General features: G+C 39.7%; 1 protein-coding gene across 1 annotated transcript; it reads right to left on the reverse strand.

Annotated features, from left to right (window-relative positions):
* Positions 1-4,549: 4,549 nt before the first annotated feature.
* On the reverse strand, positions 4,550-5,488 carry LOC127527594 (olfactory receptor 1468-like). The gene has a single exon (XM_051926701.1). It carries the CDS (start codon positions 5,486-5,488, stop codon positions 4,550-4,552), a length of 939 nt encoding a protein of 312 aa, XP_051782661.1.
* Between the last annotated feature and the right edge of the window lie 66,601 nt (positions 5,489-72,089).

The following is a 72,089-nucleotide window of genomic DNA, read 5'->3' on the forward strand; positions in this document are numbered from 1 at the left end:
ACTGCTGTCAATGTCCTGCTCCACTGACAGACTGAGGAGATCGTTCCTCCCCCAAACTATGCGACTCTTTAATTCCACCCGGTTAAACGTTAATATTTAACATTATACATAGCTATTGTCTGTTTTTCACCTGCATTATTATCATTCTTTAATTTAATATTATTTATTGTATCAGTATGCTGCTGCTGAAGAATGTGAATTTCCCATTGGGATTAATAAAGTATCTATCTATCTATCTATCTATCTATCTATCTATCTATCTATCTATCTATCTATCTATCTATCTATCTATCTATCTATCTATCTATCTATCTATCTATCTATCTATCTATCTAACTTGTCAGGTGGGTTGGCTTTCTGGAGTGGCCGTCACTGTATAATGTGGCTGGGAGGGTGTCTAAGGAATATCCCTTCAGGCACTTTTGTGGACGACCAAGTGCTGGGAGGACCCTGCCTGGTAAGTATTCCAGCTGCCAGTTGCCGGTGTCATGTTGTTATAACAACTCAGCAGGGAACGGATGATTTTGTGGGAAACTTTTCTTTTTAAGGGGAATGGTGGATCAAGGAGGAGGGATTAAAAGAAAAAGGCAGAAGGCAAGGAGGCGATTATCTACGCTTAAAAGAATCTTCAGGATCAGACTTCAACCATGGATGTCTACTATTTGTGGGAGGCCACCCTGAAGTTGAAACAGTGCAACGAATCCCCAAGAAGAGGCCAGGGGTTGAGGTTCTCTGGGTGCTCCTGTTTGGTTAGTCAGACTCGTCATTAAGTTTCTTTGGGATACCCAGCCGGGAAGCCGTTTTCGCCTGAGGACTGTTTTTTTTCCACACCATCCTACAGTAGGAACTATACTGTAAGTTTCTTCGCCGTGTCATGGACTACGTCAAATCTTTCTTTTTTTTTGAGATCTTTTTTCTTTATGTCTGTTTCAAACTGGGGAGTAAGATTTGGCCACTGGGGAGGGCGTCTGGAGAAAAGGGATCACAAATGAGCACCCAGGCACCGATCAAGTAACTGTATTAATTGGATTCCAGTATACTTAACCAGTCCAACTTCCTTCTGATTTTTGCCAATTATGAGAAGAGGGGCAGAGGGTCGAATATTTTAATGCTATTTTATCCTTCAAATATCGTCCACATTCCTCTCGGGTGGTGAAGTGTAGTAATCGCGTCCTGATTAGTAATTGCATGGTGACCTAATCCAGGTCTTCAAAGTCCTCGAGGGCATTAATAAAATAGATCCAGTAGAATTCTTTCAAATAATCAGTGAATCACATACACAGGGACACCAGTGGAAATTAAGAGGAAGTGCATTCAGGACCGAAAACAGAATACACTTCTCTAATAAAGAGTTGTGGGCATCTGGAACAAACTACTGAGACATGGAGTTGAGGCAGAAACCTTAACATCCATTAAGACGACTCTGATTGTGTCTTAAGATGCAGCACATTGGTAACTCCCTGGTAGCAAAATTAGTGACTATATCTAACGTATCTTATAACATTTGTCTTCTTTACCTTAAAAATATCAGAAAATAGTATGATATTCTTCGTATATTCTGTAGAGTGTGCAATACATATGTTAAGTGGAAAAATAGAAAATATTATACTGTTAAACAAAAAGGTGATTGGACAGATCCAAGTAATTATAGGCTAGTAAGTTTAATGTGAATTACAGGTAAAATAATGGAAGGAATTATGAAGGAAAATGGCAAGGTCATCTTTTACTAACATGCTGGAATTCTATGACAAAACAACTAAAGGATATGATCAGAGTGGTGTGTAAGATATTATTTATCTTAACTTTCAGAAAGCATTTGATAAGGTGCCACATGACATGTTGGGCATCAAACTAAAAGAAGTGGCAGTTCAGGTTGTTGTGTATTGATGGGTGCAGAACTGACTCAGACTGAGAAAGCAGAGGCTGATGGTGCGAGGAACCTCATCAGAATTGGCTGATGTTAAGAGTGATGTCCAGCAGGGGTCACTGCTAGGGCAGTTGCTATTTTTAATATACAATATATAAATGATTTGAATAGGAAGCTGATTAATTTTGATGATGATACCAAGCTAGGTGGATTAGCAGATAATCTTTAATCCACTGAATCGTTAGAGAGATTAGAAAACACACAGGCTTGGGCAGATTTGTGGCAGATGAAATGTAATGGAAGCAAATGTAAAGTATTACACGAAGGAAGTAAAAAGGTTAGGTTTGAATACACAAAGGAAGGTCTGAAAAATCGAAAGACAACCTTATGAGTAGGCCTTAGGAGTCGTAGTGGACTCGACACTATCAACTGCCAAAAAGTGTTCAGAAGTCATTAAGAAGGCTAACAGAATTTCAGGTTATATGGCACCTTGATATGTGGAGTACAAGTCCAAGGAGGTTCTGCTCAAGCTTTATAACACACTGGTGAGGCCTCACCTGGAGTACTGTGTGCATTTTGGTCTCCAAGCTACAAAAAGGAGAGCACTGGAAAAGGCCCAGAGAAGGACAACTAGGCTGATTTCAGGGCTACAGAGAATGAGTTATGAGGAAAGATGAAAAGAGCCGAGCCTTTACAGTTTATGCAAAAGGAGATTAGGAGGAGATATGACTGAAGTGTTTCAAATTATGACAGGAATTATTCCAGTGGTTCGAGATGAATATTTTAAAATGAGTTCATCATGAACATGTTACGGGTAAATTTCATACAGACATTAGGATGATTTTCTTCATACAGAGAACCACAGACACATGGAATAAGAGACAAGTAGTGTGGTAGACAGGAGGACTTTAGGGACCTTCAGAACTTGATGATATTTTGGAAGAAGAGGATAACACTGGCGAGCTTTAATGTTCTAATGTTTTAATACAGCAGATTAGGCTCTAACTAACTCCATTTATTTTTATTATTATTATTATTACTATTATTAATAACAATAACAATAATAATAATAATAATTTTATTTTTGTATATTGAGAAACCACTGCTTGTGTGCATAATTTCTATTTCTGGAGATATAAAAACATGTTTGGAGTAATTGCCATAGCTCGTAAAAGATCCAGAAGAAAAGAGAATGTCAACAGGGACATAGAGCTCTTTATTATTTTGGACATAAACTCCACAACCCAGACGATGGAACTGGCAAAATTGTACAGATGTCAAACTATCAGTAACACATTCAAGCCCTTCAACAAATGTTCATTGTTTTGTTTTTTTATGATACTACAATATTTTGCCAATGTATTTAAAACATCATCTCTAGAACTGAAGAAGTACAACGTGTTTAATTGTCCATTAACCCAACAAAAACTGGAGTGAGGAAACAGCTCTTGTGAATAATTAGGATAAAATAGCAGTACAATTAATTTAATCATCTGTAGGGAAAAAGTACTGAAGAAAACATATTGAAAAACTTACAGAGCACATCAAATAAAGAGGCTATTTAGTAGTGATAAGCAAAACAATTTGTGTGAAATGGCATTTGCACCGAAAGTAAAAATTTGCAAAATAAATTGCATGTCACTGTCTTGATGCATTTTCATGCATTAGTTCTAAGTGTGTCTGTTTGTAATTTAGTTCCTAAATAAACAGCTTTATTGAGAGAGCAGAAGTGTGCATATCCCAAGCTAGGATGAGCCGGTTGCTAGGCCGTGTCTTTGAGTAAAGACGTACTGTACTACTCTGAGGTCATGGGAATTACAGGCATACATAGAATTGATTTTACCAGGTGTGGTATAAATTACAAGCTTAACACAGTTGCAGAAAAAAATACAGACAGACCTAAAAATGAGAATGATGTTTTACAGAGAAATATTCTGGAAAAACCTTTAAAACCCCAAGACTCTTTAGTGAGTTTCATGTTTCGCCCTCGCAAAACTACCAGAGAAAGCAACTTTGGCGTCAGTTTCACAAAACTTGATGCAAATTGAAACTTGTCTGTTTTGCTCATCACTACTATCGAGTACATCAAGGTGGTTTAATTATCTAATTGTTAAGATGTTCCATTTTAGCGGGATACATTTAAAAATTTCTGTTTCAGCTATATAACTTAGTACTTTCTTCCAAATTCCCACAAGGAGTGTCTCCTGAATTCTTTCTTGAATGCACTTTGTGTTAATTTCACTACTTAATTAATGACACTTTATGACTTTAATAATGCTGGAAACCTGCACATAGCATTTTGTGCTAAAGACTAGAGGTTTATTTTTCCTAATTTTGCCCTTTAGCTAAGTGGTGCACACGTTTGCAGTTCTGGTCAGCATACTAGAAAAGACTGAGCACATCTATTCACTAAGCAGAGAAGAGCTGTCAGTACCCTCACGTGGTCTTACTCGAGCTCGTTAGAGTCAGAGCATAACTATCTTTTAAATATGTTTAACAGTTATTAAATATAATCTAACATTTTAACGTAACACGTTACCTTGACGTAACATTAAAAAAAATGCTATTTGACCGTCTTCGATATCCAACAGTCTAGACATCAATTTATAATAAGCTTTAATTTCATTAATGTATTAGTAAGTATAGTCCAACTTATATATATAGCATATATAATTACCTCATTTACAGAGTTGACCTTTTCCTAGTAAAGAGTTTACGAATGCTTTTATTTATTTCTTTATTCCTAAAACTGTAGATAATGGGGTTCATCATCAACGGCACTGCATTTCCAAGAATAAACATAACGTTGTAAGTTTCTCTTGTTATCGTCACTCCCGCTCCTGGCAATAAATAAAATAATGAAAGTGGACCATAAAAGAGTCCGACCACAAGTAGGTGGGTTACACAAGTGCTGAAAACCTTACTTTTCCCTCCTGCTGAAGAAATCCTCAGAGCTTCGATAGCAATCCGACCGTAGGATAGGAGAATAAAAGCCTGTGGAAAGACACCATAGACAACTAGACCAGAAGTCATGGGTATCAAGTACTTAGGATCTTCAGAACAAGACACATGAACCATGGTAGCATAGTCACAGAAACAGAAAGGCAGGATGTTAGTACGACAAAATGAAAGCTCAGAAACAAAAATCAGCATTTGCAAGTTGAAAACTATTGCAAACATATTTAACACTAAGACACCAATTGCAATTGTTTTATTAGTAATGACTGAAGGGTATTGTAAAGGGTAAACAACAGCAACGTAGCGATCAAAGGCCATAAAAGCTAAGAGAAAGGATTCCATTTCCTCAACCTGAAGAAACAGAAACATCTGCAACACACAGGCAGCATAAGGCACCACTGGGGAGCTGAGCAGAAGGATTGAGAGCATCTTAGGGATAAGAATTGAGCCATTTGCTAGGTCTATCACTGCCAAGATGCCGATGGAGATGTACATTGGAACATGGAGTTGAGGGTTCAGGATTATGATCACGATCACCAGTAGATTTCCAAACATGGATAAGCAGTAGATGAATGCGAGAACACAAATTGTAATGGTCTTCTGCTTTGATTCAATGGCGCACTGAAGTATAAGTTCTGAGACGCTGATGGTAGCGTTGTTCATCTTCATAAATCTAAAGAATTATAAAAGAAACATTGGGATATCTGCCATGTAACTCTGCAGGAAACAGTGTTCTGTATGAATTTTTGAAGAAACAGAAGATACCAAGTGAGAAACTAACAGCACACCGCACAGCAACTCTTGAAGCTCACAAAATGTATGAGTGATTGTGAAAAGGATCATTTTAGCTATCCCACATGGCCAGACGATATCCCAAAATTTGATTTTAGCCTTTTCTTAGATTTCTTCTTTAGAATAAGGCTTCTCAACATTTGTACAATGTAGGATGCTCAAACTTAACATCCCTAATTTACTGAACGCTTGCACTAATGCAGTTTAGATTGGAATTATTTATAGCTATAGAAAAAGCAGGCATGAGCTAAGAAAAAACATTAAAATGTGGTAAAAGTCAAAAACATAATGGAAAAACAGTATGTGTCAAGGAATGTATCTGTTTATCTGTTTACAGATTGCAAGTTTGAATGTAATTGCAATTGCAACACTCCCCAAGTGAAAATTCTGTTTCTGCTCTTACTTTCATAACAAAGTTATCTTCCCACAAGACGGCTTGATTCAAATGTTGCCATTGCAGTTAATGATATTAGCAGGACTTTTTAAACGAGCCAATATCCACAAAGCAGTTGGTCCTCAGGAAGTACATCTGGGGACATTGTTAGTACAAATATCAAACAGATGGCGATTTCATCAACGTTTTCAGTGCATCACAGAAGGGATCTACAGTTAATGCCTGCTTCAGAAAGACATCAGTTTTATGATGTGAAGTAGAGGAAGAAGCCCACTCTACACCACACTCTAAAAACAAGAACACAAATCATAATGTTCAATGACACATTGCAGTGCAAATTCTGAGACAGTGATGGCAGAATTGTTCATCTTCATAAATCTAATGAGTGATAAAACCAAATATTAGGATGCGGATTGTTGATGTAGTAAGTATATATGTAAAATATTGGAAATGAACGTGTTTTGGAGAAAATAACGCATTTCTCCTGCTTACTCATTCATCTACTTTTACAGACAAGGATACCAAATAATTTAACCACACTAAGTGGGCATCATATGGTCATCTGTTAAAATACAGAGAATGATACATTAAAATGATGTCACTCAGGGCATTTTGGAGCCACAAAACTCTCAAATTATGTTGTGCAAATCAAAGGAAAACACACGCAGAACAGCTGACTAGTATGAGTAGACCACACTCTAAACACAAATCAATACAAATGAACAGTATAATTTGTTAGATAAATGCATGAAAAGTACCTTTCGGATTTTTTCTACAGTTCTGGCTATGTTCTCTCATTCTTTCTAAGGTGTGCATTCTGTTCAACTTCTAAGTTTTGAACTTTCTCAGTGGAATCCTTCTGATTATAATTCTGAATTCTTTGTGTTAAAATTGTTTGATAAACCCGATAATTTATCAGAAACACAAGAAATCAAATTTTTGTTGCTGCTAATAGAAAATATCTGATTAAAGAATGCAAAGCTGAAAAGCCCCAAACATCCTATGTTTGCACATCTCTGTTTATTACGGCTCTGTTCTTTTATTGTGAAACAAACACACAGGAGACCCGAGTCACTGCTGTATTTAGAATGATTTTCCCCTGTGCCATCTTGTTAATGACAAAGTGGTTTCTTAACTGCACTGTTTATCACATATACTGCCTTGAGTGAATTGGGCATTTAAGCTAGCGCTTGTCTACCACTCTAATTGCTCAGAGCGGCAGTATGTCACATACAGTATTCAGATTATTTGTCACTTTAATGTCTAATGAAACACAGATGTCATCACACACTCATTGAGAGGTGGCAAGAGGTGACATCAATGACACGGTGCCACCATGAGTCCTCACTTCATACTGTTAGTTATTTTTCTATGCACTAGCATACAGTGTTCATGTTTCTTTGTTTGGTTATCAAGGATTTAAACCATTCATTCAATTTGGTGTATTCTTCTATTGTACTCTTCCCTGTCGTCTGACTCAGGTGCATTTAGGAATAAATTAATATGGAAAAGTACTAGAAAAGCAGAAAAATCACTTGATTTAATATATTCCAATATATTAAATTTAATATATTTAATATATTCGTCAGGCTAATACAGTGGAGCACTTCAAAAAAACTGCTGAAAATACATTATTTTAATATGGCCTTCTCATAACTTCACTGTAATTTAAATCCTGATACTCTGTATATCCAATTCATTATAATAACTATTCATTCATAATCTGTACTTAACCCTACTCTCTCTTCTTTGTTGTTGTTATTTCTACATAGCAGCTTGAGTTCAGAAAGCATTTGTGAATGAGGTGCCAGTCCATTGGAGGGTAAGTTCACAAACCTGTCCACAGTCAATCACATTGAGCAAATTTTGAGACGTTAGTTAACCTAACCTGAATGTGCTTGGGATCAAATTGATTTGAACTGAAAAGCCATGTATATTTTCTAGGAATTGTCTAAAAGAACAGCAAAATACAACCATCAGTACAATATACAGTATATAAGAACATTTCAACATGATTTACAGCAGCAACCAATAATATTATAGCGCACAACAAAACAAATCAAGCACAAAAACTTTACACCAATGATAATGTACTCCTATATGTAGAATCTAGGTCTATAAAAGTAATCATAATTAAAGATGGATGTCGGTGCATCATCCAGGTGGTTGATGTTGATCTAATGGATGAAGTGACTCCCCACTGTCTATGTACAGTGCTTTGTTTGCTTTCAAACCATATTTAATACTATTGAGCACAATATTCTTAGAAATCGCCTTAGTCAGTGGGTAGGCCTCTCTGGTAATGTCTTAAATTGGTTTGAGTCCTACCTGGCAGGTAGAAAATTCGTTGTGGTAATCATACTTCAAAGACACACGATATTCTATATGGTGTTCCACAAGGCTCTATCCTGGGTCCACTGCTCTTTTCGATCTCCATTAGGTCAGATTATTTCGGGGCACAACGAGAGCTACCACAGCTATGCTGATGATACACAACTGTATTTATCAATAGCGCCTGATGACCCCGACTCTCTTGATTCACTGACACAATGTCTTACTTGTGTTTCTGATTGGATGAGTAGTCATTTTCTCAAACTAAATAAGGAGAAAACAGAAATTTTAGTAATTGGCAAAAATGGATATCCATCCATACATTTTCCAACCTGCTGAATCCGAACACAGGGTCACGGGGGTCTGCTGGAGCCAATCCCAGCCAACACAGGGCACAAGGCAGGAAACAATCCAGGGCAGGGTGCCAACCCACCGCAGGACACACACAAACACACCCACACACCAAGCACACACTAGGGCCAAATTAGAACCACCAATCCACCTAACGTGCATGTCTATGGACTGTGGGAGGAAACCGGAGTGCCCGGAGGAAACCCACATAGACACGGGGAGAACATGCAAACTCAGGACCTGGGAAGCGAACCCGGGTCTCCTAAGTGCAAGGCAGCAGCGCTACCCACTGTGCCACCGTGCCACCAAAAATGGATATAATGAGGGTATTAGAAATAAACTTGATCCATTAGGATTAGAAGTCAAGACAGAGGTAAAGAATCAAGGGGTAATTATTGACTCTGACCTGAATTTTAAATCACATATTAACCACATTACTAGGACAGCATTTTTTTCACCTAAGAAATATAGCAAAAGTTAAACCACTTATAACCGTGCAAGATGCTGAGAAATTAGTTCATGCTTTTGTTTTCAGTTGACTAGATTACTGTAACGCACTCCTCTCAGGATCACCCAAGAAAGACATCAATCGATTGCAACGAGTGCAGAATGCAGCTGCTAGAATCTTAACTAGAAAAACAAAATCCAGCACATCTCTCCAGTTTTGATGTCACTACACTGGTTATCTGTGTCATTTAGAATTGACTTTAAAATACTGCTGATTGTTTACAAAGCCTTAAATAATTGCTCCGTCCTATATTTCAGAATGCGTCTCACCTTACACTCCAAATTGTAAACTCAGATCTTCAAATGTGGGTCTGCTTATTATTCCAAGAGCTAAACATAAAAGAAGTGGTGAGGCAGCCTTCTGCTGTTATGCACCTAAAATCTGGAATAGCTGACTGATAAAAATTCACCAGGCTAATACAGTGGAGCATTTTAAAAAACTGCTAAAAATTTTAACATGGCTTTCTCATAGCTTCATTTTAGTTTAATACTCATATTTTGTATATGCTTTTAATTATCTATATATATAATTCACTAAGCCAGGAGACAAGCAGCCGACCATGGAAAGCACGCCGGAAGGGGCGTGGATTCACTAAACCGCCGACAAGTAAGACACCAATGGCGCATGCAGGAAGGAGCCACGCCCACCAACTCTTAGACCATTGGATACGACGAAAAAATCACAGTCACGCCCACCAACTCGGACGCGACGCCTCGAAAAACATGCCGTCATTTCTGTTTGTCTGTGCCACATTCCACTTGCAGCTCTGAGCTACGTTGACTTTTCATTAGTCAACCTCAGTGGAATCTTGGTTCACACAGAGGCAGCGCGAGAGACAGAGCCGCGCGCACACACAAGCAGCGCGCGAGAGAGAGACGCGCACACACACAGAGGCAACGCCAGAGAGAGAGACAAGCGCACACACAGGCAGCGCGTGAGAGAGAGCCACGCACACACACAGAGGCAGCGCCACAGAGAGACAGAGGCACACACACACAGGCAGCGCAAGAGAGAGCCGCGCAATCCTTTAAAACTGAAGTTAAAACACAATGATAGATAGATAGATAGATAGATAGATAGATAGATAGATAGATAGATAGATAGATAGATAGATAGATAGATAGATAGATAGATAGATAGATAGATAGATAGATAGATACTTTATTAATCCCAGGGGGAAATTCACATACTCCAGCAGCAAAAAATATTAAATTAAAGAGTAATAAAAAATGCAGGTAAAAAAACAGACAATAACTTGAATAATGTTCAACGTTTACCCCCTCTGGTGGAATTGAAGAGTCGCATAGTTTGGGGGAGGAATGATCTTCTCAGTCTGTCAGTGGAGCAGGACAGTGACAGCAGTCTGACGCTGAAACTGCTCCTCTGTCTGGAGATGACACTGTTTAATGGATGTAGTGGATTCTCCATAATTGATAGGAGCCTGCTGAGTGCCCGTTGCTCTGCTACGGATGTCAAACCGTCCAGCTCTATGCCAACAATAGAGCCTGCCTTCCTCACCAGTTTGTCCAGGCGTGAGGCATCCTTCTTCTTAATGCTGCCTCCCCAGCACACCACTGCGTAGAAGAGGGCACTCGCCACAACCATCTGATAGAACATCTGCAGCATCTTACTGCAGATGTTGAAGGATGCCAGTCTTCTAAGGAAGTACAGGCGGCTCTGTCCTTTCTTGCACAGAGAATCAGTATTGGCAGTCCAGTCCAATTTATCATCCAGCTGCACTCCCAGGTATTTATAGGTCTGCACCCTCTGCACACAGTCACCTCTGATGATCACGGGGTCCATGAGGGGCCTGGGTCTCCTAAAATCCACCACCAGTTCCTTGGTTTTGCTGGTGTTCAGTTGTAGGTGGTTTAAGTCGCACCATTTAACAAAGTCCTTTATGAGGTTTCTATACTCCTCCTCCTGCCCACTCCTGATGCAGCCCACGATAGCAGTGTCGTCAGCAAACTTTTGCACGTGGCAGGACTCCGAGTTATATTGGAAGTCCGATGTATATAGGCTGAATAGGACCGGAGAAAGTACAGTCCCCTGCGGCACTCCTGTGTTGCAGTCTTTAAAAATCAATAAGCCCTGCGCATCTTTTTCATTAGCGTCAAACCTGCTTCAGGCCCTGCAACAGTCGAGACGCTCTCTCTGCAGCTGACCTTCTCTGTGCCTGACTCCACTACTGTCAGTCACCTGATTAAAAATGGCCTTTTGAATGTGAGCTATGGACCCGCTATACCACAGGAACACATTGCCTTCGAGCCTGCTCTCGCTCACTCTAATGTACCGGCTTTCTCTCTCTCTCCTCACTCGCTCACACACTGCACAGGGGAGAAATGCCCGAAGCACGAGTCTACACTGTGAGTGCGATGATTATTTATTTAAAAATGGGCTTTTGAAGGGGAGCTGTGGACCCGCTATACCACAGGATCACCTGTGACATTGCCTTCACATTGTTTTCCTTTTATTTATAATCCTGTTGAGCAGATCAGACACCCAGGCAAACAACACTGAATAATCAATAGCTCCAACTACTTTGCCCATCCCCACTCCTCACCTGAGTCGGTTTTGTCTCAGTTCAGCAGTGTTTGCCAAACTCGGTCCTGGTGAACCCCTGTGGCTGCAGGGTTTTGTTCCAACCAGATTCCTAATCATTAACGCCGGTGAAACTCATCCGGGATAAGTCGGTTTTTCAAACGCAGCCGTGTAGCACATTAGTCTAGCAAGATGTAATAATCCGAGATGAATGCGCGCCCTCGCGCTGAGTGAAAAGCCAATGTATATTGAGTCTACAAAACATGATCACCAAGTCTTTGATAGGCTGCAACAAAATGATGAAAGAACGGGCGCATTTTTTTCACACAAGCTGAGTGAGTGAGTGGGTGGGTGGGTGTTAGTTAGTTAATTAGCAACTCGAAGGATTAAAAAACATTGAAAAAGCGGCGCGGATTGGTTTGCAGCGTGTAAAACAGTTTGTTTGGCACTGCAGATTTTAATACTTGATCGAATAATGAAATCTGTGATTTAAGGATTTCACATTTTCTTTCTCAAATGTGCTTACCTATATCATGGCAAAGTACAGGGATAAACCTTTATTTTCTGTCTACTCCGTTTTAATTAAGACAGACCAAACAAAACATTTAAGGCTATTAAATGTGATCTCAAGAAAAGATCAGGGTTAATTATAATACTAATAACAGGACCGATTATGATACAGTGCAAAAGTAAATACTAATTGAAAGAGCCGGGAATGCATGACGTGAGGCGTCTTATTTTGTTTAACTCTTGCTATCGTATAGTGCATTCTGCCTGTCGGCATTAGTTATGTTTATATTTTTTAGACATCAGACACTAGAAGCTGCTGACGAACCCTTCTCTTCGTTGTCAGTCTGTAGCTACGAAAAAATAAAAGCAATACGACTTTTAACAGACGTCATTGAAGTGTATCATAAGTTTCTGTAACGTTAATGAAAATGGCCAGGAGGTGTCACGAGAGAGGTGAGTGTCAAATGCTTCGAAGCTTCGATACGATTTCCGACACAATTGCTTCAAACGTGTTGATGCTTCGCGAGGCTTCACCCCGCCCATCACTACTCACAGGTTACTGAACGAGAAATCAGCAGACTAGCATGACGGATGGGACGTAATGGGCGTCCTTCCCCTCTCCTCCGGATTTTTCAAATGTTAATTTTTTTCCCTGTACTTAAAAATCATTAAAAAAGCGGCCTGATTATGCGGCGTATGGTACGCCGCGGGTTGGCTAGTTATTATTATTTATGGTGGCTCCACAATCCGTACTAACCCCTACTTGCTCTTCTTTTTCCAGTTTTCTGTTGTGGTGATCTGTGCCACCACCACCCCATCAAAGCACCGTGATGTCCCGACATTCATGTATTAAAGGCCAGAAGTCCACTTGACCGTCATCATCAAGTTCTTCCATGTGAAGCCTGTAAACCATGAGGACTGATTGAGGTCATTTATGTTAGGTAGAATGCCTAGAGAGGGCTGGATGGTCTCGTGGCCTCGGAACCCCTGCAGATTTTTTTTTTCTCCAGCTGTCTGGAGTTTTTTTTTTTGTTTTTTCTGTCCTCCCTGGCCATCGGACCTTACTTTTATTCTATATTAATTAGTATTGCCTAATTGTATCTTTTATATTTTGCCTTTTTTCTCTTTCTTCATCCCCTAAAGCAATTTGAGCTACATCATTTATATGAAAATGTGCTCTAGAAATACATACTGTTGTTGTTTTTATTTGTGTCTAGAAAAGCACTATATACTGTAAATGTAACTATCTATCTGTCCAGAATACAGTTGTGGCCTTTATATTACAAAGAAAGACACAAAAGCATTAGAGAAAGCTCAGAGGACAGCAACAAGGCTGATCAGGGGACTGAGAAGTATGAGCTGTGAGGAGAGATTAAAGGAGTTGGTCTTTTTCAGTTTAAGCAAATGTAGATTAAGAGATGACATGATCGAAGTGTTTAAAATTATGAAAGAAATTAGTACTATACATCCCAGCTCTTACCTGAAAAAACATTTCAAGAAGAACATGGGGACACAGATGGAAACTGGATAAAAGTACATTTTGCACAAATGTTGGAATGTTTTTCTTCACACAAAGAAATATAGACACGTATAATCAACCATCAGTTGGAGGAGGGCAGGACTAGAACCTTCAGATCTCCACTTGATGTTATCTTGGACATTTAGGATAAATGGAATGATCAACCATGTTCAGCTAAATGGTACATTCTCATCAGAAGTGTTCTAATGTTCTAAAGAGTGAATGTATTTGTACAGTATGTCTGTTGGTTGTTGTGCTGAATGACCAGTAACACTTTTGTAATAGTATTAACTGGGGTAACAAAAGGCGCTTTATAGTCGCCTGACCCGACACAGATGGACACTGGAGGCACGTATAAAAGCAAATACTTTTATTTTTCTGGCGGCCACCCCAGCTCCCAACCGGGCTGTGGAGGACTCCCATGGAGCCCTGCGGGATGTTGAGGCACCACCATCAGCCAGGGAGGCTGCCACCAAGCGTCCCAGGGGAGGTATTGAGCTGCCCATGGTTGCTCCCCCAGAACATATATTGAAGGGGCGTCTTGGCCGGTCATGGGACCCGGCCGTCCGCTACACTGGCTACCCATTTTAGTGTGGCTTTAATAATAATAATGATGATGATGATGATGATAACAATATGTGACTAAAAACAAAATAAAAAATTGGCTTGGCAGTTATAGTCCCAGTGAGGCATTGTGCAGACATATTGCTGTTGGTATAAAGGACCCCAGTTGCATTTTTTGACACACTTCTGCTGAATAATTTGATGGCTGAAAGTCTGCATTGTTGGTGTGTCTGAGAGAGGATGTGCAGCATTGTTCATAATGGCACTCAGTTTTAATTGTCTCCTTTGCTAGTACTTCTAGTGTACAGCTTTGGCACGTTCCACTCAGGAAAGATCTCCGTCCAAATGACAAATGCGTTGTAGGCTGATACGTCAATCATGTTGTAAAAGATGATCAGCGGCCAGCGCAGTGCTGTAGGACCCTGCGACTTTGTCCAAGTTGTCCACCCCCCCAGCCCCCCTTTGGTGGCACTGTAGTCTAGGATCACAGTTGGTTTCTGGTCCTCTCGTGTGCTGATTTCTGCATTTTTGTGCAAGGTGCGCATGAGCACAACATTTTTCCCCTTTTTGGGGCAGTAAGACACTAAGACCGTGGTGTCTGTGAAGGCAACCACAGAAGACTGACAGGCCCTGTTCTTGGTTACCAACAGCTCAGCGGGGAGTCCAGCCCTGTTCTTTCTGACAGTTCTGGTCATCGTGAGCTTTCTCTTCAGAAGCTCTGGACCCAAGTTGTAGCTTGTGAAAAAATTGTCACGGGTTATGCTGTGCCCCCTGAGACCCTGTGCCATATCAAGCACGACACTCGTACCCTGATTCTTCTCTGGGGCTCCTCCAACCAGCTATCCAGTGTAAACCTGCATGTTCAATGCATAGCTGGTGTTTGCATCACATGCTGTGCAGATTTTTATGCCATATTTAGCTGGTTTGGAAGGCATCTCTTTGGAAGTTGCTCTACCCACTTCACCCACACTGTCCTAATAGCTGCCAGCTTGTCTCTCTCCCATCTGACAGCCCTTGTTTCTCGATTATCAAATCAGATTACCCTGGAGAAAATATGAAGTTTCTAGAGATATTATGGCACGAAATATAGCCCTGCCTGTCTCTGTATCCCACAGACTGGCTGCTGATTCATTCTTTGACTTATAGACCCCAGCCACCCCCAAATATGCATGTAAATCCATGCTCAAGCTCAAAAGCTGACTTAATGTCTGTCACACGAGTCATTGCCATCCCAGTGGGCCCTGGCACTGTCTTTACTATGTTTTCTGCAGACAGTTTTGCCTGATGTATATTTGGGGATGAAGACCACTGAATGTCACCATTTTCTGATGTGAATGTCTTGCTTGGAGGAATATGAATAGCAGTTTCCTCATTTGGTTCATAATCAGAATCATCAGACTCAGAACTGACCTCAGGATAGACTTCAGCTTCAGACACATCCTCCTCTATTTCACGTTCATGATCAAAGATGAGTTCCAGAGCCTCCAGGGCTGTCACCTGTTTACTTCTGCTGCTCATTTTGTAAAGCTCTGACAGAGAGGATATCATATGTAGCTGCAGAGTGTAATGTTGGTAGGACTCCCACGCAAAGAATCTTGATATGTTTTGCTCCTCTCCTGCTGAGTGTCCACTAAATGTGATGGAGAAAAGGTTCCTATCAAAAGTCATAACAACACCTGCATTCTTGTACTTTACAGATGAGGCCAATAGAATATGGAGAGGATGTGTATGTGTGTGTGTGATTGGGGTGAAATATGTTTCACAGTTGCAAAGAAACAAATAGTATCTGACACTTCTGACCCCTTTAACCTCTATTTTGACTGCTGGGTCAAATTGACCCGAACAGTATCTATGTACTATAAATATGCAGGATGGGGGTTGCAAAAATGTGAAATGAACCATTTTCATGTTACTGTATATGTTGATTACACTTATTAAGCCAAGCAGAAGAGGTTTCATACTGAAAAAATACTTTTAACTGTTTTGTTTAGATTTTTTAACTTTAAAATGGGTCAGTTTGACCGGCAACATAACAGGAGGGTTTAAATAAAGAGTACTAGCAAGAAAACAAAATCATGGAAAGTGAGCATATTCTCGACTAGGATGAGGCAGTTGCTAGGCCATGTCTTTCTGTCAAGACGTACTGCACTTCTCCAAGGTGATGGGAATGAGAGACATACCGAGTTTGATATGAATTACAATCTTTCTGCAGCTGCAGACCATAAATGAGCCTAAACATACTGCTAAAGCTACACTGGAGTGGTTTAAAGGGAAACATCTGACTGTCTTGGAATGGCCAAGTCATAGCCCACACCTCAGTCCAATTACGGATTCTGTGACTTGAACATGGCTGTACACCAACACAATCATCAAACTTGAAGAAGTTGGAGCAGTCTGGAGACTGAGGAATGGTCAAATGTCACAGTGACTAGGTGTGCTAAGCTAATGGAGACATTCAATAAGAGACTTGCAGCTAGAATTGCAGCAAAAGAGGGCTCTATAAAGTATTGACTTTGGGAGTGAATACCTATGCTCACTCAGGATTTGTGTTTTTTTGTCTGTCACAATAAAAAAATATTTTGCACCTTCAAAGTGGTAATCAAATGGTGCAACCTCATTAATAATCCATTTTTATTCCAGGTTACAATGCAACAAAACTGGACAAACACCAAGGGGGGTGAAAACTTTTGCAAGGCATTTTATGAGGTGAGACACAAAAATAACCGGATTGGTAAAAAAAAATATTTATTGATGAATTACAGCATTCTAAGCATTGTCACCTTCTATATACTCCCCCTCCCGATCTCTACACCGCTCCATACTTATCTTCCATTGATTGAAACAGTGCTGGAAGTCTTCTTGCTTGAGGCTCTTCAACAGGCTTGTCGTTTTAGTCTTCACTTCATCCATTGAAGAAAAATGTGTTCCCTTCAGGTCACTTTTGATTTTTGGGAACAAATGAAAATCACAGGGTGCGAAATCGAGGAAATAGGGAGGATGATCGAGGACAGAAATGTTTTTGTCAGTCAAAAATTGCTTTACAGAAAAAGAGAAAATTCACAAAAAATTTGATGTTGATTTGCTGTTTGATTTTTTCACCCAATATTATCGCAGCAACTTGTCTAGCGATTTTTGTGCAAATACTGACTGGGCTATTCACAGGATATACCTAGCTGGTCGGCGGTTTGAGAAGGCGTGTAGGAGGGGATATAGTTCTATTATTCACGTCCAGACGACCTCCGCATAATGCATCTGTCGTCCACTGATTGATGCAGGGAACATTTAAAACCAGCCACAGACCTGGCCTGTGTGAGCACTTTCTGTCTCCTCACTTGTGCAGGAAGGCTATCTGTTCTTTTGATCTGAGAAGGGAGCGAATGCAGGATGACGTCATTGTCCCTGATTGAATGCTGCATGTGTTTGAGTGACAGCTCCTGTCTGAATAAATGTTTTGAGGATGTTCCTGACTTGACGATAATTAAGTTGATTTTTTTCTTGGAATCCGGACTCACCTCCTTCTCTCTTCTTCACACATACAGTAATCCCTCGCTATATCGCGCTTCGATCTTTCGCGGCTTCACTCTATCGCGGATTTTATATGTAAGCATATTTAAATATATATCGTGGATTTTTTGCTGGTTCGCGGATTTCTGCGGACAATGGGTCTTTTAATTTCTGGTACACGCTTCCTCAGTTGGTTTGCCCAGTTGATTTCATACAAGGGACGCTATTGGCAGATGGCTGAGAAGCTACCCAACCACAGCGCGTATTATGTATTAAATAAAACTCCTCAAATATATTGTGAGTATGGGGGCTGTTCGCACCCCTAGAGGACACGGCTGCTCCTCAGAAAACGCTGAAAGATTACCTTCACAGTGCTCCCTTCTTTGCTGGGCTTACATGTGGCTGTTTTGTCAAGCGATATGCTTCCCGCACAGTGCTTCGCATACTTGAAAGATCAAACAGCACGTATTGATTTTTGATTGTTTGCTTTCCTCTCTCTCTCTCTCTCTGACGGAGGGGGTGTGAGCAGAGGGGCTGTTCACATACTGACTTAGAGGATACGGACGCTCCTCTAAAAAATGCTGAAAAATGCTTGCTCCCTTCCTTGCAGCTACTTTGTCCGGCGGTGCTTCGCATACTTAAAAGCCAAACAGCTCTATTGATTTTTGACTGTTTGCTTTTTTCTCTCTCTCTCTCTCTCTGACGTGCACTCCTTTGAAGAGGAAGATATGTTTGCATTCTTTTAATTGTGAGACGGAACTGTCATCTCTGTCTTGTCATGGAGCACATTTAAACTTTTGAAAAAGAGACAAATGTTTGTTTGCAGTGTTTGAATAACGTTCCTGTCTCTCTACAACCTCCTGTGTTTCTGTGCAAATCTGTGACCCAGGCATGACAATATAAAAATAACCATATAAACATATGGTTTCTACTTCGTGGATTTTCACCTTTCGTGGGGGGTTCTGGAATGCAACCCCCGCGATCGAGGAGGGATTACTGTATATATCATTTATTTATCTGTTTAATTTTTTATTTAATGAGCTTCTGTAAAAAGCCAAATTTCCCTCAGGGGACAAATACAGTTGGATCTACAGTATATTCTTACCACCCTTTGTTTGGAGGAGAGTCTTCTGAATTCCTTCTTGAATGTACTTCCTCCTAATTTCCACTGCGATCATTGTTAATTTTAATCAGCATTTAATTAAACACATTTTGTCAATGACTTTAAAAATATTGAAAACCTGGAAGTAGCATTTGGTGCTAAAGACTAGAGGTTTATTTTTCATTGATCCGAATATTAAGTTAAGCTCTGCCCGCATTTGCAGTTCTGGTCAGCATGTTGGAAAAGAGACAGAGTGTACAGTAACTAGACACTATGCAGTACTTCTTATATGGTCTAACTCAGGCTTTTTAGAGTCTGAGCATAACTACCCTTCATTTACATCTAACAGTTATGAAATATACTCTACATTTGATTTTACTTCATTTAAAGTATTACCTGGACATTAAAAAGAAACAAAATGCTATTTGACAATCTTCAACATTCAACAGTCAATGCATCAATTTCTAAGAAGCTACAATTCTATCAGTGTAAGAATACATTTAGTACAACTCATGTACAGTAAATATAATGTCTTCATTTAAAGAGTTGACCTTTTCCTAATAAACAGTTTATGAATTCTTTTATTTATTTCTTTATTCCTAAAACTGTAGATAACGGGGTTCATCATTGACGGCACTGCATTTCCAAGAATAAACATAACATTATAAGTTTCTGTTGGTATCGCAACTCCCGCTCCTGGCAATATATAAAATAATGTAATTGGAACATAAAAGAGTCCGACCACGAGCAGGTGGGTCACACAAGTGCTGAAGACTTTACTTTTTCCACTTGTTGAAGAAATCCTCAGGGCTTCAATAGCAATCCGACTGTAGGATAGGAGAATAAAAATCAGTGGGAAGACACCATAGACAACTAGAGCAGTAGACAAGGGTATCAAGTATTTAGGATCTTCAGTACATGACACATGGAGCACGGTAGCATAATCACAGAAACAGAAAGGGAGGATGTTAGTGCGACAAAATGAAAGCTCGGAGACAAAAATGAGGATTTGCAAATTGAAAATTATTGCAAAAATATTTAATACTAAGACGCCAATGGCAATTTTTTTAGTTGTTATGACTGAAGGGTACTGCAAAGGGTAAACGACAGCTATGTAGCGATCAATGGCCATAAAAGCTAAGAGAAAGGATTCCATCTCCTCAACATGAGGCACAAGAAACATTTGCAACACACAGGCAGCATAAGACACCACTGGAGAACCGAGCAGAAGGACAGACAGCATCTTTGGGATAAAAAACGAGCCATTTGCTAGGTCAATCACCGCCAAGGTGCTGATGTAAATGTACATTGGAGCATGGAGTTGAGGGCTCAGGATTATTACCACAATCACTAGTAGATTTCCAAACATGGATATGAAGTAAATGAACGTGAGGACACAAATCACAATGTTCTTTTGGTTTGACTCAATGGCACACTGAAGTATAAATTCTGAGATGGTGATGGTAGCGTTGTTCATCTTCATAAATCTGAAAAGTAACAAAAAAACAAATATTAGGATATCTGTCATGTAACCCTTTGGAAAATCTTATTCTGTGTGAATCATACCAGACACAGTAGATAGCAAGTGAGAAATAAACAGCACGCCACTCACTAATTCTTTTACCTTACAAAATGCACGACTGATTGTGAAAGGGATTACTTTAGCTATCCCATAATCAACTGCCCAGTGACTTGACAAAATAGGATTTCAGCCTTTCTTCAAGTGTTAAAAATTAGTAACTTTTAGATTTCATCTTTATAACAGAACTATTCAACTTTTCTAAAATGTGTGAATGTTTTAATTAATGCCTGTATTTAAAATCTTCATGATGTTTTTGGAATGAATTTTGGTTTACAATTCTGCAGGCCATTTTAATAAAATCTAAATTAATAGATCACTGTTAAAATATAAGTATGAGTCATTTATAATTTATAATGTTCAGAACTTTTTAATGAAGCATTTAGTGCCATCATTAGTAAATTAATGCAGACAAAATACAAACATTAAAATAAAATACCTTTCTTGGCATGACTGAAATTCACAATACCAACTCAAGCCCATTTAGCCAGTTCATTTGTGTACCCTGTAGGGGACACTGAGCCATTACAGGGTGGACTCACACACATACACAAACACACACACACAATTGGGCTTCTGGAGTTGTAAATTAAATTAACCATCTCCTGATGTCTTTTGTGCATGTGAGAGTAAAACCCATACGGACATCAGGAAAACATGGAGTTGGACAATGAGCACATGAAGATTCAGATCCAGAACAGTGGGGCTTTGAAGAAAAAACACTAGCCATTACACTTCTGTGTTGCTCAGATTAAAATATTGTGGGATATGGCCGGCCATTCATCCCAGCCAATACCACTACGCCGCCAGATGGAGTTCTCTCTGTGGCATGGAGGTGCACCGAATTACAACAGGGCATCATGGACATTGGAGTTTTCTTGTACAGCCCAGCTGGATAAAGTCGGGGCCGCCAGGAGACACTGCAGGGAGGCCCAGAGACTTCTATTTTACCTATAACCCAGAAGTACGTCTTAGTCACAACAACAGAGGAAATTATGTGCTTTCGGGATGAGAAAGAAGAGTTTTGATCTGACAAAGAAGTGCTAGGAAGTCACATGGACCGAGGGTTCAGAAGCACTTCCGGGTCGAGAACTATAAAAGACTGTGAGAGATCCCAGATGGACGAGCTGAGTCGGGAGGAAGGGTGGCAACGCGTCTGGGAGTGGAGGATTGTTATTGTTTATTGTATAGTATTGGTGATTTATGAGAATAGTGGAGTTGAGGGTGCTTTGTGCACATTATTGTCCAAATAAAAACAATTGTTGGACTTTTATCTGGTGTCTGGTGTCTGATCTGAGGGTTCAAGGGAGTGATAGCTCCCCCTATCTGTCACAAAATGTATTGTTAAGATAAGTAAAGTAGATAAATATAAATATTTAAAACATCTTGAAAATAAATCTGCATTCTATACAAGGGTCATCCTGGGTATGACGTTAATTTGCATCCAGCCCTGCATGTAGGCCCTCAAACCAATAGAGAAAACTTGGGGATTGGTGGCAGGATTGGAACTCCAGCCACCATAAAAAACCTCCCACTGTTCCGTCCGATTTGAACTACTGTGGTGCTGAGGTTTCACCCATTGTATGGCTGCACTTGGGTCCTAATCTGGAATCCTGAGTTGGTTTGTCATGTAGCGGTTGTGGCAATGCGCTGTATTAGTGTGTGCTCCTAACCTGTATACAAGACCTTAGAGGACAACAGTCAGCCTCTGCATCATCAGACACAAAGAATAAACCCCAGGCACAACACAAGTACAGTACATGTATTGATAAAGCTACTCACACATTGATGTCAATATTGTCTAAACTGTCAATCTCATCATCTGAAACCAATTCTCCTAGTGAAGGTTGTGGTGGCAGCAGGACAAGAAGGTCAGCCCAGAATTCCCTGTCCTGAGCTACAGATTCCAGATGTTCCTGGGAAATCCCCAGATGTTTCTAAGACAGACAAGATATGATCTCTCCAGCATGTCCTAGGTCTTTCGCAGGGTCTCCATCAGGTTGTTCCAGGCGAGCTGTTCACAGGACATACTTACATCTTAAACTATCTCATCTGGCTCCTCACAGACTGACTTTACTCTGAGGCTCTCCCAAAATTGTAGTTTAAGAATAATCAAAATAAAATTTCTTAGGTAAAGATGTCAGATAAACACATGCACAACAATAAAGTTTGTATGTAAAATATTATAATCTTACTAACAGAATAAAATTTCAAAGATCCAAAAAATGTACCAATAAGAATGCAGGAGCTTTTTTAACACTAGAATTACCAGAGTCTACGAAAAAACTTGTAGATCCGGCCCACCTTAATATCGTTCTCACCTCTCTTTTGTCTTCTAAATGTGCCGATTAAGACGAGCAGCAAGCAGCCGGCTATTCCATCCCCCACCGTCGCAGAACGTTCACTAAGTTTTCCCAGCTCATGCTTGTTTGATTATCTGGGAGTGACTGAACTGCTGGAGTTTTAGAGTGGAAATAATAGATTGTTATTTGGAACACATGCATTTCATATGTGTTCTGGTTCTACAGTAATCTTTGTAAACACATTGTTAAAACAGAAATGTTTTCATATTTTAGTAATAAATGTTACAAAATGTAGGCATAAACTATAGAATGTATGAAGCCTGAGGTCCAAACATCAAATAAACACTTTCACAAAAGGTTCAAGGATGATATAACACCTTCTGTGGTGTAATGCTAAGATTTGCAGAATCAGAGCACAGCAGCCGTGCCGTACCTTAGAGACCTGAGTTCGATTCCCTGCTGGGGAGGAAGTGTTTTTTTTTTTTCTTTGTAACCTCAAACAGACATAAAATTTATAAATTGGTATGCACTGTAAATCGTTAAGTTTAAAATGTTGATCGCGGTTATTTCTGTTGATTAATTCATGCTTTTTTACTTTGAGTCAGAAAAGGAGCTTATTCAGCTTCTGATCTGACTCTAACAGCGCCACAGTATAAATTCTCACACTGATCTGGCGCTGTTCGTTTTCAAATAATATTGCAATACTTCGACAATGTTTTCTGATTGGTACTATTCGCGTCATAAAATGATTTCATCAAAACGTCACATATATTTGTCTCTTTCTTTTTTTTCAAATGTGCGTTGATCACCGCAGGCATGTTGTAGCACACAGCAACTGGCCACCTGCATGTTCTTACGTGCACTGAATAAGCTCACTGAATAAGACAGCGCTATATGCAATCATCAGATTCAAATGTTAACAGTTCACACACACGCAAGGATCGTCTTTCTTACATTTACAACGTGTGTACCTGTTACAATGTACACACTTCTCTCTATGCTGTGGTTTCTATTACACACCTGAAAGAAAGACAATATATGTGAAAACATCCTCGCACTAAATGCAATATTATTTGAAAACGAACAGTGTCAGATCGGGTGTGGATTTATGCTGGAACTGGAAATTCTCTGATGTGGAATCAGTGCTGTATGGTTGTGGGAGTGGGTGTGAGTGGTGGACATAACTGGGAATTACTGGGAATGTGCATGGTGTTTTGAGATAATGAATAGAGCTGCAAATTACAGGTGCTTGTTCAGTGTAATAGGAACCATAGCACAGAGAGGTGTGTACACTGCAACAAGTACACATGTCGTAAATGTAGGAAGGGCGTTCCTTGGGTGAGCTATAGCGCGTCTTTATGTGAAAACAACAGTGTCAGATGGGGAGTGTCTGATGATTGCATATAGCGCTGAAGTTACTGCTCTTTATTATGCTTTCCTCTGCATGTCCTGGAATACAAAAGAAACAGCATACAGCAACATGTGGGGACTGGCAAGATTGGGGAAAAAATAACATGCGGTCATATGTATCGTGATACACTGCAGAGCTATAGCGCATCTTTATGTGAAAACAGCAGTGTCAGATGGGGTAGGGAAGGATCCTGAACATGACTGAGAGAATGAAAACTGAATAAAAAAAAACAAAAACAAAGCTAACCTTTACAAATATCATAAATTACACCGGCTGTTACAGACTGAAATCAAATGTATCTTTTTATTCTAAAATAGTAAAAATAAGAGCAGTTCACTTCTCAAAAGGAAGTCGAGCAGGATCAAACTCGTGACCTCTTGATTCCCAGTCAGCAACTAATACTGTTGCGCCACGGCAGCAGTCGTAGTAAATGAGTGTCAATGTCACACACTAAGGTGGCTTTTTCTCTTTGGCAGTTATACTTTTGAATAAAAGCGCACTTGTTCTGTTATATTTGTACCTTTCGTGAAAGTGTTTCTTTGATATTTGGACTTCAGGCTTCATACATTATATAGTTTATGCCTACATCTTGTCGTTTACTACTAGAATATAAAAAACGTTTCTGTTTTAACAATGTGTTTACACAGATTACTGCAGAAACGGAACACACATGAAATGCGTGTGTGCCAAATAACGATCTATTATTTCCACTCTAAACCTCCACTTCACTCCCAGATAATCAATCAAGGCATGAGCTGGGAGTAGTTCGTGCACGTTCTAAGTCGGTGGGGGGATGGAATAGCCAGCTGCTTGCAGCTTGTCTTTATCTACACATTTAGAAGACAAAAGACGATGGCGGAGAGGTGTGAACGGATTTAAGAAGTGATTTAAGGTGGGATGGATCTACGAGTTTTTTCATAGGCTTTGGTAATTCTAGTATTAATTCTTATCACTGCCACATTCCACCCGATGCAAAACACTAGGACTACACAGAGCAAACTTTGCAAATCATTCCAAAATATGGAAACATGCATTTGAAGGGATTTTTAGTTATTGCTGGGCACTTCAACAAGTCAGATTTAAAACAAAACAAATCAGATTTAAGGCATGGGATGGGAAAAAGTGAAGCAGAATTTATTGAGAAGATACTGAAATGTAAAGCTGGCTTGGAAGCAGAAGACCTCAAGGTAAATGTAGGAAAGGCCAACAGACCAAGGAGATGGTTGGAGGTGAAAGAGGCTGGAGTTGTGGAAGTGTCTGATACATGGCCATGCACTGTAGGCAGTAAAAGAGTTGGGAGAAGCTCACTCCAATGGACAGGTTGTTTGAAGTAGATGCTTAAAAGCAGTGCAACTGCGAGATGTAGTGGACTGCAGGTAGCAGTGTGTATACTGAGTGTGTTAGATGGGTACAGAATACTGATGTAGTAAGTGTAAATGTAGATATTGGCAGTGGGTTATTTTGGAGAGAGTAAGGAAATTCTCCTACTTAGCATAGCACAGCTAAAACTTGTTAGCTCTGTCATGCATCCATCTACTGGTGTGGAGTGGTCCCGCAGGGTAAGTTCACCAAATAGGCAGTATAATATTTACAGAATATAATGAAGTCCATCCACTTTTTTGGTTTTCCAAACAGACTATTACAGACAAGGATATTATCAAATAACGTGACCACACTAAGATACAGAGATCTATTAAAATATAGAGAATGATGCATAAGAATTTTGGGCATTCTGTATCCACAAAACTAGCAAATAATGTTGTGCAAAATCAAAGAAGAGAAGCACAGAACGAGTGACTAGTATGAGTACACCAAGTTCTAAAAACAATGAATAATAATTGACAGTATAAGTTGTGAAATAAAAACATAAAAGTACCTTTCAGAGTTTTTCTACAGTTCCTGTTAGGTTTTCCGATTCTTCCTAAGGTGTGTGACTGGCTCATCTTCTAATTTTTGAACTTTTTCAGTAAAGTCAGTCTCATTACAATGCTGAATTCTTTGAGTCTTCTTCACTTTTAAATTGCTTGATAAACCTGATAATTTAACAGAAACACAAGAAGTTGAATTTAATTGATGCTAATGAAAAATATCTGTTAAAATAACGTCATACGAAGACGTCCTAGACTTACACAGCTCTGTTTGTTATGGCTCAGTTCTTTTATTGGGAGACAAACACACAGGGGGACCTGAGTCACTGCTGTATTTAAAACGATTTTCTCCTGTGAATTCTTGTTAATGACAAAGTGGTTTCTAAAAATACATTTAATTGCAATTTTTTAAGACACCTGCTTATGTGAATTTGGTGTTTAAATTCTAGCAGTTATTTAGCAGTCTAATTGTTTGGAGCAGCAGTATGTCACATATCCTATTAATGTGTCATTTAAGTTAATGTCCGATGAGAGCACGGAATGATGGCAGGGAGTGACGTCAGTGACATGGTGTCATTATTAGCCCTCACTTCATACTGTTAATCATTTCTCCATGTACTGGCAAATTCATGAATAATTTGAGCTGATGAACTTTTTTTTTAGGTTATCGAGAAGGAGATAAATGATTCATTTAATTCAGTGTATTCTTCGATTGTACTCTTCCCTGAAGACAGGCTCATGGTTAGCATCTAGTAATTGATAAATATGACTAAAGAGCAAAAAAGTAGAATATTCACCTAAATTGCATTATTATTATTATTATTAATTATAATTATTAAACTAACTGTGTAAGCCCGTGCTGTAAAAAGCCTGGCGTCCTAGAAACTATTGAAATCATCAGAAAAAAAATTGAAATGCAGAGTCGCCGTTTTCTTTTTTCGGATGTGGTTGCCCTTCTTGTCTGTCAACGGCTAAGCGAGTTTCTCTCTTGTTTGTCTTTCCTCGGTGGTTTCACTTTAGCGACGGAGTTGCTTTCTTTCAGCTTCATGCTGTAGCCTCGTACTTATTTCTTCTTCCAACTCGTGAACTTGGGGCTGCCTTGCCGGCTCTTTGAGCTTCATGCTGTACCCTCGCACTTCCGGGCTGGACAGAGAGACACACACATTTCCACGTGTAGACATTTATATATAAGATAGCACAGTTTGAATTCAGATATCATTTGTGGATGAGGTGCCAGTCTATTGCAGGGCACATTCTCACACCTGTCCATAGTCACTCATACTGGGTACATTTTGAGACACCAATCAACCTAAACAAAATGGCCTTGGGATCAAATTGATTTGAACTGAAAACACAACCACCACCACAATATACATTATATAAGGACATTCAACATGATGAACATCAGAACATAAGAAATTTGACAAACAGGAGGAGACCATTCAGTCCATCAAGCCTATCTGTTAAGCTAATAGTTAAGCTGTCAAGGTTTCTGCTTCAACTCCATGTCTCGGTAGTTTGTTCCAGAGTACCACAACACTTGGTTTAAAGAAGGGCTTCCTGGCTTAAGTCTTAAATGCATTTCTTCTTAATTTCCAACATATACAACAGCAACTAAAAATATTATAGTGCATAAAAACACAAACCATACACAAAAACTTTATAATATTGGTACTGCTCTCCTACCTATAGAATCTTCTTCTTCTTTTGGTTGCTCCCATTTAGGGGTTGCCACAGCGGATCATCCATTTCCACCTATCCCTGTCTTTTACATCATTTTCTGCCTTCATGTCCTCCATCACCACATCCACAAACCTTCTCTTTGGTCTTCCTCTTTTCCTCTTGCCTGGCGATTCCATCCTCAACATTCTTTTGCGGATGTACCCCTAATCTCTCCTCTGCCTGTACCCAAACCATCTCACTCTAGCCTCTCTCACATGGTCACCAATCTGTCGTACCTGTGTTGTTCCCTCTAATATTCTCATTTCTAATTCTGTCAACTCTCATTACTCTGAGCGAACATTGTAGTATCTTCAACTCCGCCACTCCCAAATCTGCATTTTTGTCAGTGCCACCGTAGCTGGTCTCACTACCCTTTTATAGACCTTCCCTTTCACTCTTGCCATTACTGTTCTATCACATATCCCTCCTGTCACTCTTCTTCACCCAGTTCCCCCTGCCTGCATTCTCTTCTTCACCTCTCTGCTGCACTCTCCTACCTGTAGAATATACAATAAGTCTTGAAACGTAATCATAATAAAGGGTGGATGTAAGTGTCGAGACAAAATGACTGTCATCCAGGTGGATGCTGCACATTGGTGATGGCTGAAGTGACTCCCCACTGTCTATGTAAAGTGCTTTAAGTGTCTAGAAAAGTGCTTTATAAATATAACTATCTAACTATCTATCTGGGATAAAGTTGTGGCATTCATATTACGAAAAAAAGACACAGCAGTGCTAGAGAAAAGGCCAAACAAGACTGATTCTGGGACTGAGAGGACTGAGCTATGAGGAGAGATTAAAGGAGTTGAACCTTCTCAGTTTAAGCAAACAGAGATCAAAAAAGGACATGACTGAAATGGTTAAAATTATGAAAGGAATTTGGACAGTGGATCCCAGCTCTTACTTTGAACAAATCCTTCAATAACAACATGTGGACACAGATGGGATAAGTACATTTTGAACAAATGTTTTGATATTTTTCTTCACAAAAGCAAATATAAACAAAATCTAATAAATGACCGAGGAGTGTAGAGGGGAACAGGACTTTACAGACTCCCAAATCTCAACTTGTTGTTGTGTTAGAAAACTGTGATGAATAGGATGAATAAGCTTGTTGGGCTGATAAGTCTGTTTTCATCAGATTTGTTCTAATGTTCTAAAGAGAGACTGCATATGGATGTTGCCTTGTTGCTCTTTCATAATTGTATCTAATAATATTGAGAGTACACATTATGAGAAGGACTGAGGAGTCATAGTGGACTCTAAGCTATCGACTTCCCGACAGTGTTCAGAAGCCATTAAGAAGACAAACAGAATGTCAGGTTATATAGCACAATGTGTGGAGTACAAGTCACAGGAGGTTCTGCTCAAGCTTTATAACACACTGGTGAGGCCTCATCTTGAGTACTGTGTGCAGTTTTGGTCTCCAGGCTACAAAAAGGACATAGCAGCACTAGAAAAGGTTCAGAGAAGAGCAGCTTGGCTGATTCCAGGGCTACAGGGGATGAGTTATGAGGAAAGATTAAAAGAGCTGAGCCTTTACAGTTTAAGCAAAAGAAGATTAAGAGGTGACATGATTGAAGTGTTTAAAATTATGAAGGGAATTAGTACAGTGGATCGAGACAAATATTATAAAATTAGTTCATCATGAACATGGGGACACTATTAGAAACTTGTTAAGGGTAAGTTTCATACACACATTAGGACATTTTTCTTCATACAGAGAACTACAGACACATGGAATAAGAGGAAAATACTGTGGTAGACAGTAGGACTTTAGGGACCTTCAGAACTAGATTTGATGTTATTTTAGAAGAAGAAGAGGATAAGACTGGCGAGCTTTAATGTTCTAATGTTCTAATACAGCAGATTAGGCTGTAACTAACTCAATTTATTATTAATTCACCAAGAATACGGGGACAAAGGGTAAATTTCGCACAAACATTAGGAAGTTTTTCTTTACTCAAAGAGTGATAGAAACTTGGAATAATCTACCAAGTAGTGTGGTAGAGAGTAAAACTTTAGGGACTTTCAAAACTCGACTTGATGGTTTTTTGGAAGAAATAAGTGGATAGGACTGGCGAGCTTTGTTGGGCTGAATGGCCTGTTCTTGTCTAGATTGCTCTAATGTTCTAACTGAAATAGATGGCTACCCATTTCAGTGTGGTTTTAAAAATAATAATAATGATCATAATATTACAACTTATTTATATAGCACCTTTCCTATACACAATAAGCTTCAGAAATATTCAAAGGAATAAAAGCACAAACAAAATCACGTTGTTAATACAAGATACCAAACATACAAATACCAAATATTAAGCACTGCATAGATCAGTCAGTCAATTTCTAACCCTCTGTGTCCTGAGCAGAGGCATGGGGTGTGCTGGAGCCTTTCCCAGCCAACATTGGGGCCGGAACAAACTCTGGACAGGGCGCCAGTTGAGAAAGAAAAAACTGTATTTGTTCTTCATTAAGGTAGAAAAATAATTAAGCTTGTGCACAGAATAAGGGACTAACTTGCATTCTTTTATGAGAAAATGCTGACCTCTTGATACTAACTAACACCCTGTGATATTATAAATCAGTTATGACAGTTTCTGAATTATTGCTTAAAACTATTTGAGCATATTTATTAAAAATGTGAGTGCCCTAATAACCTCTTTATCTGAAAGAAGCAATGTACACATTCCAATTCATGGAGTCGCAAGCTATTATAATTTATGTATAACCCCAAAATGAACTGCTATATATTGTCACGCTTGGGTCACAGATTTGCACAGAAACACAGGAGGTTGTAGAAAACAGGAATTTTATTCAAACACTGCAAACAAACATTTGTCTCTTTTTCAAAAGTTTAAACATAGTCCATGACAAGTCAGAGATGGCAGTTCCGCCAGGAGCAGAGAATGTCAGAGAGAGAGAGAGAGAGAGAGAGAGAGAGAAGCAAACAATCAATTCCAAAACTGACAGGTGCCCATACAGGCTTTTAAGTAAGCAGAGTACCGCGCGAGAGGCTTATCACGCGACAGAGCCACTAGTAAGGTAAGGAGCAATGTGAAGGTAGTCTGTCAACGTTTTTCAAGGGTTTTCCCAGGAACGTCTGTATTCTCTGACGGTGTGATCAGCCCCCCAGCTTACAATATATATATTTTTTGTTTAATGCACGAACTATGTATATAGAGGGAGGCCCCACGTTAGGCTGCAGGCTGTCTGATCTGATCAGTCAGTGGCACTGAGCTGGCAGGGGCTTCAGTCTCTTTGACTCACCAAGAATAATGAAATGTCTTTTTACTTTAAATGAGTTTTTGTCTCCCGTTGATTCCGACTTTCAGTGTCTACACAGTCCATTGCAGGGTGAACACACACACACACACATAAACCCCAACCATACACTAGGGCCATTTTAGTATCGTCAGTCCACCTAACCTGCATGTCTTTGGGCTTTATGTTTGAACTTTACGTTTTCAATGCATCCAGAGTGCTTTCTATAACTGAGCCTGTACTTTTTATTAGCTTGTTGATTTGGTAGGCCTTTCTTCAAGTGATGTCACCAGCTCAGCACACCACAGCATAGAAAATCCCCCTGGCCATCACAGAGTTATAGAAGATGTCAATGATGTTACTTTCCACATTAAAAGAATGCAGTCTCCTAAGAAAATAAAGCCAGTCCTGCCTTTTCTTATGTAGTTCCCTTGTGTTCCGAGACCAGTATAACTTGGCATTGATGTGGACCCCCAAGTACCTGTAAGAGTGTTCCAACTCTACATCCACTCCTTGAATAGTGACCGGACATAGAGGCTCGTTGGTGTGGTGAAATTCAGTCACCAGTTTCTTGGTTTTGTTGATGTTAAATTGCAGACGATTCTCTTTGCACCAAGAAACAAACTTCTCCACCTAACTCCTCCCCTCTGTCTCATCCCCTTCACCCCATAAGTGTAGAATCATGTGAGAATTTCTGAAAATGATATGACCTGATGTTAAATTTTTAAAATATTTAAAGTCTGAGTTTCAGAGAGTGAAGAGAAAAGGAGACAGAACTGTTCCTTGTGGTGCTACAGTGTTGCTCACATTTGTATCAGAAATGCAGTCCTTGAGCCTCACAAAGTGCGGTCTGCCCGACAGATAGTCCATTATCCAGGACACCATATACCTCATATACCTGCATATTTCTGAGCTTACCCCTTAACAGGGATGGCTGGTTCGTATCGAAGTCATCAAAAAACAGAATCCTCAGGGTGCTGCCAACTTTTTCCAGGTGAGAATAAGCCTTGTAGGGTAGATAGATTACTGCAGATAGGGCAGATGGATAGGCAACCTGCAGTGGCTCTAGGTGGTCTACCACAAGAGGACTTAGATAGTCCAGGGCCAGTCTCTCAAAGGTCTTGAAGATGTGAGATGTAAGTGCCACTGGTCTGTAGTAATTAGATGAAGAGGCGCCTGCCTTCTTTGCTACAGGAACAATGCAGGATGTTTTCTACAGTAGAAGTGGAATTTTCAAGAGCCTTAACACTAGAATTACCAGAGTCTACGAAAAAACTCGTAGATCCAGCCCACCTTAAAACCGTTCTCACCTCTCCTTTGTCTTCTAAATGTGCCGATTAACACGAGCAGCAAGTAGCTGGCTATTCCATCCCCCACCGTCGCAGAACGTTCACTAAGTTTTCCCAGCTCATGCCTTGTTTGATTATCTGGGAGTGACTGAACTGCTGGAGTTTTAGAGTGGAAATAATAGATTGTTATTTGGAACACACACAGTTCATGTGTGTTCCGTTTCTACAGTAATCTGTGTAAACACATTTTTAAAACAGAAACGTTTTTCATATTTTAGTAGTAAATGACAAAATGTAGGCATAAACTATATAATGTATGAAGCCTGAAGTCCAAGGATCAAGTAAACACTTTCACAAAAGGTTCAAGGATTAAACAACAGCTTCTGTGGCGTAGCGGTAACATTTGTTGACTTGTAATCAAGAGTCCCCAGTTCGATCCCCACTCACTCCTATATTTGCCATTTTCAATAGTGAGCTCCTCTTTTTGTTAATATTATACAGTACACACATACATTTGGTTTGCGTCTGTAACACACGGTGTGCATTTATAGGACTTGTAAAAGTTACCGTTTTTTTTTTTTTACTTTTATTGTCTCTAAATCATGACCACGATAAATACTACTGCCCCCCCCCCCCCCCCCCCCAGGGGATCTGACGCTGTTATTTTTTGTTTGAAACGGAATAACTGGAGATGTGAGTGGTGTTTTGAGACAATGGAACTGGACATTCTCTTATCTGGAGGATATAAAAGCTGACACACAAACGCTGGCGAATCTGCCTTCTTCGTAGCTCACCGTCACTTGATTTTTTTTATTCAGTTTTATTGAGTGTTCCTGCTCATGCTGAATTAGTGTGCACCTTATGGTCTATGATGTCAAAAAACAAGAAAACACAGACGTAGGTATATATGATATTTGGAATTATTCGTTTTATGACCTGTATAGTACATTTCGGAAAACTTTGTGGCACGGATGCAACATTATTCATATTCATGTGCATAACATCTTGCGGTTTGTAATCAGTGACTGCGTGTTTTTTTCCCGATCTTGCCAGTCCCCACGTGTTGCTTTATGCTGTTTTTTTTGTACTCCAGGACATGCAGAGGAAAGAATAGTACAGAACAGTAAGTTCAGCACTATATGCAATCATCAGATTCAAATGTTAACAGTTCACACACACGCAAGGATAGTCTTTCCTACATTTACAACGTGTGTACCTGTTACAATGTACACGCTTCTCTCTATGCTGTGGTTCCTATTACGCACCTGAAAGAAAGAGACAATATATGTGAAAACATCATCGCACTAATGCAATGTTATTTGAAAATGAACAGCGTCAGATCGGGTGTGGACTTATGTTGGCACTATTACTGAAAGAAAAAAATATCAACATGTGCGTTGATCCTGCAGCACTGAATAAGGTCACGCGCTGTAACATCACCCCCCCCTCCCATCTGAAAACAGCGCAAGTACAGACGCAAACCAAGTGTGATCAAGAGTCACCGGTTCGATCCCCACTCCTATATTTGCCGTTTTCAGTAGTAAACTGCTCTTTTTGTTAATATTATACAGTACACACATGCACATAGTTTGCTTCTGTACTTGCGCTGTTACTTAGAGTCAGATCAGGGAAAGGTGGGGGTTGATGTTAGAGCGCGTGAGCTTATTCAGTGCTGCAGGATCAACGCACATGTTGATCTTTTTTTTCTTTCAGTAATAGCGCCAACATAACTCCACACCCGATCTGACGCTGTTCGTTTTCAAATAATATTGCATTAGTGCGATGATGTTTTCACATATATTGTCTCTTTCTTTCAGATGTGTAATAGGAACCACAGCATAGAGAGAAGCGTGTACATTGTAACAGGTACACACGTTGTAAATGTAGGAAAGACTATCCTTGCGTGTGTGTGAACTGTTAACATTTGAATCTGATGATTGCATATAGCACTGAACTTACTGCTCTGTACTATTCTTTCCTCTGCATGTCCTGGAGTACAAAAGAAACAGCATACAGCAACATGTGGGGACTGGCAAGATCGGAAAAAAAAACACGCAGTTACTGATTACAAACTGCAAGATGTTATGCGAATGAATATGAATAATATGAATAAAGTGGCATCCATGCCACAAAGTTTTCCGAAATGTACTATACAGGTCATAAAACGAATAATTCCAAATATCATATATACCTACTGTATGTCTCTGTTTTTTTTTTGACATCATACACCACAAAGTGCACACTAATTCACCATGAGCAGGAACACTCAATAAAACTGAATAAAAAAAAATCAAGTGATGGTGAGCTACGAAGAAGGCAGATTCGCCAGCATTTGTGTGTCAGCTTTTATCCCTCCAGATAAGAGAATGTCCAGTTCCATTGTCTCAAAACACCACTCACATCTCCAGTTATTCCGTTTCAAATAAGAAATAACAGCGTCAGATCCCTGGTTGGGTGGGGAGGGGGGTGGATAGTATGTATCGTGGTCGTGATTTAGAGAGAATAATAAAAGTAAAAAAAAAAAACAGTAACTTTTACAAGTCCTATAAATGCACACCGTGTGTTACAGACGCAAACCAAATGTATGTGTGTACTGTATAATATTAACAAAAAGAGGAGCTCACTACTGAAAACGGCAAATATAGGAGTGAGTGGGGATCGAACCAGGGACTCTTGATTACAAGTCAACAAATCTTACCGCTACGCCACAGAAGGTGTTGCTTCATCCTTGAACCTTTTGTGAAAGTGTTTACTTGATCTTTGAACTTCAGGCTTCATACATTATATAGTTTATGCCTACATTTTGTCATTTACTAGTAAAATATGAAAAACGTTTCTGTTTTAAAAATGTGTTTACACAGATTACTGTAGAAACGGAACACACATGAACTGCGTGTGTTCCAAATAGCGACCTATTATTTCCACTCAAACTCCAGCAGTGCAGTCGCTCCCAGATAATCAAACAAGGCATGAGCTGGGAAAACTTAGTGAACGTTCTGCGACGGTGGGGGATGGAATAGCTGGCTGCTAGCTGCTTGTGTTAATCGGCACATTTAGAAGACAAAAGAGAGGTGAGAACGGTTTTAAGGTGGGCCGGATCTACGAGTTTTTTCGTAGACTCTGGTAATTCTAGTGTTAAGGGCAGATTGAACAGGTCACAGAGGACACCACAAAGCTGGTCAGCACAGGCCTTAAGAGCTCAAGGACTGACTCCATCTGGTCCTGCAGCTTTTCCTGTATGTAGCTTTCTCTGTTGTCTCCTCACTTGGCGATCAGTTATGGACAGTCCACACTGATGATCTGAGGTGAGCTCATCATTGGCCATTCCAGTTGAAGTGGTAGTAATTGCTGATGTGGTAGTGATGGTGTAGGGGGACCGGGGCATTAGCTTTGTCCACACTCCCTTCTAGCACCAGAGCCCTGGATTGCTTGAGTCCAGTAGTAATATCCAGTCCATTCCAGACATCATACATGTTATTCTGAGTGAGTTTATTTTCCATTTTAGCTTCGGAGGCTTTCTTCCCACCACTCAGCTTGTTCTTCAACACTCAGTTATTCTTCAGAATCTCGTTGCAATCAGTTTTGAATAGTTTCTTTTCTTATTCAGGAGACTTTTCAATTTTTTTTTCTAGGAGATCATTTGTGCCTAATTTCTGAACAATGTAGTGTTTGTATGGTCCTTAGATATTTGTATTTGCGTACATATGTTTAAACATCTGCTTGTGGTATCTTCAGATGTTAGGAAATTGCTTCTGAGGGGTAAGTGGCTTGTGGAGGTCCACAATTTTTTTTGTAAGGTCTTGACTGGGTTGCTTCAATTTTTCACCTTAACTCTTTTAGGGCGGATGTCGACTTTTGTCGACAGGAGGGGTTGAAGGCGGATGTCAACAAAAGTCGACATCCAGGGATAAAGGGCGACAATCAGCTGTTAATGGCGACAAATCTCACTGTCACGTCACAGGCATTCCCTCTGTGCTTGGAGGAATGCTAGACTCGTTGACTCGGCAAATAAACATTGCGTGTGCGTGAGTTGCGAAATGTAAACAAAGGCAAGATGGCACCGACATGTGAAAAGGCAGCGAAGCACGTGCAGAAAAGAAAACACTTGGCAGACGTTGTTTTGCGCATTACCGCGGAGTCGGACTCTTGATTTTTCAGAATCGGACTTTATTGGCAGTGATCAGGAGATCGAGCAAGAGAGTTAGAAGCAGGCATCAGCTGATCAGACACCAGCCGATGCCGCGCGAGCAGATCTGCTGCCAGTTGAGTGCCTTCGCGCAGCCGATGCATCTACGGCAAGGTTCGCATGGGATAAATACACATACATTGATCCGTTGAGAGCCGATATGGCTACCGGAGTTTACAAGACGGCATGGCTTGCTTTTGGACATGACAGATCACCAGCTGCTGAACTACTTCAGGCTGCTCTCTCCTGATGCTGCTTTTCAGCTACTGTCAGACGAGACAAACAGGTAGGCAGAGATTTTTTTTGAATCGCGGGCTGCGTTTGCATCGCATTCTCGTTATTCAAAGTGGAAACCCACAACGAAAGACGAGATGAAGCGCACTGTGGCATTACAAATAGAGATGGGACAGAACTGGTGATATAACTTCAGGGAGCATTGGTCCAAACGTGTTTTGTCCCCTGGTGGCTTAGGTACGTGCTGCTGCAAAGTTTTATTCACTTCTGTAATAAACAGAAGCAAATCCCATGGGGTGAGCCAGGCTATAATGCCATACATAAAGTTCATAAAGTTTCAGAAGATGAAAAGAGGTGACAATACGGTTTTCATGCAGGCAGAAAACTTGGTGGCAGTGGCATGGCACGATGGCAAATGGGTGACTTGTCTCTCTACAGTACACACTAACAATATATGTTAGAAAATGCAGCAACAGTCAATTGAAAAATAGGCATCAAAACAACACATATTGTAAGGAGTGCAATGTGGCAATGACTGAAATTGGCTGCTTTGAGCGAGATCAGACTTTGCTGTGTAAAATGTATATGATATGTATGTGAAATCATAGAGAATTCAGGCTCATACAACATGCAAGACAGTAACATTTGTCAAAAGTAAATATTTTTTGTTGATTTGATATGTTAAACAATTGCTTTGTGTTCTTTTTTAAAAAATGTTAGTTTTTGGAAAAATATTCAGCCCTGGGAGAAAAGAAACAAAAAAAAAATTAGCCCTAAAAGAGTTAAGAACAGACACAGGTGCACTCCCAAAGATCTCCATCCTTCCATCCATTATCCAACCTGCTATATCCTATCACAGGGTCATGGGGGTCCGCTGGAGCCAATCCCAGTCAACACAGGGCTCAAGGCAGGAACAAACCCCGGGCAGGGCAGCAGTCCACCGCAGGACACAAACACACCAAGCACGCACACTAGGGACAATGCAGGATCACCAATGCACCTAAACTGCATGTCTTTGGACTGTGGGAAGAAACTGAAGCACCTGGAGGAAACCCACGCAGACACGGGGCGAACATGCAAACTCCATGCAGGGAGGACCCGGGAAGCAAACTCAGGTGTCCTTACTGCAAGGCTAACAAAATCCAGTTTGGAGTAATTATCATAGTCTGTTAAAGCTCTAGAAGGAAAGAGAATGTAAACAGGACTCCATAACCCAGATAATGGAACTGTCAAAATTTCACCATGTATTTTTTAATGACACTAGTGAAAGATTTTTAATTGTCCATTAACATAACAAAATTTGTGAAAATTTTAAAAATATAGTGGTAAACTTAGTTTCATCATCTGTAGGGTAAACGTACAGAACAAAACAAACTGTATTACAGGGCACAATAAATAAATAAGCTATTCAGTAGTGATAAGCGAAAAGATTTGTGCAAAATGGAATTTGCAACGAAACTGAAAATTTGCAAAGCAAATTGCATTTCACTTAATGCCTTATATTCACGAAAGAGGAAAGGTGTTTAATTCCTGTCTTGAAGCATTGTTATGCTGTAGTTCTGCGTGTGTCTGCTTGTCATTTAGTATTTAAATAAAGAGCACTAGTGAGAAAAAAAAATCATTGAAAGTGTGCATATCCTTGACTAGGAAGAGGCAGTTGCTAGGCCGTGTCTTTGAGTAAAGACGTATCGCACTTCTCCAAGGTAATGGGATTGATTTTACCAGCTGTGATATGAATTATAAGCTTTACGCAGCTGAAGAAAAGAATACAGGTAAACATGAAATTGAAAATTCTGAGAAATATTTAGCATTTTCCATCTAGAAAAACCTTGAAAATCCAAAAAGACTCTTTAGTATGTTTCATGTTTCGCCATAGTAAAATCAATTTCTTGAAACTGTATGCAAATGTAAATTTGCCTGTTTTGCTCATCACTACAATTGAGGACATCAAGGTGGTTTAATTAGCTAATTGCTAAATTGCTGCATTTTTATAGGATACTTTTCAAACATTTTTTAAATTTCTATTTCAGCTACATGACTTAGTAGTTTCTTCCATATTCCTACAACCCTTTCAGGTGAAGGAGTGTCTCCTGAATTCTTTCTTGAATGCACTTGATCTTAATTTCTACTGCCACCCTTGTGTATGTAAATCACTATATAACTGAAGACACTTTATCGATGACTTTAATAACGACGAAAACCTACAAGAAAATAAAGAGGCTGTTCAGTATCGATAAACAAAATGATTTGTGCAGAATGGAATTTGCACCGAAACTCAGAGTTTCAGTTTACAAAGTAACTTACAGTGAAATTCGTGCCATTCACTCAAGAAGAAAGGCGCTTAGTTTCGGTTTTGAAGAGTCTTCATGTATTAATTCTGTATGTGTTTGCCTATCATTAAGTTTTTAAATAAAGATCTCTAGTGAGGAAAAAAAAAGCAGTCACATGCATATCCTCAACTAGGGAAAGGCAATGGCTGCGTCGTTGTGTAAAAAATACGCAGCATGTCACATTTTTAAAAAACATACAGCACTCCTCAGCAGTGATGTGAATGGAAGACGGAAATAGAACTGATTTTACTGATGTGGTGTAGGGATGACATGCTTTAACAAGTAATACGTAAAAGAATACAGGCAATCACAAAGTGTGAACGAGGCTTTAGAGAAAAAAAATCAGTATTTTTCACCAGGGGAAAAAAAACTGCATAAACCCTAAAAACTCTTTTCTGTGTTTCATGCTTAGCTATGGTGAAATCACCTGAGAAATGAGCTTTATTGTCCATTTTGTAAAACTATATGCAAATCTAAATTTGCCTGTTTTGCTCATCACTACTACTGAGTACATCAAAGTGGTTTAATTGCTAAGTTTTTCCATTTAATCAGGATACCTTAAAAATGTATCCATATCTCCAATTCAGCTACATGACTTGTAGTTTCTTTCATTTTTCTTTATTATAGTCTTCCACAACAATGACAGGTTTCAAACACAGAGCAGGCACTTCTTCCTTACAAGGCTGCGTTCCTTTAATGTGGGTAGTGACATTATTCACACTTTCTACAACCCAATGATGGACAGTGTGGTGTGCTGGGCTGGTAACATCACTTCAAAAGAGACCCACCGAATCAACAGGTAATTAAAAGAGCAGGCTCAGTTATGGGACACATTCTGGGTCCCTTGGAGGTCTTAGCAAAGGAGAGAATTAAATCAACATTTTGAACAATGCTGCACATCCTTTCTCTGATGTACCAACACTGAGGACTTTCAGGCAACAAATTATTCAGCTAAAGTGTGTCAAGAATTGCAACTGGAGCTCCTTTATATGCCTGTATAGTGCCTTACTGTGTCAGAAGTCAGAAGCTTGTCTTTAATTTCATTTTAGTCATTAAGGTTTGTATTCAGACTACAGTATGTTGGGGTGCATACAGTGCCTTGTGAAAGTATTTATCCCTGCTTGCTGTTGGTCCTGTTTTGTTGCATTACAGTCTGGAATTAAAATGGACTTTGGTTTGGATTTTATGTAATGGACAAACAGTATAGTCCAAACTGTTGAAGTGGAATAAAATAAAACACCTTGCATATACAGTGTATAATAAATAAGCAAAAACTGAAAAGTTGTGAGTGCATATGTATTCATTCCGTTTGCTATGAAACCCCTAAATAAGATCTTGTCCAACTAATTAACTTAAGACATCATGTGATTAGTTGATTAGGGCTCATCTGTGTGCTATCAAAGTGTCACATGATCTGTCACATGCTGTTTGTATAAATAGATCTGTTCTGAAAAGCCCTTGACTCTGCAACAGCACTAAGCAAGCAGCATGAAGACCAATGAGCACTCCAAATAGGTCAGAGATAAAGTTGTGGAGAAGGAGAGATCAGGGATATGTTATTAAAAAAAATATTCCAAACTTTGAACATCCCACACAGCACCTTTATATCCATTATAACAAAATGGAAAAAATTTGGCACCACCAAAACTTACTGATGGAGCAAGAAGAGCATTAATCAGAGATGCAACAAAGACACCAAGGATAACACGGAAGGAGTGGAAAAGATGCACAGCCAAGATGGGAGTATGTGTCCATGGGACCACTTCATGGAAGAGTGGCCAGAAAAAGCCATTGCTTAAAGAAAAAATAAGAAAACCCATTTGGAATTTGGACTCTCCAAACACATATGAAGATGGTTGTCTGGTCAGATGAGACTAAAATTGAACTTTTCAGCCATCATGGGAAATGCCATGTGTGGGGCAAACCCAGCACTTCCCATCACCCCAAGAACACCATTCCCACAGTGAAGCATGGTAGTGGCATCATCATGGTGTGGTGAATTGAAGGATTGAAGGAAAAATGGATGGCACTAAATACAGGGTAATTCTTGAGGAAATCCTCCTTCAGACTACCAGAGACTTGAGACTGGGACAAAGGTCCAACTTCCAGAAGGACAATAAATGACCCTAAGTATACTGCTAAAGCTACACTAGAGCGGTTTAATGGGAAACATCTGAATGTCTTGGAATGGCCAAGTCAAATCCCAGATCATAATCCAATTGGGGAATCTGTGGCATGACTTGAACATGGCTGTACACCCAACGCAACCATTGAACTTGAAGGAGTTGGAGTAGTTTGGCCTTGAGGAATGAGGAAAAGTCACAGTGGCTAGGTGTGCTAAGCTAATGGAGACATTCAATAAGGGACTTCCAGCTAGAAGTGCAGCAAAAGGGGGCTCTATAAAGTATTGCCTTTGGGGGGGTGAAAATCTATGCACACTCAGGATTACTGATTTTTGTCTGTCACAATAAAAAATATTTTGTACCTTCAAAATGGTAATCAAATGGTGCAGACATCCCCCCAAAAATCAATTTTAATTCCAGATTGTAATGCAACAAAACAGATATATATATATATATTGTAACAATAAAGAACACAAGACATTGCGAAGGTTTGGGGCAGCCACCCATATAATTTTCCCAGCTGCAAAACTTCTTAATAATCAGATCCATGTTCACACTATTCAGTCCAAAACAGAACTAACTCAATGTTAACAAGATGGTGGCTTTAAAGGCCATTACAGGAAGTGATGTCATCAGGACCAGAACCGGAAGTGATATCGTTGGCTGCCCCAGAGTCAGGCAGGATTTCCCTAGAATGGTTTGTAAGAGATCGAGAGGGAGAATTAGTGCACTTCGCCACCCCCTGGTCCAGAGTGGAATTACATGTATTTGAGCCCTTTAGTTGCCTCCTAAACACGCATGTGTGACAATATATATATATATATATATATATATATATATATATATATATATTGTCACACACGTGCGAGTAGAAGGCAGCTAAAGGGTCTGAGTAAGTGTAATAAAACATCTGATCAGGGGGCAGTGGAGTGCGCTGAGTATCTTTCTCAGTTCCCTACAGACCTTTCCCGGGAAATCCTGCAAGGTTCTGGCGCCTCAAAAGACATCACTTCTGAAGCCGGCCCCTTTGATGATGTCAATTCCGAAGCCGGCCATTTTTGATGACATCAGTTCCTCTCCAGACCTTTAAAGCCTCCATCTTGGGCTACTATAGTGAGTTCTGTTTTGGACTCTGTGATATGCACATCGTGCTTCTGGTTTTAAACCCTTTTGCAGCCGGGAAAAACAATATACGGGTGGCTTCCCCAAACCTTTATGTTGTCTTGGACTCTTAATTGTCACAGTGGCGTAGTCGGCAGGACGAAGTCCCAGAAGAAACCGGGAGTCGGACATGAAAATAACCAGGTAGGAAAGTACAGGGGCCGAGTTTCTGGGGGGAGGGGGGAAGTGCATTTGGGGGTCAGGAAGGACTCTGCTCCTCAAATACAACACCGAGCTTATAACTTACCAAATGGAGAGTGTGAAAGGGACACACAGGCGTAGGCTGGTTTCTGGAGATGAAACAAAAAGGGCTTATTATGCTCTCTCGGAGGAGAGAACTGAGCCGCCTATTGGGGCTGAGGTCCCAGATAAATATGGGCTATCCCCAGTCCAGCAGGCAAAACTATTAAAAAACTTGAAACTTGATCCAGAGAGATCAATCCAGGAGCAGGCTAAGAACCTCTGGGAGCAGGTGGCTGTATGGCTAAGGCCATTTGAATTAACCACCTGCCAAATAGTACAGCAGGTAGCCTGCTTTATGTTCTTAAAAAGCCTTTCTAAAAACTTTGCCCACCCGGACTGAGGAGACTTTCATTCTATGGAAGAGCTTATAAAGCTCATGAAATCACCCGAGACAGTCTCAAAATCTGGGAGTACAGAACAGTCCTTTAGTGGATTTCCTAGAGATTACATCCTACAGAATAAGTCTTTTCCACATAAATCGGAGCCTGTTTCTGAGTTCCCGGGCTGCCGGGCGTACGACCTACCCGTGAACGAGGCGAGATGTAGGTGGAAGGGGGGAGACGGTTTGTGTGCTCTTGCCAACCCCCTGACGTGTTCGAATACGGGATCAGTAGTCATTAATGGTTATAAAATCAATGCCCTGTTTGATTCTGGCAGCAACATTTCCATTGTTGATTGCTGATATGTTTGACCGCGACAAAGAATTAAAAAGAAGACCAATATTAAAAGTATTCACAGAGACACCTGGATGTACAAAACCACCCTATGTTTCATGAGTCAGGGAGGATCGCTAAAAAAATTTCCCATGGCGGTTCACCCTAATCCTCCCTTTCCAGCAATTCTGGGGTGGGACTGGTCAGAAAATAAATGCGGTAAACTATTGACTACTCCTGATAAAAACTTAGGCCTTGTTATAGATGGGGATAACTTGTCTCAAGCTGTCTCCACACCGTGTACACAGCCGGCAGAGAGAGATACGGTAGCCCTTGAGGAGGATGGGGAGATTCCTGGACCGTCGCAGGCAAATACTTCATCCACCCATGCCTTGACAAGTCAAATTCCTAGGAGGGACCGTGCTCCTCTCATTCCTGTTCCCTTAATTGATGTCCCCTTTGAACGAATCAGGGTTGATATTGTAGGACCCTTGGAGCCCTCAGCTCGAGGACATAAATATATATTAGTCCTCGTTGATTATGCGACCTGTCTGGAAGCTGTTCCCTTGCACTCAGCTACATCTAAAGCAATCGCACGGGAAGTAGCAGGAGTGTTTGCGCATGTCGGTATTCCTAAAGAAGTCCTAACGGACCAAGGAACACCTTTTACCTCGGAGACATTCGGGGAAACGGCCAAGTTACTGAAAATAAAGCACTTAAAGACCGCGGTGTATCATCCTCAAACCGACGGTCACTTCCTAAGCCAGCCCCTTTGATGATGTCACTCCCAAAGCCGGCCCCTTTGATGATGTCACTTCTGGTTCCGGCCATTTTGATGACATCAGTTCCTCTCCAGACCTTTAAAGCCTCCATCATGGGCTACTATAGTGTGTTCTGTTTTGGATTCTGTGATATGCACATCATGCTTCTGATTTGAAACCCTTTTGCAGCTGGGAAAAACAATATATGGGTGGCTGCCCCAAATATATATATATATATAGTGGAAAGCAGCCCAGACACAGACAGGCAGACACCAATGGTTCAAAGCCAAACACATGTTTATTGTACATTATTTATAGAAGTGTAGTGCACACAACCCAGTGCCCCTGCCCCAATCACCCTTAGTCCAGGCCTTACACAAACTCTCTTCACCGCCTCCACTCCTCTCCTCTGAGCTCTGTCCTCTTCCACCCGACTCCAGCTGACGAATATTCACCCGGATGTGCTCCAGGTGCCTCCCAATAAACTTCCGCCCGCACTTCCTGGTGTGGCGGAAGTGCCAGCTCAGCACCCGGAAGCACTCTGGGTGTCCCTGGTAATCCTTCTGCCAGCACCTCCAGGTGTGGCGGAAATGCTGACGTCCAGGGCTCTTCAGGCATCCGGGTACCCCCTGGTGGTGACCACGGGCCCCTATAGGGTTGAGCTTCCATGCTCTGTTCCCGTGATCCCCATACCAACCAGCGTGGCTACCCCCTCGTGGTAGGGAGGAGGCATAAATCCCTCTTCCGGTCCTTCCAGGCATCCCGGCTGGGTACCACCCCCAGCCGCTTGACACAATATATATATATTAGTGAGAGAAAGAGATTTTTGAGACCCTGATAACCCCCCAACTGCTCTGTGCACCGAAACTATGTTAACGTGGGCAAGGACTGGTTGTCCATTGCCAGTGCAACTGCAAGCTCGCAGGCTCCCTGCGTAATGCATCTGTTGCCCACTGGTTAATGCAGGGAACATTTAAAACCGACTTCAGACCTGGCCGTGTGTGCACTTACTATCTCCTCACTTGTACAGGAAGGCTATCTGTTCTTGTGATCAGAGAAGTGAGTGAATGCAGGATGACGTCATTGTACCTGCTTGCATGCTGCATGTATTTGAGTGACAGCTCCTATCTGCATAAATACTTTGAGGATGTTCCTGTCTTGACAACAATACAGTTGATTTTTTTCTTGGAACCTGGGCTCATCACCTTCTTTCTTCTCCATACATCACAAGATATATATATATATATATAATGTGACGCGTGAGTCCCTGTCTTGCAACCCAAACACGAGGCTGAGTCTTAGTACTTTACCAAAACCAGCTTTATTTAGCTTGAAACAGGAACAGCAGGATTATTTATTGCAGTGGGAGCTACCACTCTCCTAAACACAGAAACAGCAAACGGGCATAGTCGGAACCAGGTCAGTGGTCAAGTTATACTGTTCCCTGCATTTGCTAGTAGTTGTTTCTGTGAACCTGTGGTTACCTCGGCAACAGACAAGCAGCCCTCCACAGACATGGCAGGCACGGCTTCCCTTTAGGAGGTTTCCTAAAAGAGTTCGGAAACGTCACAGTATATTGTGAACACGGTGAATGCGGACCCAAGAGGACGTGGCCGTTTCTCCGAAACCCCCTCTTAAACACTGATATAATGGGAAACAAACACAGCTTTAAATCTCCTCTTTGTGGATCAGCTATATATATATATATATATATATATATATATATATATATATATATATATATATATATATATATATATATATATAGTAAGGTTTCTAAACTCGGGATGACACACTGAAGAGAGTCCCGAAGCACAATCGTCGCGTCTGTGGAAGACAGCATATCGGTCACCAGGGCAACCACAAGCTGTAGCAGCTCGTTGCGAAAACAAATCCTAAAAGATTGCGGTCACGCCATGAGTGCCTGCCATCGATGGAAAATGCAAGAAATATTGTAAATGCAGGGAATAGTATTATTTGGCCATTAACCTGGTTACGACCCTGCCTGATTGCTGTGTCTGTGTATAGGACAGTGGCAGATCATTCTACAATAAATAACCGTGTTGTTCCTGTTTCAAGTTCAATAAAGCTGGTTTTGTAAAGTACTGAGACTCAGCCTCGTGTTTTGGGGTGCAAGAAAGTGATTCACATGTCACAATATACATATATATATATATATATATATATATATATATATATATATATATATATATATATATATATATATATATATATATAATTTATCTCTCTGTCTTTTTACTTATTTATTTAGTGAGCTTCAGTAAAAAAAACGAATGTCCCTCGGGAGACAAATAAAGCTGGATCTATAGTATATTCTTACCACCCTTTGGTTGAAGGAGAGTCTTCTGAATTCCTATTTCAATGCACTTCCTCCTAATTTCAAATCCGATCCCTGAGTATGTTAATCAGTATCTAATTAAACACATTTTATCAATGACTTTAACAATATTGAAAAACCTGGAAGAAGCATTTTGTGCTAAAGACTAGAAGTTTATTTTTCATTGATCCAAATATTAAGTTAAGCTGTGCCCATATGTGCAGTTCTGGTCAGCATGCTGGAAAAGAGACAGCGTGTACAGTAACTAGACACTATGCAGTACACCTTATATGGCCTACCTCAGGCTTTTTAGAGTCTGAGCATAATTACCCTTCATTTGCAGTAAATTTACATATAAATATACTGTACATTTGATTTTATTTCATTTAAAGCATTACCTGGACATTAAAAAGAAAAAACATACTATTTGACAATCTTCAACATCCAATACTCAATGCATCAATTTGTAATAAGCTACAATTCCATTAATGTAAGATTAAATTTAGTACAATTCATGTACAGTATATATACTTTCCTCATTTAAAGAGTTGACCTTTTCCTAATAAACAGTTTATGAATTCTTTTATTTATTTCTTTATTCCTAAAACTGTAGATAACGGGGTTCATCATTGACGGCACTGCATTTCCAAGAATAAACATAACATTGTAAGTTTCTGTTGGTATTGTGACTCCCGCTCCTGGCAATATATAAAATAATGTAATTGGAACATAAAAGAGTCCAACCACAAGCAGGTGGGTCACACAAGTGCTGAAAACTTTACTTTTTCCACCTGTTGAAGAAATCCTCAGGGCTTCAATAGCAATCCGACTGTAAGATAGGAGAATACAAATCAGTGGGAAGACACCATAGACAACTAGAGCAGTCGACAAGGGTATCAAGTATTTAGGATCTTCAGTACATGACACATGCAGCACGGTAGCATAATCACAGAAGCAGAAAGGCAGGATGTTAGTGCGACAAAATGAAAGCTCAGCGGCAAGGAGGGGGATATGCAAGTTGAACATGATTGCAAAAATATTTAACACTAAGACACCAATGGCAATTTTTTTAGTTGTTATGACTGAAGGGTACTGCAAAGGGTAAACGACAGCTATGTAGCGATCAATGGCCATAAAAGCTAAGAGATAGGATTCCATCTCCTCAACATGAGGCACAAGAAACATTTGCAACACACAGGCGGCATAAGACACCACTGGTGAACCGAGCAGAAGGACAGACAGCATCTTTGGGATAAAAAATGAGCCATTTGCTAGGTCTATCACCGCCAAGGTGCTGATGTAAATGTACATTGGAGCATGGAGTTGAGGACTCAGGATTATTACCACAATCACTAGTAGATTTCCAAACATGGATATGAAGTAAATGAATGCGAGGACAGAAATCACAATGTTCTTTTGGTTTGACTCAATTGCACACTGAAGTATAAATTCTGAGATGGTGATGGTAGCGTTGTTCATCTTCATAAATCTGAAGAGTAACAAAACCAAATATTAGGGATATCTGTCATGTAACCCTTTGGAAAATCTTATTCTGTGTGAATCATGCCAGACACAGTAGATAGCAAGTGAGAAATAAACAGCACGCCACACACTAATTCTTTTACCTTACAAAATGCACGACTGATTGTGAAAGGGATTACTTTAACTATCCCATAATTGACTGCCCAGTGACTTGCCAAAATAGGATTTCAGACTTTCCTCAAGTGTTAAAAATTAGGAACATTTAGATTTCATCTTTATAACAGAACTATTCAACTTTTATAAAATGTAACACATGTCATTGTTTTAATTGATGCCTATATTTAAAAATCCTCTTGATGTTTTTAGAATGAATTTTGGGTAATGAGCAATTTATTACTGGTGTAGAACTTTTTAATGAAGCATTTAGAGCCAACATTCATAAATTAATGCAGACAAAATACAAGCATTAAAATAAAATACCTTTCTTGACATGACTGAAATACACAATGCCATCTCAAGGCCATTTAGCCAGTTCATTTGTGCGCCCTGTAGAGGACACTGAGCCATTACAGGGTGGACTCACACACACACACACACACACACACACACACAGTTGGGCCTGTTTGGAGTTGTAAAGTAACTTTTTCATGATGTCTTGTGTGGATGTGAGAGTAAAACCCATTTGAACATCAGGAAAACATGGAGTTGGACAATGAGTGGGTGAAGATTCAGATCCAGGAGAGAGGGGCTGTGAAGCAAAAACGCTAACCATTACACTTCTGTGTAACTCAGATTAAAATATGCATTGTTAAGATAAGCAAAGTAGATAAGCCAATAAATAAATATACAAAACATAAATATTTAAAACATCTTGTAGTGAGAAGTCAAGCAAAATGACACCTTTTATTGGCTAACTAAAAGATTACAATATGCAAGCTTTTAAGAAGAGGCGTGAGTTGCCTTCGAAAGCTGCATATTGTAATCTTTTAGTTAGCCGATAAAAGGTGTCATTTTGCTTGACTTTTCACTACATTCATAATGGCTAACACGTTACAACACCCTAGTACTAAAACATCTTGAAAATAAACCATTCATTTTTTTGGCAATTACAGACAGGGATATTTTCAAATAACGTGACCACACTAAGTGGGCATTGGTTAAAATATAAAGAACAATGCATGAGAACTTTGGGCATTTTGGAGCTACAAAACTGGCAAAATAATGTTGTGCAAAATCAAGAAAGGGAAGCACAGAACAAGTGACTACTATGAGTAGACCAAGTTCAAAAGCAACCAATAAAAATTGACAGTATATGTAGTTAAATAAATGCATAAAAGTACCTTTCATATTTCTTCTATAGTTCCTGTTAGGTTCTCCGATTCTTCCTAAGGTGTGTGGTTTGTTCATCTTCTAAGTTTTGACCTTTTTGCAATGCTGAATTCTTTGTGTCTTCCTTCACTTTTAAATTGCTTGATAATTTAACAGAAACACAAGAAGTCAAATTTAATTGATGCTAATGGAAAATATCTGTTAAAAAATGTAATACAAATAAGTCCAAGACGTCCTAGACTTGCACAGCTCTGTTTGTTATGGCTCAGTTCTTTTATTGGGAAACAAACACACAGGGGGACCTGAGTCACTGCTGTATTTAACTTCTTGTTAATGACGAAGTGGTTTCTAAAAATACATTTAATTGCAATTTTTTAAGACACCTGCTTGTGTGAATTTGGCGTTTAAATTCTAGCAGGTATTTACCAGTCTAATTGTTTGGAGCAGCAGTATGTCACATATCCTATTAATGTGTCATTTAACTTGATGTCCGATTAGAGCACGGATGCCATCACACGCTCACTGAATGATGGCAGGGAGTGACATCAGTGACTTGGTGTCATCATTAGCCCTCGCTTCATACTGTTAATCATTTCTCCATGTACTGGCAAATTCATGAATAATATGAGGTGATTAATTTTTTTTAGGTTATCAAGAAGGAGATAAACGATTCATTTAATTCAGTGTATTCTTCGATTGTACTCTTCCCTGAAGACAGGCTCATGCTTAGCATCTAGGAATCGATAAATATGACAAAACAACAGAAGAGTAGAAAATTAATCTCATTTGGATTTATTATTAAATAGCACAGTTTGAATTCAGATAGCATTTGTGGATGAGGTGCCAGTCTATTGAAGGGCACATTCTCACACCTGTCCTTAGTCACTCATACTGGGTATGTCGTGGCGAAAAATTGTCACCAAAAGGCTTTTTACCTGAAATGAAGGCTATTAGGACTCAGAGGATAGGCAAACAGAGTCTATAATTTTATTGCAATAAAATAACAATAATAATAACACGGACTCAACCCAATACGGCCAAATTGAGCTGAGCCCTGAACAGTTCAGAACCCAAAACTTATATAGTCATTTCTTATCACTCTGACCTCGTACAATTAGCTCATTCTGCACCTGTCTTTACTGTCCATTGTTCATCTCTAGTTTCTGTTTTGCTTATTTTTGATTGGTCTTCGGTCGGGCAGATGTTTTCCTTTTTCCATCTTTGGGCTTTCTTGTGTCATTTCCTTTCCTAGGCCTTTCAAACTATTTTATAATGGCGGCTTAAAGCTAAGCTTTAATTAAAAAGAAATATGGCATGTGCTTTTAGTTAATCATTTACTTGGCAGTCCTGACTTGCATTAGTATATACACTAAGGTTAATGCTTATATATTTGTATATATTTATTTATGTTAATACATGAATAGACTAATTTTATTTTTCATACATGACATCATCTTGACCTTTCATCAATGCCTTTGCTGTTTCTGCTGGCTCACTATTCCAGCTGGTTTCTCACATGCCTACCATGACCAATTTTCCTGCATTTTGTTACTGGTATCGTTCCTTGTTTTCTGGCCTTCAAGCAACAGGTATTCTCATTCCCCCTTATCCTGTCCTCGGGTAGTTTCTGTACGTCATTCTTTTCCTGTTCTATCCTTCCTTTCTTAATACTGGTAATTTTCCTTCAAGCTTTACTAGAAAATGCAATATGACTAATGTCTTTTATTTAACTACAGTGATCCCTCGCTATATGGCGCTTCGCCTTTCGCGGCTTCACTCCATCGCGGATTTTATATGTAAGCATATTTAAATATATATCGCGGATTTTTTGCTGGTTCGTGGATTTCTGCGGACAATGGGTCTTTTAATTTCTGGTACATGCTTCTTCAGTTGGTTTGCCCAGTTGATTTCATACAAGGGACGCTATTGGCAGATGGCTGAGAAGCTAGATTGCTTACTTTTCTCTATCTCTCTCTTGCGCAGACTTTCTCTGATCCTGACATATGGGGATTGAGCAGGGGGGCTGTTCGCACACCTAGACGATACGGACGCTCGTCTAAAAATGCTGAAAGATTATCTTCACGTTGCTATCTTTTGTGCAGCTGCTTCCTGAAACGGGTGCTTCGCATACTTAAAAGCTCGAAGGGCATGTATTGATTTTTGACTGAAAAACAAACTCTGTCTCTCTCTCTCTCTCCCTGCTCCTGACGGAGGGGGTGTGAGCTGCCGCCTTCAACAGCTTTGTGCTGCGGTGCTTCGCATACTTAAAAGCCAAACAGCCCTATTGATTTGTTTGCTAGAGATTGTTTTCTCTATCTATGTGACATTCTGTGCTCCTGATGCGCACTCCTTTGAAGAGGAAGATATGTTTGCATTCTTTTAATTGTGAGACGGAACTGTCATCTCTGCCTTGTCATGGAGCACAGTTTAAACTTTTGAAAAAGAGACAAATGTTTGTTTGCAGTGTTTGAATAACGTTCCTGTCTCTCTACAACCTCCTGTGTTTCTGCGCAAATCTGTGACCCAAGCATGACAATCTAAAAATAACCATATAAACATATGGTTTCTACTTCGTGGATTTTCTTATTTCGCGGGTGGCTCTGGAACGCAACCCCCGCGATGGAGGAGGGATTACTGTATTTGCTTGACACATCTTATTAGCTTGTCATGTCTAAATTAAACTAAATCTAATGCTTTTAGAAGCTGTTAATTACTTTTACGGCTATTAATGCTAATATATGCTATTGATGCTTAATGTATACATTTTTAAATTTTTGTATAAACATTTTGAGACACCAGTCAACCTAAACTGAATGGCCTTGGGATCAAATTGATTTGAACTGAAAACACAACCACCAGCACAATATACATTATATAAGGACTTTCAACATGATAAACATCAGAACATAAGAAATTTGACAAACAAGAGAAGAACATTCAGTCCATCAAGCCCATCTGTTTAGCTAATAATTAAGCTGTCAAGGTTTGTGCTTCAACTCCATGTCTCGGTAGTTTTTTTCCAGAGTACCACAACACTTTGTTTAAAGAAGTGTTTGCTGGCTTCAGTCTTAAATGCATTTGTTTCTTAATTTCCAACATACACAACAGCAACTTATATTATAGAATATTATAGTGGATAAAAACACAAGTCAAATGCAAACACTTTACAACATTGGTACTGTACTCCTACTTATAGAATCTTTTCCTTCTGCTCCTTTTGGCTGCTCCCATTTAGGGGTTGCCACAGCGGATCATCCGTTTCCATCTACCCCTGTCTTTTACATCATTTTCTGCCTTCATGTCCTCCATCACCATATCCATAAACCTCCTCTTTGGCCTTCCTCTTTTTCTCTTGCCTGGCGATTCCATCCATAACATTCTTTTCCTGATGTTCCCTTAATCTCTCCTCTGCATGTACCCAAACCATCTCACTCTAGCCTCTTTCACACGGTCACCAAACTGTCATACCTGTGTTGTCCTTCTAATATTCTCATTTCTAATCCTGTCTACTCTCATTACTCTGAGCGAAAATTGTAACATCGTCATCTCCACCACTCCCACATCTACATTTTTGTCAGTGCCACCGTCTCCAAATCATACAACATAGCTGGTCTCACTACCCTTTTATAGACCTTCCCTTTCACTTTTGCTGTTACTGTTCTATCACAAATCATTCCTGTCACTCTTCTTCACCCAGTTCCCCCTGCCTGCATTCTCTTCTTCACCTCTCTGCTGCACTCTCCTACCTGTTGAATATATAATAAGTCTTAAAAAGTAATCAAAATGAATAAGATAAAAATCAAAATGGATGTGTTGAGACAAAATGGCTGTCATCCAGGTGGATGCTGCACTTTGGTGATGGTTGAAGTGACTTCCCACTGTCAATGTAAAGTGCTTTAAGCGTCTAGAAAAGTGCTTTATACATATAATTATCTAACTATCAATCTGAACTAAAGTTGTGGCATCCATATTACAAAAAAAGACACAGCGGTACTAGAGAAAAGGCCAAACAAGACTGATTCTGGGACTGAGCTATGAGGAGAGACTAAAGGAATTGAACCTTCTCAGTTTAAGCAAACAGAAATTAAAACATGACATGACTGAAATGGTTAAAATTATGAAAGGAATTTGGACAGTGGATCCCAGCTCTTACTTTGAACAAATTCTTCAATAAGAACATGTGGATGCAGATAAGTAAATTTTGAACAAATGTTTTAATGTTTTTCTTCACACAAGCATATGCAAACACATCTAATAAATGACCAAGTAGTGTAGAGGGCAGCAGGATTTTACAGACTTCAAAATCTCAACCTGTTTGTTGTTTTAGAAAATCAAGATGAATAGGAAAGAACGCGCTTGTTGGACAGATTAGTCTGTTTTCATCAGAATAGTCCTAATATTCTAAAGAGAGACTGCATATGGATGTTGCCTTGTTGCTCTTTCATAATTATATCTAATAATATCGAGTATGAGAAGGATTTAGGAGTCATAGTGGACTCTAAGCTATCGACTTCCCGACAGTGTTCAGAAGCCATTAAGAAGGCCAAGGAGGTTCTGCTCAAGCTTTATAATCCACTGGTGAGGCTTCATCTGGAGTACTGTGTGCAGTTTTGGTGTGCAGGCTACAAAAAGGACATAGCAGCACTAGAAAAGGTCCAGAGAAGAGCAGCTTGGCTGATTCAGGGGCTACAGGGGTTGAATTATTAGGAAATAGCCTTTACAGTTTAAGCAAAAGAAGATTAAGAGGTGACATGATTGAAGTGTTTAAAATTATGAAGGGAAATAGTACAGTGGATCGAGACTATTATTTTAAAATGAGTTCATCAAGAATACGGGACAAAGGGTAAATTTCACACAAACATTAGGAAGTTCTTCTTTACACAAAGAGCGATAGAAACTTGGAATAAGCTACTAAGTAGTGTGGTAGACAATAAGACTTTAGGGATTTTCAAAACTCAATGATGTTTTTTTGGAAGAAATAAGTGGATAGGACTGGCGAGCTTTGTTGGGCTGAATGGCCTGTTCTTGTCTAGAGTGTTCAAATGTTCTAACTGAAATAGATGGCTACCCATTTCAGTATGGTTTTAAAAATAATAATAATGATCGTAATAATACAATTTATTTATATAGCACCTTTCCCATACATAAAAAGATTCACAAATATTCAAAGGAATAAAATTGGAATAAAAGCACAAACAAAATCATGTTGTTAATGCAAGATACCAAATATTCAAATATCAAATATTAAGCACTACATAGATAGTCAGTCAATTTCTAACCCTCTGTGTCCTGAGCAGAGGCATGGGTTGTGCTGGGGCCCCTCCCAGCCAGCATTGGGGCCGGAACAAACCCTGGACAGGGTGCCAGTCCATTGCAGGGTGAACACACACACACACACACACACACACACACGCACACACACACACACACACACACATAAACTCCAACCACACACTAGGGCCATTTTAGTATTGCCAGTCCACCTAAACTGCATGTCTTTGGGCTTTATGTTTAAACTTTATGTTTTCAATGCATCCAGAGTGCTTTCTATAACTGATCCTGCACTTTTTATTAGCTTGTTTATTCGGTAGGCCTTTCTTCAAGTGATGTCACCAGCCCAGCACACCATAGCATAGAAAATCCCCCTGGCCATCACAGAGTTATAGAAGATGTCAAGGATGTCACTTCCCACATTAAAGGAATGGAGTCTCGTAAGAAAATAAAGCCTGCCCTACTGTTACTTATGTAGTCCCCCTGTGTTCCAAGACCAGTATAACTTGTCATTGATGTGGACCCCGAAGTACCTGTAAGAGTGTTCCACCTCTACAGCCACTCCTCGAATACTGACCGGACATAGAGGCTCTTTGGTGTGCTGAAATTCAATCACCAGTTCCTTGGTTTTGCTGGTGTTAAATTGCAGACAGTTCTCTTTGCACCGAGAAACAAATTTCTCCACCTGACTCCTCTCCTCTGTCTCATCCCCTTCATCAATACACCCCATAAGTGTAGAATCATGTGAGAATTTCTGAAAGTGATATGACTTGATGTTACATTTTTAAAATATTTAAAGTCTGAGTTGCAGAGAGTAATTAGAAAAAGAGACAGAACTGTACCTTGTGATGCTCCAGTGTTGCTCACATCCACATCAAAAACGCAGTCCTTGAGTCTCACAAATTGCGGTCTGCCCGACAGATAGTCCATTATCCAGGACACCATAGTCTCATACACTTGTATATATCTGAGCTTACCCCTTAACAGGGATGGCTGGATGGTATCAAAGTCATCAAAAAGCATAATCCTTACAGACCTGCCAACTTTTTCCAGGTGAAAATAAGCCTCGTAGAGCAGATAGATAAATGCATCCTCCACTCCAATCTTTGTCTGATAGGCAAACTGCAGATAGTCCATGGCCAGTCTCTCAAGGGTCTTCAAGATGTGAGATGTAAGTGCGACTGGTCTGTAGTCATTAGCTGAAAAGGCACCTGCTTCCTTTGGTACATGAACAATGCAGGATGTTTTCTACTGTAGCAGTGACACTTTCTGAAGCCTTAGGAGCAGACTGAAAAGGAGACAGAGGACACCACAAAGTCCTTAGTAACTCGAGGACTGACTCCATCTGGCCCTGCAGCTTTTCCTGTGTTTAGCTTCCTCAGTTGTCTCCTTACTTGGTTTTCAGTTATGGACTGTCCACACTGATGGTCAGAGGTGGACTTGTCAACTGTCCATTCCAGTTGATGTGGTAGTTGTTGATGTAGTAGGGATGGTGTGGGTTGACTGGTTATTGGAAGAAGCTGGCAGTGGTTCAGGGTGTTAGCTTTGTCCAAATCCCTTTCTAGCAGCTGAGCTCGGATTGCTTGAGTCCCATAATTATACCCAGTCCACTCCAGACAGCCTTCATGTTATTCTGAGTGAGTTTGTTTTCTTTGTAAGCTTCCTTTCCTTCACTCAGCTTTTTCTTTAGCACTTGCTGTATGTCCTTCAGAGCCTCTTTGTTGCCAGGTTTGAATGCTCTCTTTATGTCATTCAGGAGACCTTTTGGCTCCTTAGTAATCCAGGACTAATTGTTTGGAAAGTATCACACAGTTTTTGAGGGTACACAAACGTTAACATAGTTTGTAATGTAGTGACAATGTAGAGTCCCTCAATATTATCCCCACATGGCTCGCACATTATTTCCCAGTTTGTCATTTGGAAGCAGTCATTTAGAGCCATTTCAACCTCCACTTCCTCACTGTTTTGGTGGTAACAGGATTGCTGTCTAATAACAGATCTGAATTGGCTATCTGACGTTGAGATGGAAAGTGAAACTTATGCATGACACATAAGTGTATGACTGAATCTGTATTCTGTATTTGACTATATCTGTATACTGACTGTATGACTGAATCTTCATTATATGGTCAGTGATTTTGGTCATGTGAAGCTTCAGCTTGGTGGGACACTAGCTCTGTGATGAAAAGGCAAAATAATTATGATCGAGTGCAAGACAAAGCAGGAAGTTAGCCCACTAAGCACTGCTCACAATGCAGCGATAGTCAATTTCTATGTCAGGGGAATTGTGGAAAACACTAAGCGTTGTCACACACGTGCGATTAGGAGGCAGTCAAAAAGCCTAAAGGTGAGTGAAACATCGCGAGATGAAGGGTTGTCACGTGGTACTTTCCGGAATCTCTTCTTTCCACAGAAAAACCGAGGAAAAATAATTTCCAACATTTCCGGGTTCCAAAATGACCACCACGACGTTACTTCCGGTCACATGAACTGATGTAACTTCTGACGCTTCCAAAAGACATCACTTCTGGTTTCATAAACGACGTTGTTTCCGCTTCCTGTTGCAAGGTCACCTCCTGCCAACCATTTCCTATTCCCATAATTCAACTCTGTATAAAAACGCCATTTTGTCATATAAAAAGTGTCAAATATTACCTCTTCGGTTCTCTTTGATCATTTATTTTGCTACTTTGTCTGCAGGACAATATACGGGGACGGTCCCCAACACTTTGTTTTTGTGAACATTTCATTCTTTATTTGAAGATTCTCCACAATTGGCGTAGTCGGCAGGATTGCTTTTGTAAAGAATGTCTGAAGAGCAGGACCTCAGCACGATTCTCACGACGATTGTGGGCAATCTCAGCACCTTGAAGCTTCAGATGGGAGAAACTCGGACGCAATTAGCCGAGTCCGAGGCTCGCGCAGCAGCTGCTATACGGACAGAGACCGCTCAGTCATTGCCAACACAGTTAAATAATTTGACAGAAGAAGATGATATAGAAACCTATTTTTTGGTATTCGAGCGTACCGCTAAGCAGAACGCATGGCCGAGGTTGGAGTGGGCGTACCTACTGGCCCCCTACCTGAAGGGAATAGCGCAGAGGGCCTATTACGATTTGACTGAGGAGCAGGCTGCTGATTATAAAGCTTTCAAACTCAAGGTGTTCAAGCGCGACGGTATTTCTTCGGGACAGCAGGCGACGTAAACAGCTCCAATAAAATGGGTGAATTACTGGCATGTGAGACCTTTGTTCATGCCCTCCCTGACCATATCGCCCAGCAAGTCCGGAAACAACCATACGACAATATGGACACCTTAATTAAAATAGCAGAGCGTCACTGGGCGGCTTGCAAATTGGGGCAAACGGAAAGGTTCTCTCTCCATAACCGACAGGCACGTGGGGCATCTTCGGAGCCCCCTTGATAAGCTCCCGAACCGGCTGTCCGTAGAAGGGATAAACCATTCCACCTTCCCCGCTGTCACCTAACTATACTTGTGAGCCCATGGACTGCTTGTTGGTGAAGGGAGAAAGGTATTGTGCCACTGTGATTAACCCTTTGTCTCTTCCTTATACAGGTACAGTTATTATAAATGGCAGAAAGGTAAAGGCAATGTTCGAATTCAGGAGTAACATTTCCATTGTTGCTTCCCAACTCATTTTACCGCAACAGTGGCTAAAAATAAAAACCAGCCTCAAATGTATACACGGAGACATCCGGTATTATAACACAGCTAAGTGTGTGGTCGTGGTGGATTATACTATAACTAGAATGGCCATGACTGTATTACTGGATCCTCTGTTTCCAGTCACATTAGGAAGAAATTGGAATGATATTAACAGCGGTAAAAACGTAACTGCTTCTGGGAAAAGTTTAGGCTTAATAATGGAGAATGCTGCTCCGACTGCCTCCACACCGTGTACAACGGTCGCTAAGACCCATACAGGTACCCAGTGTGGAGGAGTCGATGTCCCATCATCCTCTATGGGAGCTAGTACAGTTAATGTAGAGGACGTGGTGGCAGATGCCCCTCCCATTGAGGTCAATAGAGACTCTATACAGGATTTGACAGCCCAATTTCTATTTACCCCTTCATCATTTAAAAGAGAACAATGGAACGATGATTCCTTAAATTTTGCAAGAAATGCAATATTATCGACCGAGGGTTATACAACCCTAGATCCCATGCCACCGATGCCTTTCTTTGTAATACAAAATGAATTATTACATAGAGTGGCAGAACACAGGGGTGAAGTGCGAACGTTGTTGCTAATACCACGTACTTCTTGATGACAAATCTGTGAATTAGCACATGCTCACCTTCTTGGAGCCCATTTAGGCTCTGAAAAAACATTAGAGAGAATAAAACTCAGATTTTATTGGCCAGGAATTAATGAGGAGGTCTGACGTTTTTGTGCTTTGTGCCCCGAATGCCAACTTCGTCAAATTCCTAAGAGGGATTGAGCTCCTCAAGTTCCTTTACCCCTTATTGATATTCCTTTTGAACTAGTCGGTATTGATCTCGTAGGACCATTAGAACCCCCGTTAAAAGGCTTTAAATATATTTTAGTCTTAGTAGATTATGCCACTTGATTTCCCGAAGCTGTTCCCTTGCGCTCAGCTACTTCAAAAAATATTGCACGGGAATTAGTAGGGATATTCGCTCGTGTAGGGATCCCCAAAAAGATTTTAATGGACCAAAGGACTCCCTTCACTTCGGAGACGTTCAGGGAAGTCGCTAAATTACTCAAAATAAAACATCTAAAAACATCGGTCTATCATCCCCAAATGGATGGATTAGTAGAATGATTCAATCAAACTTTAAACAGATATTACGCAAAGTAGTTAACAAGGATGGAAGAAACTGGGATCAGTTACTTCCTCTTGTCTTGTTTGCATATCGGGAAGTCCCACAGGCCTCTACTGGTTTTTCCCCTTTTCAGCTATTATATGGAAGACAGCCCTGTGGGCTATTGGATATGTTAAAAGAAGGTTGGGAAGAAGAGGTCCTTCCTACCTCAAACATACTGGAATATATTGCACAGTTACGCAATAGATTAGAAAAAATTAGACCTATTTTAAAAGAAATCTTGGAGAAAGCTCAAGCAGTGCAGTCCAAATATTACAACAGACACACCACCATTTGGGAATTTGTCCCGGGTGATCGTGTAATGGTTCTCGTTCCAACTTCACATTCTAAATTATTGGCACATTGGCAAGGCCCGTACGAAGTTAAGGAAAGAAAAGGACTCGTTGATTATTTGAATAAACAACCGAATCATCGACCGAGTGAATGAGTATATAATATAAACTTGCTGAAACCATGGAAGGATAGGGAAATCGGTCCCTCCTCCGGACAGCCTCGTTCCCTTTTCATGTCTCATTCACACTTTAACTTCGGAGATAATTTGACTACCGAACAATGACAAGACCTAGAGATGGCTATCTTGTCTATACCAGAAGTTGTAAATGAGATACCAGGACGGACTGCTCTGATTGAACATGATATAATTACTGACCCGGGGGTAATTGTCAGGGAAAGAGCCGGAGCCAAAGAAGGCGGAAGTAGAGTTGGAAGTTAGATGAATGCTAGAATTGGGGGTTATTGAAGAATGTTACAGTCCCTGGTCTAGTCCAATTGTCTTAGTTCCTAAACCTGATGGCTCATGGAGGTTTTGTAATGACTTTCGTAAGCTTAATCAGGTCTCTAAGTTTGATGCATACCCCATGCCGCACATTGACGATCTACTTGACCGGCTTGGGAGCGCGCAGTTCCTAGCTACTCTTGACATGACAAAAGGGTATTGGCAAATTCCCTTAACGGCCTCCGCTAAAGAAAAAAATGCGTTTAGTACTCCCAGTGGACATTGGCAATACAGGGTTCTTCATTTGGTTTGCATGAGGCACCAGCAACCTTCCAGCGTCTGGTTGATACACTGCTACGGCCCCACAATTCATATAGTGCCACCTACCTGGATGATGTTATCATTTATTCCGGCACATGGAAAGCAACATGTAATGCAGGTTACTGCAGTGCTTTCCACACTAGTGTTAGCAGGGCTTCGTATTAATCCAAAGAAATGTTTTTTTGGATTGAGTGAAGCCAAATATCTGGGCTACCTGGTGGGCAGAGGTACTGTCAAACCCCAATGTTCTAAAATTGATGCCATCATTGATTGGCTCCGTCCGATGACTAAGGGGCAAGTCCAGGCATTTCTGGGTTTGGCGGGTTACTATCGCCGTTTTGTACTGCATTTCTCCAAAATTGCTACGCCCTTATCTAATTTGACAAAGTAAACAGCACCTTTAAAAGTGGTATGGGATGACATGGCTGATAAGGCATTCAGTAACTTAAAATTGGCCCTTAAATCAGCACCTGTTTTGAAATCACCTGATTTTTCTTCCTCCTTTATTCTCCAGACTGCCGCATCGGACACAGGATTAGGTGCCATGTTGAGCCAATGCGTCGATGGTTCTGAACACCCCATTATGTACTTCAGCTGGAAACTGCTGGACAGGGAGACCAGGTATGCCGCGGTGGAGTGAGAAGTTTTGGCGATTAAATGGGCTATCACGCAGTTTAGGTACTACCTGTTCTGGCGGGAATTTACTCTGGTGACGGATCATGCCACTTTGCAGTGGATGTCACTTCACCGTGAGTCCAATCCCTAAGTCACTAGGTGGTTTTTGGACCTTCAACCTTATCATTTTAGTGTTATTTATCATAAAGGTTCCTTGCAGGCCAATGTGGATGCTCTCTCCCGTGCCCATGACCTCTCTGTGCAAGTTGGGGCTGAGGGGGGGGGGGGGGTCATGTTACACACGTGCGATTAGGAGGCAGTCAAAAATCCTAAAGGTGAGTGAAACATCGCGAGATAACGGGTTGTCACGTTGTACTTACCGGAATCTTTTCTATCCACAGGAAAACCGAGGAAAAATAAATACCTCCACTTCCACTTCATCCTAACTGGAGGGGACCTTATGTATTATTCCAAAAATATGGCAGCAAAACTGCTTGGGGGGTATTTTTCCTACGTGGATTACTCGTTTAGCCGGATGTTATTGTTGACGATTTGGCATGATCCTGGATCTGTCGGTTTTTCGAAACTCTTGCTGGATGTGTTATCATAGCAACACATCCAAATCCTCAAACCTGCTCAGAGCAGGTTTGTTCGTTGTAAACAAGGATTAGCTCACGCACTTAATCAGTGTCCGTACATGTAATTCATTCAGTCTTGGCTTCACCGTTCATGAATGAGCGACCAATTGATATCGGTGCGCAAATTATAAGAAAAGAATTTCATATAGAGAGAAGGTTTTGCATGATCGGAAAGATCCTTTATTACTCCCAGGGGAAATTCTTTTCGAAAGATACCGCTTTAGCCGAGGGGGAATATTGTACCTCAAAGATTTATTACCACCTTATATTCGAAGTCAAACTAGGTGAAGTCGGGCTCTCACAACCACACAAACAGTACATTGCTTTGAGGTTTTTTGCAAGTGGCACTTTTTTTATATACTGTAGGCGATGCGGAAAATCTATCTAAAAGTGCAGTTTGCCAGGCATTTCGGAAAGTCTGTTTGGCTCTGAAATATTTCCTTCAGATTTTCATAGTGTTTCCTGGACACCTGCGTGTGCAGACAATAAAAGAAGAGTTTCATGCCATTGCAGGTAGGCAACACACAGGCAAAAACACCCACAATTCCATGAAGAATCTCACAATCAGCCTAACATTCTCATGGATTTCCAAATGTGATTGGGGCACTGGATTGTACGCAGATCCGAATAATCAGACACGGTGTCTTCATCAAATATTTGACCTTTGTCAATATCTCGTTGGTCAGACACAGGTTCTAGGGATATGACATTCCCTGCAACTGACCCAACAAAAAAGAAGGCTATATGGAACATACCTACGGCACACATTGATGACAAATATATGCAATGACCATCCTTTACCTGAAATTAAGTGATCACTGCATTCTGCCACTGGTTCTAAGGAGGAGCTTTGCCCTGGAATGCCCTCAGAAACAGGGCGATGGGCATTTTGCTGGACAGCCAACTCTTCTGCAGGGGTTAAGTCTGGACTGCGTGAACCTCCACCTGTTTTTTGCTAGTCTGCCTTCTTATTAGCTTTAGAATTAATGTTTTTTATATTATATATGATTCTTTATGTCAACAATTCTTTAAATATATACCAATATTTACCAGTTTGAAGTATATTCTTGTACTTCACTTTAACTCGTTCCCATATTCTCCTTGTGCTCACGTTTGATCTGGAATTATGACATACTAAATAATAATTAATCTGACACATAGAAAATGAAACACTGCATTCAGTAAGTACAATGCACACTACTTAGCGTCTTTTCTGGTTAGCGTCTTTTCTGGTTTTGGGATGCTTTTTCTGTGTTACCCCTTGTGCATATTAAATCTTGAAATTCTTCATGTCCTTCGAATAAAGGGTCCTGCTCTGCTTGTGTGGAAAAAAAAAGCGCCCCTTCTTTCGTCATTTTGTTACAGCCATATTCATTGTTCATGACTGAATTTAGCAACTTTCTATCTGATTTGGCTATAAATTATGATCACGTAGTACTGATGGGGGATTTTAATGTACACATTGATGTGGAAACTGACACTTTTAGCAAATGTTTTACTTATTTGTTAAATTCAGTAGGATTTTGTCAGATTGTCAAAGGTCCAACTCATAATCATAACCACACATTAGATTTAATTATAACTTACAAAGTTGAAATTCAAAATTTAAATATTACTTCATTAAATGAAGTTATTTCTGATCACTACTTAATTACATTTGATTTAGTCCTGCCCTTGCCAACACACTCCCAGATTAAAACAAAGACAGTGCGACATTTAGATTGTAATTCTGCTTCAAAATTTATAAATACTTTGAGTAAGTCGAGTGTAATTGTGGAAAACCATTTAGATCAGTTAACATCAAATGTAAACATGGAAAACAATTTAGATCAGCTAACATCACATTATAATGGGACCTTAAGAAATGTTCTGGACACAGTGGCTCCCCTTAAAACAAAAGTGATAAAAGCACATAGAAATTCTCCCTGGTTTAATGAAAACACTCGAGCTCTTAAATTAGAGTGTTGAAAACTGGAGTGCAGATGGAGAACAACAAAGCTACATGTCTTCCAAATTGCATGGACAGAGAGTGTTAATAAATATAAAAAAGCTCTCTTTAAAGCTTGCTCAGAATACTAATCTACAATAATAGATAGCAATAATAAAAATCCTCGTGTACTGTTTAGAATAGTTGCTAAATTAACAAATGTAAGTTCAGATCAACAGTGCAAAATACCAACAGATATTAGCAGTACAGACTTTATGAACTTCTTCAATGAGAAAATTAAAAATGTAACATCCCAGATCACTGCATCACAGTACAAACCATATACTAGCTTAGCAGACCCTGTCTCACATTGCATTCAGAACTTTAATAATTTTATTCCTGTAACTGAGCAGGAAGTCTTAACTTTAATTTCTAAAATGAAGCCCACTACTTGTTCCCTAGATCCAGTGCCAACAAAACTAGTAAAAAGTGCAATGGATGTTCTTGAAGCGCCTATTCTAAACATTATCAATAGTTCATTATTGCATGGCAAAGTACCTGAAGCACTAAAAGTGTCAGCCATTAAACCATTACTTAAAAAGTCAGACCTAGACCCACACATACTAAATAATTATAGGCCTATATCAAATTTACCGTTTCTCTCTAAAATACTAGAAAAAGTAGTCGCCAGTCAACTTCAGTCACACCTTACGCATTAACAATTTATTTGAGAAATTCCAGTCTGGTTTTCACACTGGTCATAGAACAGAAACGGCACTAATGCGGTTTGTAAACGACATTCTGATATCCTCTGATGAAGGAAAGACCACTGTAATTATGTTGTTGGACTTAAGTGCAGCATTTGACACCATCGACCATTCTATTTTACTGCACAGGCTAGAAAATGATGTTGGGCTTACAGGCACCGTGCTCGCTTGGTTTACTTCTTATTTATCAAATCGATTCCAATATGTACAGAAATGTGCTGACAGTACTCCATCATTATACACAGAAATTCAATATGGAGTCCCGCAGGGCTCAGTACTGGGACCTTTACTGTTTTCACTTTACATGCTTCCACTGGGATCTCTCATTAGGAAACATAATGTTAATTTTCACTTGTATGCAGATGACACCCAGTTACGCCTTTTATTTAAATCAAATGAAGTTTCTCCGATGTTGTCTTTAATTAGTTTTGTTAGTGAATTAAAGGAGTGGATGAATGACAACTACTTGTCTTTAAACACAGATAAAACAGATGTTAATTGTTGGAGGGAATGACGCTGATCACAACAATATTTTGTCATCATTTAACTCAGTTGGAATCCCCATTAATTTTACTGAATCAGCCCGCAATCTAGGAGTTATCTTTGACTCTAGCATGTCATTTAAAGCACATATTACAAAGTTGTCCAAAACATGTTTCTTCCATCTTAAAAATGTTAGGAAATTAAGGTGCTTTCTAAATAAACAGGATTCTGAGATATTAATTCATGCATTTATTTCTAGTAGGATTGACTACTGCAATGTGGTGTTCACTGGATGTTCAACCTGTTCTTTATACAGCCTCCAGTTAATCCAAAATGCGGTTGCAAGAATTATTACAAGAACAAGAAAATATGAACACATAACTCTAGTTCTTAAATCCTTACACTGGCTCCTGGTTAAGTTTAGGGCAGATTTAAAAATCCTCCTTTTAACATATAAAGCATTAAATGGTCAAAATCCAGCTTACTTGTCTGAACTTATCATGACTTACAAACCAGAGTGCACATTAAGATTTCAAGATACTGGTCTGCTTATGGTTCCAAGGATTAATAAAATAACAATGGGAGGTCCAGCTTTTAGTTACAGGGACCCTAAACTGTGGAATGGTCTGCCTGCTACTATAAGAGATGCCCCTTCGGTCTCAGCTTTTAAATCCCGGCTGAAAACTCACTACTTCAGTTTAGCACACCCTGACTTGAGCTGCTGATTAACTGTACAGACTGCATCTCTGCTGTTAGTCATTAGCTCTAAAACAAATGTAACATGATAGTTATAATTGGATACTAACCCTCACCTATTCTGTTTCTCTTCTCGGTACTCAAATGTGGCACTTGGTGCCACGGCCCACCTGTCAAGTTGTTTTGCCTGCATAAGGTAAAGTCATCCCTGATGGAGGATCACAGGAATCATGGGAAAGAGGGGACCTTTCATCGGATTGGCTGGCCCAGCACTGTTTCAGCCATGGAATGGCCAAATGGGGGAGGCCGCTTGATGGATGAGGTCTCCAGGACTCTAAATATATCCAGTCTTATTATGTGATATCATCTACTGTTAAATTCTGCTCCGTACTTCTAAAATTTTTATTTTTATACTGTATTGAGGATTTGTTCTATTCTGTGTATTGTATTGTATTTTATTGTATTTTATTGTATTGACCCCCTTCTTTTGATACCCACTGCACGCCCAACCTACCTAGAAAGGGGTCTCTCTTTGAACTGCCTTTCCCAAGGTTTCTTCCATTTTTCCCTACAAGGTTTTTTTGGGAGTTTTTCCTTATCTTCTTAGAGAGTCAAGGCTGGGGGGCTGTTAAGAGGCAGGACCCATTAAAGCCCATTGCGGCACTTCCTGTGTGATTTTGGGCTATACAAAAATAAATTGTATTGTATCATATTGTATTCCAGGTTCCAAAATGGCTGCCATGACGTAACTTCCGGTCACATGAGATGACGTCACTTCCTGTTTCATCGTCACATCCTGCCAACCATTTCCTATTCCCATCACCCATTTCTGTATATAAACGCCATTTTGTGAGAGAAAGTTTGTCAAATGTTACTCTTTTTTTTGGGTCTATTGATCGTTTATTTACTACTTTGTCTGTAGGGCAATATGTGGGGATGGTCCTCAACACTTCTTTTTATGAAGGTTTTTTTCTTTTTGTGAAATTATATAACTAGATATAAATACTTCCAATTTAAGCTGCATTAGTATAAGTGTTGAGTAAATTAGAGATGTCAAGTTTGTGTGTCCTACATTTTACACATGTTGAGAAGCCTTATTCTAAAGAAGAAATCTAAGAAAAGGCTAAAATCAAATTCTAAATAGAAATTTTAAAAATGTTTAAAAGTGTCCTCATAAAATGGAATAACTTGGCAATTAGATAATTAAACCACCTCGATGTACTCGATAGTAGTGATGAGCAAAACAGACAAGTTTCAATTTGCATCAAGTTTCGTGAAACTGATGCCAAAGTTGCTGTCTCTGGTAGTTTTGCGAGGGCAAAACATGAAACTCACTAAAGAGTGTTTTGGGGTTTTAAAGGTTTTTCTAGGTGGAAAATCCAGAATATTTCTCAGTAAAATGTCATTCTCATTTTTAGGTCTATCTATTTTTTTCTGCAACTGTGTTAAGCTTGTAATTCATACCACACCTGGTGAAATCAATTCTATGTATGTCTGTCATTCCCATCACCTTGGAGAAGTGCAGTACATCTTTACTCAAAGACATGGCCTAGCAGCCGCCTCATCCTAGCTTGGGATATGCACACTTCTGCTCTCTCAATAAAGCTGTTTATTCAGGAACTAAAGTACAGACACACTTAGAACTAATGCATGAAAATGCTTCAAGACAGGAACTAAATGTCTGTGAATATCAGATTTCATTGGAAGTGAAATGCAATTTATTTTGCAAATTTTTAGTTTCGGTGCAAATGCCATTTCACACAAATTGTTTCGCTTATTACTACTAAATAGCTTCTTTATTTGATGTGCTCTGTAAGTTTTTTTTCAATATGTTTTCTTTGGTGCTTTTTCCCTACAGATGATTAAATTAATTGTACTGCTATTTTATCCTAATTATTCACAAGAGCTGTTTCCTCACTCCAGTTTTTGTTGGGTTAATGGACAATTAAACATGTTGTACTTGTTCAATTCTAGTGATGGTTTTAAATACAATGACAAAATATTGTAGTATCATAAAAAATCAAAACAATGAACAGATGGAGGACTTTGTTACTGTTATTTGACATCTGTACAATTTTGCCAGTTCCATTGTCTGGGTTGTGGAGTTTGTCCAAAATAATAAAGAGCTCTATGTCCCTGTTGACATTCTCTTTTTTTCTGGATCTTTTACAAGCTATGGCAATTACTCCAAACATGTTTTTATATCTCCAGAAATAGAAATTATGCAAACAGGCATAATTATTAAGAGTAATAGTAATAATAATAATAAATGGAGTTAGTTACAGCCTAATCTGCTGTATTAGAACATTAAAGCTCACCTGTCTTATCCTCCTCTTCTTCTAAAATAAGTTCTGAAGGTCCCTAAAGTCCTCCTGTCTTCCATACTACTTGTCTCTTATTCCATGTGTCTGTGGTTCTCTGTATGAAGAAAAACATCCTAATGTTTGTATGAAATTTACCGTTAAGGTTCCAACGGTGCCCCAAGTTTGTGATGAACTCATTTTAAAATATTCGTCTCGATCCACTGGAATAATTCCTGTCATAATTTGAAACACTTCAATCATATCTCCTCCTAATCTCCTTTTGCATAAACTGTAAAGGCTCGGCTCTTTTCATCTTTCCTCATAACTCATTCTCTGTAGTCCTGAATCAGCCTAGTTGTCCTTCTCTGGGCTTTTTCCAGTGCTCTCCTTTTTGTAGCTTGGAGACCAAAATGTACCCAGTACTTCAGATGAGGCTTCACCAGTGTGTTATAAAGCTTATGATGACATTCAGTTTTCTTTTAAAACTTTAACTGACTATGCTAATTATTCCTAACTGGAGTTTATCTGCAGAGTTAAAATTAAAGCAATAAAGATTTTTCTGAAGATTGGATTCTTAACTTGTTGTTAATAATAATAACTTTAATACAAATAAGGTTAGTGTGTAGCAGCAGTCAAAATGGGAAAACCAATTACACTGCACTAAAACATGTACTGCAATATACAGTACATAAAGTACAATATATAGAAAGAATCTTATAATTTTCTGAGGTTTTTCAGATAATCAACGCAGAGGGTTTGACGTTAAGTAGTTATATTAACAAATCATAACACTAGAGAGTAACAACATGAAAAACATGCCAATTGGCACATGCTTTGAAAGTATTTCACAGATACAATTTGAGGGGAACATGGAACGTCTGAGATATTGTAAGGGAGCAGACAAAACTAGAAAGACCAAAAACACAAAGACAAATGAATGTTATGTCCGACATGAATACTTGAAGTGGCTGGGCTGCAGAACAGATGTTCCTTGTCTGTCTTCATTTCCAGCAGCCTCCTTTGAATAGCCTGCTAATTTAAATGAAAGAGAGCTGCTATATGTGATCTGCAACTAACTTACTAAACAACATAAGAAATCTGACAAATGAGAGGAGACTATTCAGTCCATCAGGCTCATTTGTTTAGCTAACGGCTAAGCCATCCCAGTATCTCATGCAGAGGCTTCTTAATGGATGTCAAGGTTTCTGCCTCAACTAGTTTGTTCCAGATTCCCACAAGTCTTTATTAGAGAAGTGTATTCTGTTTTCAGTCCTAAATGCACTTCCTCTTAATTTCCACTGGTGTCGTTGTGTATGTGATTCACTGATTATTTGAAAGAATTCTGCTGGATCTATTTTATTAATGCCCTCGAGGACTTTGAAGACCTGGATTAGGTCACCACGCAGTCTGTTCTGATGAAGAACAAAACGGTTAATTCTGTTAAATTACGACACCTGGTTGCTCTTCTCTGTACAGCTCCAAGTGCTGCTATGTCTAAGTGCGAAGAATTACACACAATATCCTTGATACGATCTCACTAGTGCATTATATTGCCTAAGCTTATGTCCCTCAATTTATATTGAACAGTTTTTTATGATATAACCTAACATTTTAGTTGCCTTTTAAAATGCTTTGCTTAGATGATCAAAATGCCATATCAACATAATTTCCTTAAACCTTTTCAAAGGTTGCTTCCTGAAGTCCAGTGTCTCCCTTCTTGTATTTATAATTGATGATCCTTTTGCCCACATGCAGCACTTTGCACATTTCTACATTAAACTGCATTTTCCAAGTGTTTGTCCAGTTCTGAAGCTTGCCAATGTCTTTTTGAATGTTTTGCTACCTCCCCATTATCTGCCTTTCCTCCAATTTTAGTATGATAGGAGAAATTAACAGGTTTACAAAGTATAATTAAAATTATCACAAATATTAATTAGAAAAATGTAAGGATCCCAATACAGACCCTTAAGGGACTCTAATGACTACACATTCTCTTCTTATTTGTACTTAGTCTCCTGCCATTTACTTGAGATATAGTTTTTTAGGTTATCTTTGATTCTGTGGCTTCTAGTTTGAAAGTTAATCTTCGTAGGACTGTATCAAAGATTTCTGGAACCTGGAAAAAAAAAAAATAATTGTAACAATCTCCCTATACGGGACGCGATTAGTACACATCACCACCCAAGAGGGAAGTGGACGATATTTGAAGGGTAAAATAGCATTAAAATATTCGATCCTCTTCTCCTCTATACGTGCCCCTAAATTGGCAAAAATCAGAAGGACGTTGGGCCGGTTAAGTATATTGTAATCCAATTAATACATTTACTTGACCAGTACCTGGGTGTTCATTTGTGAACCCTTATCCCCAGACGCCCTCCCTGAAGATCCTGAAGATTCTTTTAAGCGTAGATAGTTGCCTCCTTCTGCCTTTTTCTTTAAATCCTTCCTCCTCGATCCACCATTCCCCTTAAAAAGAAAAGTTTCCCGCCGAAAAACATCCTTTCCCTGCTCAGTTATAGCAACATGACACTGGCAGCTGAAATACTTACCAGGCGGGGTCCTCCCAGCACTTGATCGTCCACAAAAGTGCCTGAAGGGATATTCCTTAGACACCCTCCCAGCCACATTATACAGAGATGGCCAGTCCAGAAAGCCAACCCACTTGAAAAGTTATGTAGCCTTACTACAAAAAGTCATAATGTTGTAAATGTTCTTCTTCCTCTCATAAACCCATGCTAGCTATTTAGTATATTATATACAGTATTATGCTATACTTTCCATAATTTTACATGGTAATTTACAGTACAGTATTTATTATAGTTTCCATAATTTTGCGTGGTTTTGGAATAAAATGAATATGGTTCTAAATAGACTATGGATTTCTATTAAAAAGAAGTAGGCTTAACCGTTATTGTAGTCAAATGCAGGAGTCGTTAACAAGAGCAACATAATCCAACTAGTGCCAAAACACTAAGACTGAGAATCAAATCGAGATATGAAAGTTGTTACCTGAAAATCTGAAGTACTACACCAACACGGGTTCATAGTTCAGATCCGTAATCTCGGACAAAGAACTAAAGGTGCTGCACTGGAACTGATAATCATGTCCTCATAATGTGAATTGCCTGTGGCATTTGACTGTCTCCTGAGAAGCCCATGAACTACCCACAAATTCTGAAATGGTGGAGTGACACATTTAAGAATAAACTATAAAAATGTTCAAAAGAAATGCCACAGTACAACATAAAATAGAGGTACATAGAGGTATGACATACTTGAAATATTAAAATGTGTACTTCAGTTTAAAGCACAAAAATTCTTGATTGTAATTGAAAGTTGTCTTTTTCACTTTCCAATTACTATACCACACATGGTAAATTCATTTGTGAATTTCCCATTGGGATTAATAAAGTATCTATCTATCTATCTATCTGGTTATGTTTAAAATTTATTTTTAACCTTCTGGGAGTGGTTCGTAGAGGTTCTTATGTAATCATATTCATAATAAGCAACCTCAAAATTTCACTAAGTAATACTCTACATGCCCGTATCTCAATTTTTCGAGTTTTTGTAGAAATCAGTAACTTTGACCCATTATATCCCATTAAGCGGTGAACCACTGGCTGATGTGTCATGCACAATGTCAAGCCCTTCTGTTAATTTTTACTAAAGACACTTAGAGTTAATGAATATCATAAGGGTGTGATTTCTTACACAAAATATGGCCCAAAAGTGGTCTAAAAAGGGGTTTTGGTGTCTAGATGGCTAAAAATAAGGGGAACCCCAAAAAGCTTGATGTTGCATAACTGAGATATCAAGACGAATCAAACGGTATATCATATGTGAGTGCATTCATAGGGAATTCTTATCAACACAATACTGAAAATCTTAAACATGTTGAATAAACAAAGCAAATGTGAAAGTAAAGCTTGTTAATTTGACTTTTGAAAAATTAAAGCTCCACAAACAATAAAATCGTTTTGAACGGGGGCAAAAAAACAAAACAAAAAAACTTGTTAACAAGATCTGCAGGTTTTCTTGACAATGATCAAAATGCAAAGAAACGGTCATGGCCAAATTGGTAAAACAAAATAAATGCTAACAAGATTTATGTATAGTTAGGAAAACAGCGGTTTATCCCATATAATAATGAGCGAAATGCACAGCCATCTTAAATAATGCAACGCAACGACATCACACACAATGATGTGATTAGTTGCATGGTGGCAACAGCGTCATTACTATAAACAATAATTTTGCATCTAC

Source organism: Erpetoichthys calabaricus, chromosome 4, assembly GCF_900747795.2.
Source record: "Erpetoichthys calabaricus chromosome 4, fErpCal1.3, whole genome shotgun sequence".
In the NCBI taxonomy this organism is placed as follows: Eukaryota; Metazoa; Chordata; class Cladistia; order Polypteriformes; family Polypteridae; genus Erpetoichthys; species Erpetoichthys calabaricus.

Coding starts and splice junctions, on each gene's coding strand:
- LOC127527594 (XM_051926701.1), bottom strand. CDS start 5,488: ATGAACAACGCTACCATCAGCGTCTCAGAACTTATACTTCAGTGCGCC.